The sequence below is a fragment of the Schistocerca nitens genome, chromosome 1 (genome assembly GCF_023898315.1).
Source record: "Schistocerca nitens isolate TAMUIC-IGC-003100 chromosome 1, iqSchNite1.1, whole genome shotgun sequence".
Classification (NCBI taxonomy): Eukaryota; Metazoa; Arthropoda; class Insecta; order Orthoptera; family Acrididae; genus Schistocerca; species Schistocerca nitens.
The window spans coordinates 1,052,720,433-1,052,792,521 of record NC_064614.1 but is presented as its reverse complement, the minus strand read 5'-3'; positions in this window follow the sequence as shown (position 1 = coordinate 1,052,792,521).

Here is a 72,089-nt window from a genome sequence, read left to right as displayed (position 1 = left end):
TGTGTGTGTGTGTTCACGTACACTGTTGTTGTTTGATAAGGAGGGGAAAATTTATAGGACATTAAACACATCTGTGTCCTGTTTCATCGCTTCTACTTGCATTGTATTACTGCAGATGGTCCGTCAGCGACATAGCGAATGACAACAAGTCCTATAGGTCAGCAGACATCCTTTGGAGAGGGACTTCTGCTGTTTCTGAGGTACTAGTAGGTCACGGAATACATCCATTTCCTGGTCTTGAACAGTAACTACACAAATAACTGTATTTCAGAAATCGTTATTAATTTGTTACATTAGTTCAGGAGATCTGTAAAATACCCAGGTAATATGTGTCCTCGGAGTCTTTCGCGATGGCATACATGAATAAAATGTTCTCGGTTTTCCAGCCGCGTCGATTCGAATAAAATCCTCGAGCTTCCGATGGCAATGTCCGCCATCGTCGTCAGGAGTTCACTGACTACCGTTCCTGCTACGGTTTCTCGCTTATATAGGCATGATGACATCATCAGCAGCCAATCAGATCGATCCAATGTGGCGCGCTCGCGTAAGTCGACTCTGGCAGCTAGCGGAGCTATTTTACCCGTGGCAGCACCGGTGACGTCAGATGGCGCCACATTTGAAACTGCCGCTCCCGCGTCGCGCATCTGTCTTTGCTTTCTTTTGATGTTCAACGCCCGTCCCCATGCCCTGCTGAGTGTGTATCCCTGGTGTTTGTTGAAATGGTTGTTATTTAAACGAATCTCGGCCGCTTCCTTTATTGCCGAGTCCCAATATGTAGACGCATGAGCCAACACTTTTGTATTTTCAAACTGTATTTTATGTCCGTTTTTTAGGGAATTGATCCGTTATGGCCGACTTGTCAAGCTCCCTTTGTTTTATATGGCACTTGTGCTCAGTACAACGCTCCGCAACCGTGCGAACTGTCTGTCCAATGTACATGCTGCCACATTCACAGGGTACACCATACACACCGGACACTCGAAGAGCAACTTCGTCTTTAACAGGGCGCAACATATCTCGTATCTTAGAGGAGGGCCGGAACACTGGTCTTAGCCCATGTTTCGGCTGCAGACGTCATAACTTACTGCTAGTTGCTCCACAGTATGGCAGGAATAGTCTGTCTGGCCTCTTCTACTGATTCACCAGGTGTCTTTCGTCGGCGGCCCTTGAAATCGTTTGCGATTTCTGTTTTGCTGTATCCATTTTCCCTGAAAACACGTTTTAAGTTCTGCAATTCAGACTGCAGGTGGTGGTCGTCAGAGATAACCTTGGCTCTATGAACCAACGTGTTCAGGACAGCTTTCTTGTGTACAGGGTGGTGGAAACTATTTTCGTTCAAGCACTGATCAGTGTGTATTGGTTTCCTCGAAAGCTCGAGGGCTTTATTGTAATTGACGCGGCTGGAAAACCGAGAACGTTTTATTCGCTCCGGTAATAGTTTAGTATGTCTGGCTTGGGAAGAGTGTAATGCTAGCTGCTGGCCTCACGAGCCGCGTTGCAGTGCTGTGACGTGTACTGCACGAAGACTGGTGGATTTTGATAATAATAACCGTATTGTTATAACAAAAAGAGTAGAGGATTGCTAACAGTCTTCCTCTACTCAGCTTATAGCTACTGCTATGTGTGGCGCTTCGTATTGGATGTATAGACAGGAAATGACAAAATGACACTGCACGCGAAACTGAATTATACACTCCTGGAAATGGAAAAAAGAACACATTGACACCGGTGTGTCAGACTCACCATACTTGCTCCGGACACTGCGAGAGGGCTGTACAAGCAATGATCACACGCACGGCACAGCGGACACACCAGGAACTGCGGTGTTGGCCGTCGAATGGCGCTAGCTGCGCAGCATTTGTGCACCGCCGCCGTCAGTGTCAGCCAGTTTGCCGTGGCATACGGAGCTCCATCGCAGTCTTTAACACTGGTAGCATGCCGCGACAGCGTGGACGTGAACCGTATGTGCAGTTGACGGACTTTGAGCGAGTGCGTATAGTGGGCATGCGGGAGGCCGGGTGGACGTACCGCCGAATTGCTCAACACGTGGGGCGTGAGGTCTCCACAGTACATCGATGTTGTCGCCAGTGGTCGGCGGAAGGTGCACGTGCCCGTCGACCTGGGACCGGACCGCAGCGACGCACGGATGCACGCCAAGACCGTAGGATCCTACGCAGTGCCGTAGGGGACCGCACCGCCACTTCCCAGCAAATTAGGGACACTGTTGCTCCTGGGGTATCGGCGAGGACCATTCGCAACCGTCTCCATGAAGCTGGGCTACGGTCCCGCACACCGTTAGGCCGTCTTCCGCTCACGCCCCAACATCGTGCAGCCCGCCTCCAGTGGTGTCGCGACAGGCGTGAATGGAGGGACGAATGGAGACGTGTCGTCTTCAGCGATGAGAGTCGCTTCTGCCTTGGTGCCAATGATGGTCGTATGCGTGTTTGGCGCCGTGCAGGTGAGCGCCACAATCAGGACTGCATACGACCGAGGCACACAGGGCCAACACCCGGCATCATGGTGTGGGGAGCGATCTCCTACACTGGCCGTACACCACTGGTGATCGTCGAGGGGACACTGAATAGTGCACGGTACATCCAAACCGTCATCGAACCCATCGTTCTACCATTCCTAGACCGGCAAGGGAACTTGCTGTTCCAACAGGACAATGCACGTCCGCATGTATCCCGTGCCACCCAACGTGCTCTAGAAGGTGTAAGTCAACTACCCTGGCCAGCAAGATCTCCGGATCTGTCCCCCATTGAGCATGTTTGGGACTGGATGAAGCGTCGTCTCACGCGGTCTGCACGTCCAGCACGAACGCTCGTCCAACTGAGGCGCCAGGTGGAAATGTCATGGCAAGCCGTTCCACAGGACTACATCCAGCATCTCTACGATCGTCTCCATGGGAGAATAGCAGCCTGCATTGCTGCGAAAGGTGGATATACACTGTACTAGTGCCGACATTGTGCATGCTCTGTTGCCTGTGTCTATGTGCCTGTGGTTCCGTCAGTGTGATCATGTGATATATCTGACCCCAGGAATGTGTCAATAAAGTTTCCCCTTCCTGGGACATTGAATTCACGGTGTTCTTATTTCAATTTCCAGGAGTGTAAAAATGAAAATTGCTCAAAGGGCTCGCTTGCACACATTGTCGCCCACCCCGACACAGGTGGCAGACACCATGATGATGTCAATGTATATAAATGGCAGAATTGGCCACACGGGGAAGGGTGAATGGGGAGGGGGAGGGCCGGGACGGAGGAAATTCTAGGGTTGATGTCATTGCCTGAGGACCAGCTGCTGGCGTCAGTGATTCCGGGAACGCCGATGTCATCTATTCCAGGAAAACTACTACTGACGTCAGCGATATTCTCGCCAGAGCCGTCAGTGACTATCTACTGTCGGCTGTTGGCCGCTGTGGCCGGGCGATTCTAGCCGCTTCAGTCCGGAACCGCGCTGCTGCTACGGTCGCAAGTTCGAATCCTGCCTCGGGCATGGATGTGCGTGATGTCCTTAGGTTAGTTAGGTTTAAGTAGTTGTAAGTCTACGGGACTGATGACCTCAGATGTTAAGTCCCTTAGTGCTTAGAGCCATTTGTACCACTCGTAACTACAGAAGCCGAACAGTGACCAGAGGTCACATACGCCAAAGACAGAAACCGTTTCCAATGTATGTTTAGCTCATTCTCCTGTCCCTAAAGACGTCTAATTATAAGCTATGTTCACTGCCTATCGTATCAGTTTCTCAGTCCCTTGGGCCTTCTACGTCTACATTCACACTCTGGGAGTTATCTTTTCAACTGAATGTGTGTTGCTAGGCTTCCGCATGCGTGCCAATATCTCTGCTTCCGACATTTTACATTATTCACTAACTGACGCGTAATGAAAACTATACACACCTTCTCAGGAACAGCTGGGTACTGTTTGGGGTGAATTTATCTACGAAGGTAACATTAATGCGGCATAAAACGTAGGTAACAAGTAACGCGAAGAGTAAGTACCTAGCTCAACATTATTCCGTATCAGAATGCACTATATCAAAAATAATGTTTCATTTTAAATTAGCCACAATCTTATTGTCTCTAAATGCATGTTCGTAATACAGTATCACGTGACAAGCGCTTATTACTGGTATTTCTGACTCGCTTTGACCGATTGTGAAAAGCGAAACCTGATATACGCTTATCAAATTATTCTAGCTAATATTCCCTACTGTAATAAAGCGGGAGTGAAAGATGAGCTTTTGTGATACAGTCTGCAGGCGCGCTGTTCACAACGATAATAATGCGTGACGCAAGCTGTTCTGTGCTTTAATTAATTCTACGCTGCAGAGTACTTTTAAACTTTTTTCCCCCACGAACTCGTTTATAGGAGCGACTCAGCATTACTGGAGAGCGAGGAATTAATTGTTACGATCAACTCGGCAGAAAAACAGACGAATTCCGCATTAGGCGTCTGCCAAATTTCATTAGCTCCTCCCGTGAGCGAATCGCACACGGGGCTGACAGCGGAATGAGGCGTGCTGATGCAAAACCCGGCAGCCTTTGTAGTGGCGGCGGCGGTGACAAGTGAAATGCGCTATTGTTCCGCACCGTGTCGTAACATGCGATACTGCCGTCCCACACGGCATACAGTCGCGCCCACAGAGTGGACGCAGTCCGCAACCCCATTCCATATTCTGCATTACGGTAAACAGCATACCGCGTTCCCGTGTAGCGTACTCTAGGGGAAGCTCTCTGCGGTGTCTCATTTGTCGAGAGCACTTTGCTTTTAGGTCTGCTGCCAGTTGTAATTCGACGCATTGTGCGCTAAAAGTTTGTTGCCAGTACACTGCTGGAGGTACAGTGCGTCTAACGAAGGAGTCACTGATTTCAAAATTAAGATAGATGTATAAGCACAACAAGCAGTATGTTTATTGTGAAAGCTGTAATAATATTATACAGAAGTTATACAGACATTTCAAAATAGTTGAAAATACAGTAATCGCAATACGTAGTGCCTATCAGTAATGCGCTGCAGCTCATAAAGATCAGTTCCACCGTTGAAACGTGGTAGGAAGAAACTGGAATAATGTATTACATTGAACGTGTTTTTCTTGTACAGAGTAGAACGCTATCTTACGGCAACAAGGCCCGCAGTTCAAACACCATTCAGCATTTCAAAAGCACCCGATATGGAAACCGTTACCAAGTTATTCGCAAGATTGGAACAAGCAGGCAGTGTGGCTGATGATCCAGCCGGGAATGTTGTCGCACGAAATCTCTGGTTATTTCTGAAGATGCCACCAAGTTTTCTGGAATTGTTTAGCAAAGTCCAAGGACACCCGTCGGAAGAATTGCAGCAGAACCTGGTTTGAAGTGTTCAAGAATGCAGGTATTGAGACAAGGTTATACCCACACTCGCTTGACCTGTCAAAACGCGTCCGAGAGTATTACTTGGGGTAGAGATGATCAAATGGGTGATTTACCGCTTCCGTCTCCCTATTGTATCAAGTGCAATGGCTACCATGCCACGCCGTCTCGAGAATGAACCGTGTATCTCGATGATCGGGGCCTTCAAAACATCCAGGGGAAGCAAACAATACCCTACCCCCTCGCTCGCAAGTTGATCGATAATCGAAAGCCCTGCATTTTGCCATCCGGCACTTTAGTGCCATTGTTGCTATACCTCGTTCCACGAGGGACGTAGCCACACGGACTTGAGACGACCAATTCAGTACTGCAGTTGTGAAATCGCCCAGTATCATGGTAGCATCCCCGTCTCCTTCTCCCACAACTGCGCCTTCAAATATTCGCCTCCCTGGCGAAATCACCTGCTACACGGAAGGCAGGCCGGAAAGGACAAAAGGAATATTCTTGTGAAGACTTTTAACGTCCCTCCAGCCAACAAACGTCACAGTCTTCTATAAAATTCACTTTAACTTTCAGCTGTTTAACTGCCCCATTTGTCATCCGCTGGTTTCGATTATTAACCATCATCGAGGGTGTAGGGTACATCAGATTAGCTAACAACCAATCAGTTGTAACATACATCCTGATCCTCTCCCAGCCGTAAAGGCTCTAAGAAGTAGAACAAAGGCAAACGGTGTGCTCCATCCCCAACTAGAGATACTCTTGAACGGTGCCGTCGCGTAACCCTGCCGACCTCCATTGCTCAGGTGCGCACCACGTAGCGTTTTTCTGCCTTGGAATCCATAGGCCAACCCAGGAAGAATGCCGACGCCCCTTTAGATTTCATGGAACATGATCTTCCAGCCTCGGCATCCCGTGGGAATGAGTCTTTGAAGGCTGACACTCGGCAGTCACAGAGCTGAATATCCTTCGTTTGTTCCCTCCTTCCCATTCCTCATTACGTCTTCCCCCCCCCCCCCCCCCAGCTAGACGATCCAACAAGGGTCAATTACAGCTGCTTTTAGAATCACAGCGTCTGATTGTTCTCTGCCTCCAAGACACAACATTGCGTCTTTGCGACTGCTTTGACCTCTCGCGTTCCCTTCTGATCCACAATGACCTCCTCCTCCCCCCCCCCTCCTTCCCCAGGATGGCATTACATTTCATGCGGGAATCATGTTTCCCATCCGGGATGATGCCCGAACCCGAATCATGTGATTGAGCATCCAGCTGCAATCTGTTGCACTCCACATTTCCTTTCCTCGTTTTACCTTTTCTCCTTTTAGCGTCTACACGCTACAAGTCATCAGGTGCCATTTCAGGCCATTGTGTAGTGGTGGTCGGCGTGAAGTGAGAGTGAAGCTAAATTTGATAGTCCAAAGAGGCAAGAGGTGGGACTAGATCCCGTGCACAATGAGGTGGGTCGTCGACATGTAATATAAACACATCCTTGGACAGCTTTCCGCGAATCTTCATGTCGACGCCCTTCCGTAACCTCGTCAGGAGTATTCTGTGGTAAGTTCCTGAGATGGTTAGTCTGCTACGAACATACTCTGTTAGCGCCGCAACATGACTGTCCCAAAAAGCACACCTTTGTCTTATCTGATCATCATTGCGTCTTGGAACACTTTTGGTGGTTTCGTCTCTGCTGCTTGATTTGCTTCTTCTACTTTGGGTTGTAGTGATACACCCAGCACTGCCCATGGTGACTGGGTGGCTATAGACGTCACTCACAGTATCCTGACACGACTCCAACATGTTGAACAGATTTGGGCATTCGCGGGACATACTCGGTGGCGATCTTTCTCACGTTCTAAATATCGTGCAACACGTTTAAATCTGATGTATGAGTTATAGTCATCTTTTCCGCCAGCGGCCCGATTATGTTACACCGGCCTTGGATCACCGAGGCCTCCAGTCCCTTGCGATTCGTCCTTCAGACTTGCTTCACCGCACAACTTCGTGTGTCATAAGATTTTACATCGTTGCCTTACTCACTCCCTATCTCACGTTCTGAAAACGACACTACACTTGATTAATGGGCTGCGCACTTACGCACTGTACTGAGGTGGGAAACGCAATGGATACAGGTTGGTGAGAAACAGTGAAAGGCTTGTTAAGATCGATTGTGCTGACAAATTATTGTTGCTTCATTCCGAGTTCATTAGCATAGAAATTAGTAAAGCGGTCCGTTAAACGCGCAAATCGAGCACCCCGCCAGGCATGATCTCGCCAAATGTATTCTTCGTTTGGTTTCCTAAATCCAAACAAGAGAGCGATACAAAAGTTGGACATGTGGCGACAGTAAATATCGAACACGAACCAGTAAGGTCGAGAAGTTTCGTGCGCTATAATCTACCCTATGAGGACAACGGACCATACCTGTGACTGGCGGATCGCTTGCATTTGCGCGCGGCAACTGACTGACTGGCTACTGGTAACTTCAGTGCCAATTAACTCGGAACGACGGAATGTATCGAATTTTTTTTCTGAACAATTGTTTTTCATCGCAGCCTACCCTGCAGCATCCTCAAAAGCTTTTCAGTGTGTTTCTAACCACCCTGTATAAGGGCAGCAAATATGAGTCTGCAAAGAAAGAAATAGTTATGTAACTTTATTTTTCAAGGTGATAATTGAAGTATGACTATCGAGTACGACTGGTCTTCGTAGCAGGTCTTGATCAGGATTATTGTTCTTTTATTTTTGTTATTTCTGTTTAATTCATCTAACATCGAGGTGAACACGAAAGAATGTAGATTTTTTTTCTTGTGAACAGAGGAGTGGTAATAACAATTTATCCTGCTAGATGCTTCTGATACAGCATATGGAGACAGTTTAACACAAATGAAGTCAGAGTATAACGGAAGATGAATCGAGCAAAATTTGCTATATAACCATAAACCAGAAATGCACCATTGTGGAGTTACATCAGTAAAGCGATAACGCATTATCACCGAGGTTGAGAAAATAAGTTCATTCAAAATGTAAAGCGTAAGAGTGCATATGTTAGTTAAATTAGCTCAAGGTTAAAGGTCCAAGCTGGGCAAACAAAACTAAGCTAAAATCCTGTCTACTACATGGTTCGTTAGATAAACCGTCGCTGTGACGTTTACTGGGCAAACGTTAACTATCAGATCGGTTATGCTGCAGGTTGCTGAATTGCATCGATTTCTTACTATTGCAAGCTGGACTACAGAAACGTCGTAGTAAAGACAGATAGACAGGACAATTAGTGTCGATGACCAAGTCATTAGCGACGGAGCACAAACTGGAACGTGGTGAAAGGGCGAGAAAGGAGCCATCCCTGTATTTACGTTTGGTGATCTAGGGAAACCTCAGGGCAACTTAAATGGACACGGATTTTATCTGTTGCTGTCTCAAATACTAGTCCGTTAACTGTGTCACCACACCGTCACCTCGCTCATTAACAGCATTTGACTACTGTAAGGTGATATGTTTTTAATAACAAAGTCCATAGTCCAATTATTTTAATTTGGGTGGAGAGCATCAAAGAACTTTAATTGCTATAAGTTGCTCGGTAATTAGCTGTTGAAAGGATCTGTAACTCTAAATAACGCCGCTTAAAAGTGGTTATACTCAAAGAATACACTCTCGAAAATTTCTGGTGTTTTCCGAACAATTACTTCTGAGTAGCCCTTCAAAGAGAGTTAACTTCCACGCTCTCGTCGCTTAGGTTCAAAATGGTTCAAATGGCTCTGAGCACTATGGGACTTAACTTCTGAGGTCATCAGTCCCCAAGAACTTAGAACTACTTAAAGCTAACTAACCTAAGGACATCACACACATCCATGCCCGAGGCAGGATTCGAACCTACGACCGTAGCGGTCGCGCGGCTCCAGACTGTAGCGCCTAAAACCGCTCGGCCACTCCGACCGGCTCGTCACTTTGAGCCTGGCGTTTCAGAGTGGCAGCTCAACGATGAAGTATGATGCTGAATTCAATATCCACTACTATTTTGAATCACTTGACCTATCGTCCGTGTTGATGCGTGACAAGAGCAGAATACCCCCAAAATGGTCACCGACTTCTCTCAACTATCCCAAGCTTGCAGCAGATACTTATAGTAAACGATGCAGTAGATACGTGCGCGTTTGAAGAACTTTCAGTAAGCTGAGCTTCAGAGCTTTACGAGCCAATAGAGTGCCATACGTGAGAGCCAGCTGTCAAGCAGCGGCGTTAAAAGAACCACGTAAAGCGAGACGGAATCGACGCTAATAATGATTGTTCTTGAAATCTATTGACACATTCGTACACGTTTTGCAGTGAAGTCATACAGGCCTATACCTGCTGTTTATAATGTACGATACATTACCAGTGCATTTGGGGCAACAACTTAAGGCAACTGTATCTTCATGGGATGGGCCAGAGCAACACTCTTTCCTGCTTGCCGCGTTGTTGACTGCTTTACGTCTAGATCTGTGTGAGTAGTCTGCAGTTCACACCTACGTACCTGGCAAAGGATTTATCGGACCATATTCACACCGTTCCGCTGCCGTTCCACTCTAGAAAAGCGCACAGGTAAGCGAACACACAAATCTTTGCGTGTGGACTCAGATCTCTCCCATTTTGTTATTATGATCATTTGGACCTTCGGACCTTCGTAAGTGGGTGTCAACAGATTTTTATTTCCTCGCCAATTTTTGTATCATATCCGTAATAATCTCTACCCTATTTCGTATTAGTACAAAACTAACTTCTCTGCTTTGAATTTCTTCGATGTGCTCTGTCAGTTCTCTCCGGTAAATATCCGATACTAGACAGCGGTAGTTTAGCGGAGGACGGACAAATGTAGCGTAGGCGGTCGCTTTCGTGGATTTTTTAAACATTTTAAATGTTCTGCATTACCCACAACATTATCTGTGTTATCGTTACCGTTTCACTTGTACGTGATTGTAATCCATTGCTACACTTTGATTAATTTAGGTTAACTGCCACTTATCACACTATGCAGATATCTTGAAACTGGCTTTTGATCTTCTGATGACTTTAGTCCACGGTAAATGACAGTATCATCTAAATGTAGATGACGCCTACCAGGTACCCGAGTTAACTAACAGTTTACTTCCTTTCTTTTCACGCTGTTAGTTCTTCCCTCTTCATCATTTTGAACTAAAGTCTGTCATCTATCCTTCTCTATTCAAGGTAAAAAAAGGGACAAAGTAGGGATCAATTGAAACAAAAGACATACTAATTGAATAATTAAGTAACTGGTGACAGACTGTACGTATGTGTAACGAATGATAACTTGCGGAACAAAGTTTGCAAAACAAGTACGGAACCTAGGCTACAAGACCTAAAATCATCCATATACTCAGGAGAACACCTTAAAATACGTACAGAAACTTTTTATGTGTGCTACAATACACAAATAAATTACATATGCATATATACAAAGTAAACAATCTTCTATATTTCTTTATTTAGCTAGCTTGCAGGTGACACAGAGGAAGCGGATGACACCAAAACAAGTAAGTGCACACAATTAGAACAAACAATGTGCAATGGCCCTGAGACGAATAGATTAAACTGTATCAGCAACATCTGGTAGATGGTCTGCGATTGATTACAGCAGTGATGAGGTTTACGCTGCAATAAATATATATTGAGGCTAGGGTGAGTCCAGCCACAGTTAAAATGAGGACGAAAGAGTTAAGGATCGATCAGTCGACAAGTCGCATATAAATGATAATGAAAGAATTTTGGATCGACCACAGAAGATGACCACTCGTGTATCATGATAGGGAATAAAAAGGGTATAGGAGACGTAAGAGACAGACACACATTTAGGGATTAGTAGGCGAGGTATTTCCACCGAAGCATTATAATTAATTTTATCACGACGCAGAGATGTTACCCACACAGCTAATAGACACAAGACATGAATTTCACATAGGACAAAGACAATAATAAGTTCTGAGGTACAAATACATAAAGCACATGAGAAATGTTTGCTGTATTCATAGTGTTTACATGTTTGAGCAACAAAGTTCATAATAAGCCACGAGCGAAATTATGCAGGAGGATTTGTTTCGCTATTTTTCTCTGTTATCACAATCTAGGCTATCTTCAGTTCTCTCAGAGAACCTGTGAATCTTGTTTGAATGCCTAGTTAAGTTAGTTAAGTTAGAAAATGAAACGAAACAAAAATCTGAAGTATAAAATGAGAGCTGTTCTCACATTACTTCGAATCTCAATATGTAGATATAAGACAGCGGTGCGTCGAGGGCCGGGAACTTGAATGGTAGTGGGCTGACTCGGATGTGTAACGGTAAAATATTAAATGGTGGTGCAAGAGTGCACTTCCGATGAGTCATGGTCAGGAAAACAAAATATTAGCCACGTGAGGATACAATTCAAATAGAAGTCCTGTAGTCACCACTGCAGTGACAAAGACTTCGTAAATATTGTTGTATTGTATTCAATGCAACATCGTGTACATTGTAAAACTAACATTTATGTATGAATTTTATGTAATCACACTTCTATGCTGACATGATTTAGAATATGTCTGAACTATGTCATAGCAGACAACAATTATGGACGGCCAAGTGCTTGCATAAGTAAAAAATTAGACTGTTATTATGTAAAAGTGGACGGAACTGCACCAATGTTAGATTAAAAAAGGTAGTGTTATTAGCTAAAAGTGGACAGCATTGCGCTGATATTAGATGAAAAACGTGTGTTGTGTAAAGATGGATGGCATTGCGTTGACGATATATATCGTTTAGTTACTATCATATATAAACATCAATAAGTGTAGTGAGTGTTTATGAGTAGATTTAATGGTCCAGGTGCTGATGTTTTTTGTTGAATAACAAGTCTACAGAATATTTAAAGGACACGTATGAGCTAAAAATCATGTATGATATTTTGTAACATGAAGTTCATGTTGTAATGTTTGCTTAGTCAAAGTTTTTTGATAGAATTAAGGGAAGATACCATATGTTTACCATTAGTAAGTTGATGGTTTTGGTTAATTGGCTTGATATTTTAGGAACAACAATTTCATAGTTTTTGTAAAGAATTTCTGTGAATGAGAGGGTAGGAGAGCTACTGAGAGATTGGAAACTTCAATTTTTTTCCGAAATTGTTGTAAAATTTTCTCATTTCTAAACTTGTTAGTTTTCTTCGAATACAGGCCAATTTTGAAAATCAAAGAAGGAGGAGGATGTGTGATATTCCTGGCTGTGGCCTCCAGTATATTATTTTGCTAAAAGATCGGGTTGATACAGCTTGATGCACGTGAAGTAGCATATGATACAAAAATGGACTGAGTTACAAGCGACAGAAGGTACAATATGTACTAGTCCTATGGGAGAGTCCGCCATTTGTTCTGAACTTTATTCTGATTGGCCGGAATATTTGGGTGCTAGGCGCCAAAACGCCTAACTTCTCTTATTAACTATTTATATACACACATTAAAAAAGAAGTTTTGCAGCACTTCGGTTTCGAGAGTTCCGGAACCTGCACAGAAAATTGGAATAGAGATCAACATGAACATCATTTCTCCCCTTTTTAATGCTCATGAAAACCACACATTACATGTTGTACCACCATACAGAGAGACCTCAAGAGATGGTCGTAAAGATTTCTGTACACACCAGTATCTCTAATACCCAGTAGCACACCCTCCTGCATTGATGCATGCCTGTATTCGTCATGGCATACTATTCACAAGTTCATGAAGGTACTATTGGTTCAGATTGTCACTCTCCCCAACGGCGATTTGGCGTAGATCCGTCAGAGTGGTTGGTGGGTCACGTTGTCCATAAATAGCCCATTTCAATCTATCTCAGGCATGAGGGCGCTAATTGTCGTCCATGAATGCCTCACTAATATGCTGCCGATATGTTTGCACTATCGGTCGGAGGATGACATTCACGTTTCGTAGAGCCATTACACCTCCTACCATGAGCACCAGCGGCGTATGTCGGCCCCATATAATGCCACCCAAAAACATCAGGGGATCTCCACCTTGCTGCACTCGCTGGACAGTGTGTCTAAGGCATTCAGCTTGACCGGGTTGCCTCCAGTCATGTTTCTGGTTGAACGAGTATGCAACACTCACCGGTGAAGAGAACGTGATGCCAAACCTGAGCGGCCCATTCGGCATGTTGTTGGGCCCATCTGTACCGCGCTGCATGGTATTGTGGTTGCAAAGATGGACCTCGTCATGGACGTCGGGAGTGAAGCTGAGCATCATGCAGTCTACTGAGCATAGTTTGAGTCGTTTACACGACGTCCTGTGGCTGCACGAAAAGTATTATTCAACATGGTGTTATTGCTGTCAGGGTTCCTCCGAGCCATAATCCGTAGGTAGCGGTCATCCACTGCAGAAGTAGCCATTGAGCGGCATTAGCGAGGCATGTCATCGACAATTCCCGTCTCTCTGTATCTCCTCCATGTCCGAACAACATCGCTTTGGTTCACTCCAAGACGTCTGTACACTTCCCTTTTTGAAAGCCCTTCCTCGCTTAAAGTAACAATGCGGACGCGATCGTACCTCGGTATTGACCGTCTGGGCATGAAACTTCCTGGCAAATTAAAACTGTGTGCCCGACCGAGACTCGAACTCGGGACCTTTGCCTTTCGCGGGCAAGTGCTCTACCAACTGAGCTACCGAAGCACGACTCACGCCCGGTACTCACAGCTTTACTTCTGCCAGTATCTCGTCTCCTACCTTCCAAACTTTACAGAAGCTCTCCACCGAACCTGCAGAACTAGCACTCCTGAAAGGAAGGATATAGCGGAGACATGGCTTAGCCACAGCCTGGGGGATGTTTCCAGAATGAGATTTTCACTCTGCAGCGGAGTGTGCGCTGATATGAAACTTCCTGGCAGATTAAAACTGTGTGCCCGACCGAGACTCGAACTCGGGACCGGGAGTGAGTCGTGCTTTGGTAGCTCAGATGGTAGAGCACTTGCCCGCGAAAGGCAAAGGTCCCGAGTTCGAGTCTCGGTCGGGCACACAGTTTTAATCTGCCAGGAAGTTTCATATCAGCGCACACTCCGCTGCAGAGTGAAAATCTCATTCTTATTTATGTGTATTTGACGATGCAGGTGCTGATTCCGCATTTAACATTTGACGATGCCGCTCTGGCTGCAGTACATTAGGACTTCCTTTTTATGAAACAGATCTGATGATGGTCATTAAAGACCGAAACCGGTAATCTGTTAAACAAAAAAGATTGTGGCCATAGACGAAAATTAAAGGAAACTTATTACATATACGGGTCACTGCGTTTTTTCACGATGATGTCGCAGCTTGTGAAGCTAAATTTCTTTATGCATTGGATAACAACTTGAATGCCCAATGTAGTCAACGATCAGTGCAGATGACATTTCAACTCAAAGTAACGAATACTTCCAGCTTAGAAGACAATCAATCTGCCATTGGCCTCCTCAAAGGGGGCGAAGGAGCGGACAGAGGTTCAGGACACTGACTTACCCCACGGGTCGGAAACTGCTCCTTAAAGGCGGAGGAATCAGCAGCAATCAATGGATTGAGGATTCAGAAGGTAAAGCAAACCACTGCATTAAAGTCACATAATGTGCATCCACAGTACATGTGACCTGTAATTCAGAAAGTGTCGCGATGATGCCTACACTGAAAAAGATTCCGTCATTTTGCCCCATTGGGATCTCCGGGAGTGGACTGCGAGTGGTGAGGTAGCCATGAAAAACAAAAATAGAATAAACAACGGAATGATACAGTTCTACCATTTGGGGCGTGGAATGTCAGAAGTTCGAAGGTGGTAGGGACGCTATAAAATCAGAAAACAGGAATGCAAAAGCTCACTCTAGACGTACTGGAACTCTGTAAAGTGGAGTGGAAAGAGGACAAGGATTTCTGGTGAGATGAGTAAAGAATAATATCGAAAACAAGAAAAAATGGTATAGCTGGAGTAGAATTCGTTAGGAATAGGGAGGTAGACCAAAAAGTGTTTTACTGTGAACAGTTCAATGATGTGGCTGTTCTCATGAAAATCGACAGCAAACAAACACCGACAACGATAGTTCAGGTACACTTCCCGAAGTCACAAGCTGAAGTGGAAGTGACAGAGACAGTACTTATATCAGGATTTGAACGGGTAATTCGGTACATCAAGGGAGATGACAATCTAATAATCATGAGGGACTGGAATGCAGTTGTAGGCGAAGGTGCAGAAGAAAGGGTTACAGGAGAATACATGTTTGGTACCAGAAACTACAGAGGAGAAACACTAATTGAGTTCTGCAATAAATTTCAGCTAGTAAAAGCAAATACTCTGTTCAAGAATCACAAGAGGAGGAGGTACACCTCGAAGAGGCCGAGGAATACCAGAAGATTTCAATAACATCAGGTCAGACAAAAATTCTGCAATCAGATACTGGGTTGTGAGGCGTGCCCTGGGGGCACGTACAGACTCAGACCACATATTAGTAATGATGAAGAATAGGCTAAAGCTTAAGAGATTAGTGATTAAGAATCAATATGAAAAGAAGTGGTATCGGTAAATAACAAGCAATGAACAGATATGCTTGAAGTTCTCTAAGGCTATAGATACGGCGATAGGGAATAGCGCTGTAGACAGTTTCGTTGAAGAGGTACAGACATCTATACAGACTGCAACAATAGAAGTTGAAAAGTAAAGCATAAATGCAAATAAGGTAATTGCGAAGAATTGACGGGTAACAGAAAAAATCAGTTGAGCGATAAAAGAAGACAGTACAAGAATGTTCAGGGTAATTCAGGAATACAGAAATACAAGTTACTTTAGGAATGAAATAAATAGGAAATACAAGGAAGATAAGACGAACGGCTGCGTGAAAAATGTGAAGATTGCCTCAAGGACTATCTCAGCATACAGAAAAGTCAGAACAGCCTTTGGTAAAATTAAAAGCAACGGTGGTAACATTAAGAGTGCAGAGGGAATTCCACGGTTGAATGCAGAGGAGAGAGCGGAGAGGAGGAAAAAATACACTGAAGGCCTCTATGAAGTAGGAGAATTGACCGATGTATAGACGAAGAAACAGGAGTCGATGGGGAAGAGACAGAGGGATCAAGTATTAGAAATAGAATTTAAACGAGATTTGGAACATCAAATAAGGCAGACGGGATATTTAACTTATGACAATGAATTTTTAAGGTCATTGGTGGAAGTGTGTCGAATGTGTGAAATTGGAGATATACCATCTGACTTACTGCAATATCAAAGACTGTAAGAGGTGAAAGTGCGATAATTACAGCACAATCAGCGTAACAGCTCCAGCATGCAAGTTGCTGAAAAGAATCATACGCAGAAGAAATGAAAAGAAAATTGAACATGTGTAAGAAGATCATTACTTTGGCTTTAGCAAAGGTAAAGGCACCAGAAGGACAGTCCTGACATTGCGGTTGATAATGGAAGCAAGACTTCGTTTCCGATCTTCCATTCTTATTGTTCCCTCTTGGTTCTTGCACATGTTCTGTATCATCCGTACTCCCCTGTAACTTACTTCTTACTTTTCCCAAAATTTCTAACACCTTGCACCATAATATTCTGTCGAACTCTTTTTCTAGGTCGATAAATTCAATGAGCGTATCTTGAGTTTTCTTCAGTCTTGTTCCATTATCATGCGCGAAGTTAGAACTGCTAATCTTGTGCATTTATCTTTCCTCAGTCCATACTGATCGTCATCTAATAGATTAAAAATTTCTTCATTATTCCTCTGTATATGTGATAGCAGCTATCTTCATTTACTTCTTCGGTCTTTGGAATAAGGTGGCACTCTAACTTGAGTATTCGTGTCGTTGCTATTACCCCAACTATTTTAGCGATCTGCTTGTCTTGTGCATTTATCTTTCCTCAAGCCATTCGTCTGTATATTTGTTAGCAGCTTAGATGCGAGAGATATTAGGCTGAAGGTGCGATAGTTTTCACACATATCTTCATTTGCTTCTTCGGTCTTCGGAACAAGAGCTTGAGTAGTCGTGTCGTTGCCATTTCCCCAATGATTTTATCAATCCCTACTGTACCTTATGTATCCCTTCTGCCATGTTTGACCTCAATTATTCTGAGAGTTAGAACTCTAACACTGGATCTGCTAAATGTCCCTTATCGATTCTAATTTCTTCTTTTATCACGCCAACAGACAAGTCCCCCACCTCATAGAGGTCTTTGGTGCACTCTTTCCAACAGTATGACGTTTCCTGTGGGCTTAACAACGGAATTCCCATTGTATTCCTAATGTTATCACCATTGTTTGTAATTTTGCTGAAGGTATTTTTTTTCTTTTCAATATGCTGAGAATGTCCTTCCTACGATCAGTTATTATTCGATTTCCTCTAATTTTTGCGGCAGCCATTTGCGCTTGGCTGTCTTGCACTTAATATTTATTCCACCCTTAGATGATTTACTTTGCTGTATTCCTGAATCTCTGCGAACATTTTTGTACTTGTTTTTTCATGGATCAACTGAAGTATTTTTTTACCTAAGGCTTTTCGAAGTTAACTTCCTTGTACCTATGTCTGACTGTCCAACATCAATGATTCTCATTTTAGAAATGTCCTCTTCAACCGAAATGCCTACTGCGCTATTGCTTATTGTAGTATCCACATCATTAGCAAATCTTAAACGCGTCTCGTCATTCCTCAATACTTCAGTGAACCATTTCCTTTCACACTGATACGATTCTCTTAAACATCAGTACACTCTTCACCATTTTAAATTTTGATCTGAGTGTACATCTGCTCCTGGGTGCGCCTCACAATCTAATATCTGATTTCGAAATGTCTATCAGCCCATGGTGTACTTCAGCTGGAAGCTTCCCGTGTCTTCGGGTCTTTTTCAAGTATTCCTCCTCCAGCTGTGATTTTTGTACAGAATATTCGCTAATATCATCTGAAATTTATTACATTGCTATGCATATCCCGCATTCTCCCATAAACCTTTCTACTAATCCTTCCCCTAAAACCGTGTTCTAATCCCCCAAAATTATTAGATTTTCATCCCCGTTCACATACTTGATTACCCGTTGATTATCCTTACATATTTTCTCTTCATTTGATGTAACGTTCGTCTGTGTACCTGAAATATCGTTGTTGGCCTTGGTTTGTTGTCGGTTTGGATGAGAACAATGTTATCATTGAACGGTTCCTAGCAGCTCAGTCTCTGCCCTACTTTCCTATCAATAACAGATCCAGCTACTGTTAAAACATTTTCTTCTGTTGGTGATGTTACTCTACATTCGTCCGACCAAAAATCATTTTCTTTCCAATTCATTTCAATCACCCAGCAGACCTACACAACACCCTTTTTCGTGGCACCTAATGAAATATATTATCTGTTGTGTTTTATCATCACGATTTGCTTTAGTTGATAATTTATATTGGGATGTAACAATTAATATTATGTTGTAACGTAGTTGACATGAAGTCACCATGCCTCACCAGCAATAAATATGTTAGATAGCAATGCTCGCTAAGTGGCTCATGCTGTCGACGTACAAATGAAAATCTTCCATCCCTTACGTTTTTGTGGTTTTGAATTACTCCATGTAGTGTCCCCTACGCCTGACTTCAGATCTTTGCCGACTTAAAGCAAAATTCCCACGACAATTTCCCACGAACATTAAATGGTTGCATTTATTACATTTGCCATTTATCAAGTATAATTACATGGACAAGAGTGATGCCCGAATAAAGCTTCTAAATTAACGCCGTTTGTCTTACGCAATGTGGTGAATAGTTGACATAAAAAGAAGCCTACATGAAATGAGAAACCGTTTGCTCGAGTGATCTCTTCCATTGCACTTGTCCCGTACACGGCAAATGTCCATGTAACTGATTAAATGGCCTGCAGCCCACTATTAAATCCAAAGAGTGTCAAATAGAACAGAAGTTAGACTTTTCTACTTTTGAAACGACGTTTACTAATGCTTAAGCATTAGTTCTTATGACCTTAAAATGTACAACAGTCGGTACCTCGCCACTAGAATATTTCTACAACTTCAAACAAATATAACTCCATATAAATGCATGAAACATGGTGGCCAAGGGAAAGCAGTGTTCGGTTACGATTGTTGTCAGGGTCGTAATCAGTTACTATTGGTTTCCTTTTACAGTTACACATATTTATTTTCGAAACAGTAATTCTAGACTCAAAAATAAATAAAAAATACCACACACTATTAATGAAGAAATAAGAAACTGTGAAAATAATAGTGTTTTCAGTGCGTTACAATTTAGAAAATCACCATAAAATACAGATACAGTTAATGTTAAAAAAAACCAAGCCACTGTGATCACGGCTGAAGGCCTTATATGCCAAGAATGGCAATAAATTAAGAATGTTCGAAACTCGCTGCAATTATAATTTGCAGGCATTGAAATATTAAAAGGTAAGTGGCCACAAACACAGCAGAAGGTATCAGACGCCAGGAATTGCTGTAAATAAGGTTTTAAGGCTTACTAATTAAATACAAATATCGAGGTTAATTAAAAGAAACAAGCAACTGACCACCAAACAGGTGAAATAAGATGATAGTAACCTTGTAACACAATCCTTACACTGCTTGATTTATTCCAGAAGGCGACCGGAACTATTAACTAGACATATATAACCTTTAATGTAGGTATTACAAGGAATGGTAATAAATACTACAATAATAAAACACAAGGACCAGTTACAGACTATCCTCCAGGAATCGACCTCTTAGAAGGTCCGGCAACAGACACTTTTGCAAGAGATGAGATAGGGAGCCAAGAGATGCATTCACTTCACAAGATGGTAACTCAGACTAGTGGCAGTCTAACGAATGACTAATGATAATCTTGCTGAAGCTACCTAACGTCCGATAAACTAAATGCAACGATGGAACAATATGCCAGAGCCGGAACCGTCCGTCTCCACTACGTCCCCAGAATACTGTGTTTAGAGCGCCCGGAACGAGAAAGGAACCACTATAAGATTTCCGTCCGATTCCACAAACCCGAAAATCTGAACAAACGAGTCACAGTACAGAACAACACACAAACTAACAGTAGCTAAAACCCCACTCGATTTGCGTGCGAGGCAAAACCGTAATGTAACCAACCAGAATCAGCAACCACATGTCATTGTGGAACAATCGTAAAGCGAGCCAAAACCAAGTACCAAATGACTGACATCAAATTCATTAGGCACACAAACGCACGCTGAACACACTGTGACAACTCTGACGACGGTTGGCAGAGTGAAACAAACCTCTTCACTGCTTTATTAATTCACAGTTGAGTAACCACACCGTCTAATCACTGAGCCAAGAGCCTTTAACACAGTAGGGTCTTCAAGCGCTAAGCAGTACGCAGAACCACCAAGCTGCACATGACGGTGCGATGATAATCAGTCACAACATCACATACATACTACGGGGCCAGTACGGGTGACTGACTCCACTCTACTTGGATTGAAATGCACTCATCTTAAAGCTTGCTGGATCCGGTTTACGACGAGGTCGTGCACCCTCGTGACCACAGCCCTTCCATACGGCAGTCCATGCGTGCCGCCAGCAGTCCCGGCGTGTTCTTGCGCTGCGGACCTGGCTCCTCCTGACTCCCCAACCGAACTGCCCCACTCACACGACACGAAGAAAAAAACGTCGCCCTAAAGATAGGGCAACAGTTACTACAGATCGATAACCGCCACTGCTGCCACTAGCGGACAGGCAACGCTTGAGAAACGACTGGCGCCAGTCCAGACAAGAAGATAAACAACTGCAACCATGCCAACTAGGGGATACGGTCTGTCCTCCAAGAGGGGGCGGAAACAGCACCAACGCGAGCCGCAGCACGGCTCAATACATTTATAGTAGCCAAATAAAAACGTAATAGAACATATCAACGCACTTTTATCAGGTAATTGTTGCCAATTCTGGTACTCTACATGCTTCAGCTTTCCTCCACGAGCAGTGACCAAAATGTTCTTGCTACGGCAGAGAATTGGAACGATTTATGCCTGCCAACGCGAGCGCAGAACTGGGAGCTGTAGGTGATACGCGCTAGGAGCGACCACGAGGGTGGACGTCAGCTGCTGTCAGGCAGCAATATGAAACGTGGTTCCAAATATAAAGGAATGGACGTCTCGTTATCCCGACTGTGAGTTTACATTGCGTAACACTAACCACGAGAAAGTGCAGCTTCCATTGCGTAGTCATTTTTTGGAGGTGGCTGGACTTGGAAGTTGACATGTATTGCCTCCTAAAGCTGATGAAAAGGTTTTGTGTAAAACGTAGTTCGTGGATTTACTAAAGTGGACGTGCTTAACGTTCCGTAGGACCCATATTCCTAAAAGGTAAGAAGAAACGCGAACAGATACGTAGCTCAATGTTTACTTCCGTGTGAAACTTGCTGAGAACAGAATATAACATATCAGATTTGAAATTTTTTTGCAGAAGGTGAGGTTTATTCCTTACTGGTGATTTAGGCTGCGTAATATAGCACTAATGGCTGCTAGTAACATGCGCGAATTATTGCAGAAAACTTCAACTGAAAAGATTACGGAAGACGCAAATGTGAGGATATAATGCCACTAATTGATTCAGCATGATCAAAGCTAGTTTTAGTTCTATGTTGCAGGCGAAAACTATAATTCTATGTATGTATTGTTCGCAAGGACACAATAATTTCAACATTTCCAAGCCCGTAAATACAAAATGTACAAAAACAAGAAGTGAACTGAGTTTTTGATGACTTCAGTAGGTGAGTTTGCTGGGTTTCTAATTTTAAACTTGAACAAACTGTTCAGGACATGGAAAAATTTTAATTAGATGTAGAATAGGTCAATAATCAATATATAACAGTGACAAAACAGCCATTATTGTATAAATCAAACGGGCTTTGTAAAGAAACAATCAGCCGGTAATACGGGGGACTTTTTGAAAGTAAGTTTCATCTTTGCTTTTGACAGAGAAGTCTGTACTCTGGGTGACAAAAAAAAAAAAAAAAAAAAAAAAAGCCACAGAAATCCACACCCGTCGTTCAGTGACGGAACAGCGTCAGTGGAGGGAGGATGACGTGTGCTCACAGCACCGACGTAGATAGAGCAGCAGCAGACAGGTGTGTCTGGAGTTATTCGGCTGCACATCACGATGGCAGACGGACCTGTGCAGACAAAGAAGACGCCAATGGAAGTGCGTGCTGTTATCCAATCTGAATGGCCACGTGGAACTAGGGTGCCCGTCCTCCTCGAACGCCTACAGACCATGTCTGGTGAACCGGTCATGTCTCGTTAAATGGTTGATCTCTCGTGTTGCATGTTCATAGAACTTTCATCTGTCACTTGCACTGAAAGCCGCACCCTTTGGACGTCACTTAGAATCTAGTGCTGATGTGGAGTAAGCTGTGCGGCAATTCCAGAGTGGTTTCTTCAAACTGGTTGCACAATGTGACAATTGTCTCAACGTCGGTGGCGACTGTGTCGAGAAATCGGGCAAGGTGTATAGTTCATGATGCGATTCTGTATTTTTTTTGACAATAACGTTTCCGTCTGTAAACAATGGCGAAACTTACTTCCGAAACATACCTCGCATCTAAGAATATAGACCTAAAGACTTGCTGAAGATTCATGATGAACTTTGTCTCGAGCAAAATTCTGTCTGAAACATGTACAACTGGGAAGCCAGAAAGAAAACTTTACAAATGTGTAACAGAACACATTTGGAAGTCCGATGGACTGTTCGAGTAGGGGATGAGTACGTTCTGCTGCTGGCCAATAGTAAAGACATTCCAGATACAGAAGTAACGAAGACGGCAATAGTTGGCTGCGTAATATAACGCTAATTGCTGTTACAAACATGCGTGAATTTTTGCAGAAAACTGCAACTGAAGAGATTACATAAGGCGTAAATGTGAGGATATAATGCCACTACTTGATTCTTTAGACCTAGCCGGTGTGGCCGAGCGGTTCTAGGCGCTTCAGTCTGAACCGTGCGACCGCTATGATCGCTGGTTCGAATCCTGCCTCGGGTATGGATGTTTGTGATGTCGTTAGGTTAGTTAGTTCTAGGAAACTGATGACCTCAGATGTTAAGTCCCATAGTGCTCAGAGCAATTTTAACCGTTTGGTTCTTTAGAATACAGCGGTAATTCTCAAGGGGATATCTGGCAAGCGGCAGGATTGCTAAACACAGCAAAATAAACTATTTACTCTTACCAATAGGAAAGAACACGATCGTTCCTCTCACAACTTAAGGACAGGTGTCTTTACGCAAATATAATGACTTTATTCATTCATCGTCTTTAGTGGGAAAAGCTTATTGACCGATGCTGCAGATCCTGTTTTTTTCAGTCGGAACCTTGCTTTCATGTATCTCTCCAAGTTAGATTATCTTCAGCGGGGCTAATCGTTTATGCAGGTTTACTGGACACCTAATCCATTTGCAAATTACACCACATGGGACAGACATTAATATTCTATAATTTTCGTCCCGTTTGGCGTAATTTGCTGTTCTTAAGTCGACCATATGTCGCTTTGATTATTTTAGGGGCTGTTTTTGTATGCAGGCTATCGGCCGTATTTGTCATACATACAGCCCGGATAGTTTGGAAACAGACTCAGGTGCCGAAATTAGTCACCATCAAGAAACAAAAAATAATTACTTCTGAGTGCAACTTATAAACAAGTTACAACCATTAATCTCAATTGCAATACATGTTGCGGACCTATTTTGCATCTGCAGCATGCTGCAAGTTCGTACTTGGTGATTTTTTGTGTGGAAGGACACATTGGATCTGGAATTCTTCGGCGACCTAAATGAGATACGTGAAGGGACCGTGTGAGAGAACGTGGAAAATAATGTAATACCTGCGGTAAATGGAAGCGTTAGTTTAATAGGTACGTGGAGGAGACTGGCGGAGAGTAAGGCAGCGGCCTAACTAGGTAGCAGCGCCGCTAAACTCCGAGCGCGCTGTTTAGCGGGCCGTAGTGCTATTAACTCGGGCGCATCTGGCGCTGATAACTTACGGTGGGGTTATACACACCTCGCCAGACGGCACCTGTCAGCATTTACGGTGCGCTTATGCTTGCCTCCCTCCACTTTATAATATGGCACCTAGCTGTACGCACTGCGGATTCTGCAAAAGCAGCCACACAAACTCAGTAAAAATGGTTCAAATGGCTCTGAGCACTGTGGGACTTAACATCTGAGCTCATCAGTCCCCTAGAACTTAGAACTACTTAAACCTAACTAAACTAAGGACATCACACACATTCATGCCCGAGGCAGGATTCGAACCTGCGACCCAGATTTTTTTTCTTTACTGGTAACAAGCTTTTTCCACGCAGCTCTGCCCTTGTATGAGTTAGATACATATACCGAACCCACCTCCCGCTCCACCTCTCTGTGCCCATCTTTTTCTCTGTCTCTCTATCCATTTAATCCTCCCACCTTTATCTGTCTCCTCCTCCCCAGTCTCTTTTCCTCTCTACATCTCCTCCTCCCCTTCTCTTTGCCCGTTTCCTGCACCCCCCGTCTTTCATCATACCTTCCACCTCCATCCCTCTGACCATATGTTCCTTCCCCTCTCTCTTCCATGTCTGCCTCCTCGTCTTCCTTTTCCACATGCCCAGTACCTATCTCCAACTTCCCTCTGACTCATGCATCTACTCCTCTGCCCCCTCCCTCTGTCCATTTCCTTCTACCTCTTGCTCTGTGCATTTCTTCACTGTCTATCTCAACCTGTCCCCAGCTATGCTCATTGACACATGTAACCCTGTAACTCCTGAATAAAACACACCAACACTACTGACACATCACAGCTGTTGTGCAGGCCAAGCAACAAATCACGAGATTGAAGCCTGACACAGAAGCCACCATGCAAAGCAGGTCAATAAAGTAGGCCTATGCTACTCCAAAGATAGTGTCCTGCAAGACAGCCTACATGCTGGAGTCCTTAAAACCACTTCTTGCCTCTGACATGTAGGCTTCCCTGTAAAGCAGGTTGATTTGGCATGCTGATACCAATCCCACACAACATTACTGTCGTACAAGGCAGCCTATATGCCAGGGTCTGGGGAAAGCACAGTTTACCCTGTATCTCTACTCCTGTTTGAGCTAGGAAGTTAGAACCCCATAATGTTTGTACTTTTGTGGCCTGCTGTTACCATGTGAGCTGTGACTGAAGTTGATCGAAGACGTTTGGGAGGAGATCTCAGACATACAAACACACACCGTCTGCTTTATACTTGCAACAGAACTCAGAACTCCCTCCTCCAGGAGTCGCACTTAGATTAATCGTACCACTGTGAATCTAAAGCAATATCTGCATCCATAAACTGCAAACTACTGTGATGTGAATGAAAGAGGCTGCTTACAGTGGTACAACACACATTGTGGACCACTGAAAAGGCGACAGCACAAAGATATTACGCAGAAAATGCCCACCTGGTATGAAGTGGACTACATGCTTCGATATGGAATCCTTAAAATTTAATTACAAGTAGGAAGGTGTAGTGAAGGCTATGTAATGATGAGGCAGTGCGAATTTCTATCAGAAATGGCATTTGAACGTAGTCGTTTGCAATAAGCTTGAGTTATTCCTCGTGTATGAAGGGAATAAGTCAACCTGTATCTGCTTATACATCTACATCTGTACTCTGCAAATGGCAGTGAAGTGCAAATCAGAGGGTACATCCCATTGTACCAGTTATTAGGGTTTCTTCCCATTCCCCTCACTAATGGATTGTGGGAAGAATGATTGTCTGAATGCCTCTGAGCATGCTTTAATTATTCTAATCTTGTCCTCACGATCCCTATGAGATCGATACCGAGGGGGTTGTAGTATATTCCTAGAATCGTCATTTAACACCAGTTCTTGGAACTTCATTAGTAGACTTTCTCGTTGTAGTTGACGTCTATATGATTAGTTTAGCAGTTTCTTACAGACAGTACCGCTTTATACATAAGTACATCCTCTGCAAAAGGTCTGAGGTTACTATTAACGTTGCGTGCAACGTCTTTAATAGATGACATGAACAGCAAGAATCTCAACACACTTCCCTGTAGCAGATCCGAAGATACTTCTGCAGCTGACTGCAGGTAACTCCCTATGTACCTCCTCAAGTCAGTCTCAGTTATCACCTAATATCTCATATGGTCGAACTTTCGACAGCGCAGGTGTGCTACTGAGTTAAATGCTTTTCGGAAATCGAGAAATACTGCAGCTAACTGAGTGCCTTAATCCAAACCTTTCAGTTACTTACATGACAAAAAGGGCGAGTTGGGTTTCACATGATGTTTGTGGAAACCATGGTGGTTGGCATGGATGAGGCCATTCTGTTTAAGACACCTCATTCTGTTTGAGTTCAGAATATGTTCTAAGATTCGACAGCAGATCGATGTCACGGGTAAGAAACGGTAGTTTTGCTTATCACATCTACTATCCTTCTTGTAAATAGACGAGATCTGTGTTTTCTTTCAGCTACTTTGCACCAACTTTTTTTTTGAGGATCTAAAATAGACTATAGTTAGAAGAGGGGCTAGCTCATCCACAAATCCAGTATAGAAACTGATAGTAATTCCTATAGGCCCTGGATATTTGTTGAATTTTAACGATTTCAGCTGGGTTGCCTCTAGGGCCTCTTGTCACGGTCGGCTCGGCTCCCTCTGTCAGAGGTTCAGGTCCTCCCTCGGGCATGGGTGAGTGTGTCGTCCTTAGCGTAAGTTAATTTAAGATAGATTCAGTAGTGTGTAAGCTTAGGGACCGATGACCTCATCAGTTTGGTCCCATAAGACCTTACCACAAATTTCTTAATTTGTGTCTCAATACTAATGCTGATTTCACCCATCTTTTCAGTGGTACGCGGATTAAAGTGGGGCAATTTTCGTGGGTTTTGTTTTGTAAAGGAACATTTGAAAACAGGTTTAAACGTTTGAGCTTTTGCCTTGCTTCCCGGAATTTCTGTTCCTCTCTCATCCATGAGTGACTGGACACTAACTTTGGTGCCACTAACAGTTTTTACCAGAATATCATTGCGCTTTTGAAAGATCATTTTACAATATTCTGCTACAGTAGTCATTGAAAGCTTCACATATGGCTGTCTTGACAGATAAACGCTTTTCATTCAGTATCTCTCTATGAATAGTCACATTCTTTGTTTTATACCTATTATGCAGTAGCCTTTGTTTCTTCAGAAGTTTCTCTACAGTGAATGTATACCATGGAGGGTCCGTCCCATTATGACCTGTTCTAATGGGTACATATTTATCCAGTGTATAGTCAATCATTGTTTTAAACTTGAGCCGTAGCTCCTCTACATGCACCTACCCCGTGCCAAATTTTCAAATCCATCATTCAGAGGTGACACCACTGATTTTTATCTAGTTTAAAGGACGCCAATATATTTCTCCTATTTTTAGTTGTGCCCTGTACTTTAGTTACCATTGTTGACACATCAGCGTCATAATCACTGACGTCAGTTTCAATGTCAACATCCTCAATGACGTTTAAACGTAGGCTTCCGCGGCCGTATTCACAATCAAAAAAATTCTTCTGGATTTGAGGCCGCATTGTCAACAATTTTATAGTTGATAATGCGGCCTCAAACCCAGAAGAATTTTATTGATTGTCCTCAAACACGTCAGGTGTACTTGTTGCCATTAAATCCAATATTTTTCCATCATGAGTGAGGTTACGGATTACCTGTTCTAGATATTTTTAAAAGAAGGCATTTAGTAAGGTTTCATATGATGTTTTATCACGCCAACCACTAACAAAACTGTAATTTTTCCAGTTGACTGCTGGATGATTAGTCTCCACCGATGAATGCAATATGATTGGGGAACTTTCACAAAAGTGAAATGAGGTGTTTTCTGAAGTTTTCGGTTACATCACGAGATGAGCCTGGTGGGCCATAGAAGGATCCAGTTACCATTTAAGCCCACTCATGATACTGAATTTAGACCAGTCTCACATAAATCTTTAATTTCTATCTCGGCGGACTTGAATTTCTTGCGTCCTGCGAAAAATACACCACTTGCTTTTCCCATTACGCTATGCTTTCGATACAAAGTTAAACTTTCCCCAAATATCTCAATGCTATCACTTTCAGTTTTCAACCAGCTTTCTGTACCTTGCATTACGTGAACTTAATTGTTTTTCGAGAAGACTTCTAACGCTGGCACTTTGCTGCATATTCTTCGGCAAATTAACCACTAGCATTATATTACTCTATCTGATTGAGGTATTTCTTTCAAACCTACAGTGATACTTTTGGATTTCCAACAGCTATCGTATGTGCTGGGATTCGACAGCGGCAGCATAACTTCTTATTTAGACTGCAGTTTATCATTCTACGGTGTTGATATTTGAATTGGTCGAAATCCGAAGATTCTCGTGCGAATAAGAAAACGAAGAGTTCTAGGGGCTATACTGCAACTCAGAGGCATCAGCTACTTACTCAGACTACTCGGAAGCTCTGCAAAAATTACGTGTTACTTGATGTGGCCATGACAATCGACAGCTTCGGAGACACCGTATTGATTTGGTCATTTTTGTTGTTTTTGTATTATAATTTTGTGCATTGAAGGTTTAACAGGAACTCATGGTTGGTGCTATTTATTATAATGAAATATCAGTTAACTTACAACTACCTGAGATCGACTCTTATACCATAGGCAAACAACATCACATCCTGACCAAGGGAAATCAGAAATGACTGCAATTAGTAAAAGCGTTCGTCAAGTTTGTGTACCATCATCTCTCCTGTTTAACTGCAATGTAACCTTCTACTACCGGTGGTATAGTTAATGTTAGCACTCAGGGCTCATAGGAAGATTACCGTCGCTTATATGATTACCGTCGCTTATATCCTACAGCTCCTGCACGCTACCCACTGTAGTTATGGTTTAACAAATCTTGTGGTCCATGAAATTACAGGCCCCTGCGAGTTACTGCCGGGTATTATAACTTCTGGCAGGAGGGTTTAGCCAACAGGTAAAAATTTGAACTCAACGGAAAACGCAATATTGTTTAGAACCACTAAAGAAGGCACCTATGGGAGGGCTTAATAGGGAGCATAGAGCCATTATTTCCTGACCCAGCATTCGACTGTGGTACTGACGAGGGTATAGATTCATTTATACACTCCTGGAAATGGAAAAAAGAACACATTGACACCGGTGTGTCAGACCCACCATACTTGCTCCGCACACTGCGAGAGGGCTGTACAAGCAATGATCACACGCACGGCACAGCGGACACACCAGGAAACGCGGTATTGGCCGTCGAATGGCGCTAGCTGCGCAGCATTTGTGCACCGCCGCCGTCAGTGTCAGCCAGTTTGCCGTGGCATACGGAGCTCCATCGCAGTCTTTAACACTGGTAGCATGCCGCGACAGCGTGGACGTGAACCGTATGTGCAGTTGACGGACTTGGAGCGAGGGCGTATAGTGGGCATGCGGGAGACCGGGTGGACGTACCGCCGAATTGCTCAACACGTGGGGCGTGAGGTCTCCACAGTACATCGATGTTGTCGCCAGTGGTCGGCGGAAGGTGCACGTGCCCGTCGACCTGGGACCGGACCGCAGCGACGCACGGATGCACGCCAAGACCGTAGGATCCTACGCAGTGCCGTAGGGGACCGCATCGCCACTTCCCAGCAAATTAGGGACACTGTTGCTCCTGGGGTATCGGCGAGGACCTTTCGCAACCGTCTCCATGAAGCTGGGCTACGGTCCCGCACACCGTTAGGCCGTCTTCCGCTCACGCCCCAACATCGTGCAGCCGCCTCCAGTGGTGTCGCGACAGGCGTGAATGGAGGGACGAATGGAGACGTGTCGTCTTCAGCGATGAGAGTCGCTTCTGCCTTGGTGCCAATGATGGTCGTATGCGTGTTTGGCGCCGTGCAGGTGAGCGCCACAATCAGGACTGCATACGACCGAGGCACACAGGGCCAACACCCGGCATCATGGTGTGGGGAGCGATCTCCTACACTGGCCGTACACCACTGGTGATCGTCGAGGGGACACTGAATAGTGCACGGTACATCCAAACCGTCATCGAACCCATCGTTCTACCATTCCTAGACCGGCAAGGGAACTTGCTGTTCCAACAGGACAATGCACGTCCGCATGTATCCCGTGCCACCCAACGTGCTCTAGAAGGTGTAAGTCAACTACCCTGGCCAGCAAGATCTCCGGATCTGTCCCCCATTGAGCATGTTTGGGACTGGATGAAGCGTCGTCTCACGCGGTCTGCACGTCCAGCACGAATGCTGGTCCAACTGAGGCGCCAGGTGGAAATGGCATGGCAAGCATCTCTACGATCGTCTCCATGGGAGAATAGCGGCCTGCATTGCTGCGAAAGGTGGATATACACTGTACTAGTGCCGACATTGTGCATGCTCTGTTGCCTGTGTCTATGTGCCTGTGGTTCTGTCAGTGTGATCATGTGATGTATCTGACCCCAGGAATGTGTCAATAAAGTTTCCCCTTCCTGGGACAATGAATTCACGGTGTTCTTATTTCAATTTCCAGGAGTGTATTTATTCAGTACCGGTGGCACTTTAACAACTAGCCATGTATCTGTTGGAATATGCATCATCACAACTGATCTCTCTAGTTAACATGATTCACTTTCGCCGGGTAATTATGGAAAGGGAGAGGGGACCACAGACCTGGCTTCAATGTAATTTTAAGAAGGCACACAATTACTCCCAAACCCATGCATATTATATTTAATTGCTGTAGGTCACGCAGAATAAGTTCATCAAAGACACTACAAGCGAATTGGGTCAGGGCGGAAGAGTATTTGCCGAAATATTTCAATTTTTGTTAAAACGTACGCTGAAGAAAGGATAGCAAGTGGTGCACCTAACTATGACTGTCAATTTAGGTTTAATCTTGCTTTCAGAAACAACACTACATTACTGAGCTGGAGGGAGAGGGGGAGGAGGGGGGAGGAACATTTACTATCTTGATTTCATCAATGGGCATTTCATAGACACAAGAGTTTAAACCGTATTTTCCGTAACACACTTCATTGTAAATGTATCAAATAGTTATGTGGGGGGGGGGGGGGGAGCCAGAATAAGCATTAACTATCACATCAACACTATTCCACACATGTGATCAAGTAGCGGTAGCCAACAGAAAGGTAAAAAATACGGACACAGTAGATTATTTCTTCCCTGTCTTACATTCACCCACTATCGTACCGTTATTCACTTGTCTACTATACATTTTCGGGCCGAAACTGCCCTTTATCAAATGAAAAATAATAAAAATCCCCCAAAATATTACTTTAAAATAAATAGCACATTAAAACAATTTCAAAGTGTGAACTTCTATTAAGCACATAGCAATAATACGACCGTAAGCGTTCCATGGTGCGTGGCCTGACCAAGGTACAAACGCAAAGTGCTAACTGAAATTTGACTACATTATGAAAATAAAGTCCCTTACGGGGATTTGGTGGTTATCTCACACCTGATTTCAATATCTGGATTTTGTTAAAGAGCAGATTTGAGACATTCTAATACCTTTGTTAACATTACCAAAATAGAGAGCTGCGTCTCCTCGTCTGTACAGCGTCACTACCCAGGAACAAGTGGACCTGCGGACACCTCGCCTAACACTTGTTCGATCAAAAGGTGGTTGAGGGGATGATTCGCCAACCTAACAGTGCCAATACTCGTGCCTTTGTGACCACTCCGACCTGACTTGCTCATCTTCTTGGTCAAACTTGTTCGCGTTTAGTAGTTGGTACTACCTATCACAGAACCACTCTACTCATGCAATGCTACGACCTCTGACCAAAGCTTTCTGCTACTTCACATAATTGCTCATTCACACGGTCCAGGACGCGTAAGGGAAAGGATGCAGGGAAACGGGCTATGTACGAAATGAAAAAAAAATCAATGAATAAATCAATAAATACTTCTTTGTCCATTCTCTTCTGCTTGTTACCCACAGATTTACTTCTGAAGAGTAAAAAAAAAAAAAAAAAAAAAAAAAAAAACGCTCTTGCTATAATTCTCCGTTACCAGAATTTATTGGAAAAATATGGAACGGGACAACCAGTTCCGTTTCATCACTCTCGTGTATCTTCGAAGAAAATGGACTCAGGACTGTCTTTCTGATGGAACGACAGTGCAGGACATTTTTAAATTGGTGCCACGAGGAGGAGACCCCAATCTCCACGCCACATCAATCCGGTATTATTATCATTTTTATCATCGGTATTATTATCATTTATATTATTATCGTTATTATTATCATTTCCCTCTGACAACCATGCCTCCATCCTTGCTACCCTCCCTGTTTTCCTTTCCCTGTTGCTTCATGACCTGGGTTATGAGTAACTGAATCCACTTTCCCTTCTTCCCTTTCTTTCCCCTCTCTCCTCCCTGATGAAGGAACATTTGTTCCGAAAGCTAGGAACGTAAATTTTCGGTTCTGTTTTTTGTGTATCTATCGGCTGTACTGAGCTGAGGTAAGTACTGGCCAGCCCCTCTATCTCTTTGTTAGTATTTGTTTCACATCTTTATATGAGATTTTCCATTAATCATTTAAAGTACATCATTTGAAATAGTTAAGTTGCCAAGACGACGTAACAGAATACTATTGACACAGAAACCATTTACAAAAAATATTCATAACATTACAAAAATTCTATAAATGAAATCATCTTAAGCAATTAATCACATTTATATCCGACACAGGTTCGTACTCATTATGTAAAGACACTAAATTATCCTAAGACATATGAATGAAATACTGATAACAATGGTAACTGTTAGTGTATCTCAACAAAAACACAATATGTTCTATGCAAAGCATCGGAAAAGGAGTAAGCATTCAATGCAATATGTCTATTGCCTACTCAACAATTATGCAAAACATCGAAAAAATGAAAAACCTTCAATGATATTAATAATACAAAACACCCAGCCTTCAATGGCTACATAAAAATTTACGGATATGTATATTACCTCAAATCCGAAACTCTGACAAAGAAAATACTTATTTGAAACTGATCCTACTGAACACTATTTACTCGTAATGAAACTCTTAATAAAGTAATCTTTGACTAGCGCAAATTAAACTAATACAGAACTATACAGTGGCATATTTGGTAGGTCACAAAATTAATTGGAAACGCACCTTTGTGTTCAAACACAATTTTATTATAAGTTTTATCTAATTTGTTCCTTACAGACTAGGAATGAAGTTATGTGCATCATGAAAGCAATGTAATTACTTATCTTTATAGTTTACTCACAGACTGAGAGTCCTTTTAAACATATTATGATCAGATAACACCTGACTACGTTATGTCTCCTTTTTTTTAGGCCTATGGCCTTGCTGTCAATAGACAAATTTAGTTCTGATCAGACACGAAGGAAGGAAACACTGCCAACCTACTTTCTGATTGAGTTATTAGACGACATTTTGCCATGAGCCAGCAAACTTTTTTCCATCTCACTGCTCCATTTTCAGGCTGATAAATGACAGAAAACAACATACCAACGTTCATGCTTCCAAGATTAGAGATTAACTCTTTATATTAAATCAAAACATTCCTTCTTTCCTCTCTGCTCGAAATTGTTAGTCAGTAAAGAAGGTACTGTTTTGTTGCACATTTCAACAAAGGAAGGAAACACTAATTAAATGACTAACCTAAGACAAACAACAATTTATATCCTACTCAACATATTTAACTAAGTCATAAATAAAAACACAGGATATTAATTTGAGGATATCTTGACGAAGACCCACATTATTCACATGATCAAAGGACCATCTCTCACGCTAGTTCGGTTACTGTTTGGCATGCATTACGTCTGAGTAGTCACACGGCACTATGAAGTCACACGCACACCATCTAGGGAAATCGTCGGGGACGACTTTCTTCCAAAGGAACTTGGAGGTCATCTATTACACTCTGCCGACACTCCATCCCATGCTGTCTCCGTACATTCATTGTATCTAAGACAATTTGTTTCTGCAAAATTATGGCAGCAAACTAGTTGACCATTTGCAGTCAACACACTGTTAGAAACCAGTACCCATTTTTCTATTAGCCTTAGAGTAACTCGACTAGTGGAATTGACTAGACTAATGGTGCATGAGTTCCAGTGATCCAAATAAAACCGTATGTCAAACAACTACACTGCACCTATGTGTACTTTAGTTCGTGACCTACTTTACTGTCCTCAGTCTACTTCTGAATTCTTTAACAGGAATTTGCCATGGTTTACAGGCCTACGTATTGTGATGAACAGTTTTAAGAGTTTCTTGCTTGGCACTGCTGTTTGTGCCTACCCCTCACTATCATGGATCACCAAAACATAAGTGAAGTTCATCATGACTGCACACACACTTTGCTCAAATATTTGGTTATTTATCCCCTCTTTCTAATTTCGAAGTTTGCCGTCTTTACATTGAAAGTTCTACAGCGTGTTCTCCCTGTTCTCCGTGTTCATACATCCAAAGTGGGTTACTAATGAGACTTGAAGTCCTTAGTATTTTGTCCTGTATTCCTTGACCTTTGCAAAAGCGACAGTCTTCTCCAACTAACAGGTTCTGTAGCACTAATAGCCTCTGCCAAAATCGCCGCCTCCTGTGTCCCGTCGCAACGACATTGGATCCCCGTCTGACAAGATGCCTCATAGCGATAACGACAGTGGTCTCCTTCGTAGTGGAAAGAGTTCAGCCACGCTGACCGGCCGTGACCCTTCCGCAGCCAGCCGCCCAGAGTCACGTGTGCCGTACCTCGGGACCGTGCATCGTTGCACGCTGCCTCGGCCGCTGTCGCCCTGTCAACCACAGCCACTGCCGCTTGGTGGAGGGGGGAGGGTAGCGCCAGACTCCATCGATAGGTCCCACCTGCCGCTCGTGTTTACGGGATCAGCCGTTTGACAGGGACAGGTTCGCCTGACTCCTTGCCGCCTGGAGCTGACAGGCTGCCCTTTTCTCCTCGCCGTCACCTTGCAACATTTAAATAGAGCAGTTGTCACCCTCTCAAACTTTAGGGGCCAACAATTCCTCTATTACTTTCACTTAATCTACTGTTCACCGTAACTTAATTATCAACATATTTCGCCAGAGCTTTACAATTAGAGGTGAATGGTTATCAACAAAAACAAAACAATTTACATCGCTATATATTACACGTTTGCTTACAAACACAGACCTCTAATATGTCCATTCTCATCTACGCGGCACTTAACACTTACTAAGTGAATTAACAATACAGGTCTTGTGATCCCTGAATAATAGTTAAACAAGGAAAATATGTCTCTAAAAGTCTTTACAATGTTGGAGACGTCCTACAACAGCTAACCTAATTCTTATTTAAAAAGTTGTCGATTGCCCATAAAGGAGCTAATTGTAGAATCAGTCAGGACATGTCCTACGATTATGCGTGCTCACATCTCATAGACTATCTGGTCTAACGTATATGCTGGTTACCCAAAACATTTACAAATCACAATATGATCTAATGTATCCATTTTTACTATCACCCGTTCCTCTAACATACCTCCAAAACAGGTTAGATGTTTTATTACTGTTCCTTTACCACACACAAACAGCCAAAACAGATGATGTATCTGCTCATCCATGAGGGTATGACCAGGATAACACACAATAAAATGCTAAGTAGACAATTTCACAGTACAAGAGAGTAATATAAAAATCAAAGCTCATTGGAATGATACCACCTGGAGTTATTATCTCTCAGACCAGTCTCACACGTTTCCCAATTCGGACGTTTTGCTGTCCGTTCTAACAAGTTTAGTTCGCTAAGGAAAACACTATGGCGTTGCTCGCTTAAAATATCATAGAAACATTATACCTTCACTTTAGTCATTGCACCCATTCTTGTTATTCGCAATTCATTTCAATCTATCGTCATCAGCATCTCGTCCTCTTTACTGCCTTTTATTCCCTGTGAACAAAAACCAAGCACAGATACCATCTACCACATACTACTAGTTTAAAGCTAAGCGCACACTTTACATTTACTTCTTATTCTACAGGTATCATCTTTCGTCAAATAGATGTCATTCATGACTAAAACCAGTACTCCCTTCTGTTACCTTCATGAACTTCCTCTTTACTTAGTCCTACCTTCATCCCTCTGGATGGTTTATCTCCAGGGTCCTAAGCTTGCCACCGTCTGATTTTCCTCGCTGTGGTCTGTTATGCAGAGCTCAGCCCTCCCTCGGGGTCTCTCAAAGTCACCACTGCTTAAGTCAGTAACACTTCATAGCTCTGCGTCTCTGCATACCACCATAACACAAATACAACAACACACAAAATTCGATGCCTTCAATAACCGATAACTGGTCCCGTCGCTACTTTGGCGCGAGCTATTACGACACATAAGCACATCTACAGCACGTTTCCCCATCATTACACATTGTGAAAGGTTTACCTTTCCTAGTGTAATTTCTTCTTGTTTCCCTTTCAAGGGACCATCGCTTCTCCAGTGCAAATCACGTACATAACGTAAGAATATCTTCTTTCGACAATCGTTATTACAATTCATACCTAACAGATCACCAGGCAAAGACAGTAAAGAGTACCAAATCCTTCACATGTGATGTTGTAAACTACATTTTTTTATACTAAGCCAATTGTTGTTTACTAGAGATGACACTTCTTCCCTAATTCTTACTCGATCCATTTCATGACATTAGATATGTGATGCAAACGTTTAGGCCTACGAAACCTGATGGTTTCTATTTCAATCGCGTTCTGATGAGCGACACGCCTCACTCGAAAGGGTCCAGAATAGACACTGAAGAATTTACTGCTAATGTACTGGTGTCTTTAGGACAATCTATGAGTTTTAACGAGATCTTTATCTTCAATTTCCAGGGCTGATTGTCTTATTCGCCCCTTTTGTCTCCTTTTCCTACTTTGCGCTTCTCTTTCAACATTCGCTATGGCCAATTTCACTACTTCTCTGTGTCGTTGTCGCCTTTCTGGTGGCCAATCTATCCTCTTACTCTGTTAGGAGGTGACTAGTGTAGGGATGAGCTTCGTGGTCCAATGTGTATTTTCGTTCTGTATCCTCTGAAATTCGTCCATATATTGATCCCACAGAAGGTGCTTATTGTGACAGTTTTACTAGCTCTTTTATTACCCTTTCTGCGGGATTTCCGGTGGGAAATGAATAATGGCTTAATTCTTTTTTGCGTTAGGGTGTTTCGCCAAGATCTTGACCGAAATTGTGGACCATTATCCGAGATTAATTTTGCTACGCTTCCTACCTCTCTGAGGAAATGCCTCTTAAGTGCAGACGTCAACGTCCTCCTGGTCGCAGAGTACAATAGGGTAAACGTCACATACTTGGAGAGTAACTCCACCACGATGAGGGAATACCGATATCCCTGTGTGGTTTGTGGAAGCAAGCCAAACAAGTCCGCCGCTCCTAATTCCTTTAGCCTACTCGGTATAATAGGGTATAAGGGTGTTCGACAACTCTGGGTCGAATGCTTTGCCCTCTGGAAAACCTTAAACGTTCCAAGCACTCTTTTGACACTATGTTCCATGCTGTTAAAATATACAATTTGCTTGAATTGCATACAGCACTTACGCGCCCAGAAATGGCCAAAACTGTGGTGTGTGTACGAAATTTATTAATTACTTCTTCCGGCACACTGACCAACCACTTGTCAATGTTGATTCCACGTCTGAAAAAAGCAACTTGCTCTTCCTTAACGAGTAGACCCGACGCCATTCTCCGCCGCTACCGCCCTGCACTCTAGTTTTGACGGAGCTCCACACCCTATCTTTGTCTTGCTCTCTTGCTATACTGCTGAGGGCCGCACTTACGTAATTTTCAAATGTAATTGGGCTCATATACAGTAGATCGAACCTATTCTCTTTGAACTCCTCATCCTTCCCCTGCGTCAGTCCAATTGGACCCCGTGATAGGGCAACTGCTACCACGTTTTGCGGACCAGGAATATGGAAAATTTTGAAGGAAAATTCTTTAAGATACAAGGGCCAGCACAATAGGCGGTTCTGCTTAAGCTGCGCCGTCATGAGGAAATGCAACGCCTCGTGGTCCGAATACACTCTAGTAGTGCGATCATACAGGTAATACCGAAACTAGGTGAACCCAATACAATGGCTAATGCCTCTAGTGTAGTGTCTCTCAGCTTGGTTTAAAACACGACTTGGAAAGCCACATATTGCGGGACAATGTTCCGTCTTGGATACTCTCTTGAAAAATGTTAACTGCTATGCCATCCTGGGAACTATCGGATGACATACTAAATTTCTCCCCCAAGTCTGGGTGAACCAGGACGGGCACATTCAACAATGCCCTTTTCAATGCGCCAAACTCCTCTTGTGCTTTACTGTCCCAACTCCAGGTTGTTCTTTTACCCATTAGTTGACACAGTCATTGCGGGGTGAAACTTTCAATCCTAATGAACCGTTTGTGAAAGTTTATTAAGCCGAGGAACGCACGCAATTAGAGCTTTGTTCTCGACGTCGCATACTCTTTAATCACCAACAACTAATCGGAGTCAGGTCGGATAACCTCATCTGAGACTATATGTCGCAGGAAGTGAATTTCCTTTTTCCCAAACTCAGACTTGGCCAGGTTGACACTCACATTTCTATTTCTCATCGTCTCTAATAAAGACGTGAGCACTCTGTCGTACTCATCCCATGAATTTTCCGCGATTAACACGTCATCGATATAACACATAATTCTTTTCCGGACAGTTTCCGGTAAAACTGTGTCCAAAGCACCGATAAAGGCGGCAGAAGAGACACTCAATCCGAACGGAAGCCATCGTAACTGATAAGATCTGCATTCCTTTGCCAATGGGACCTGCCAGAAACTGGTCCGGAAATCGATCGACGTGAGGCATGACATTTCTGGAGCAGGGTGTCTAGCGTCTCTAGCCGATCGTTTTCTGTCTCAATAAGTGATCTGCATCGAGTCCAGAACTAAACAAATCGACTTGTTCTTCTTCACAAGCGGGTGTATCGGACTGTTGTATGAGCTTACTGCTGGTTCTATTATACATTCCTCCAGCATAGTCTTAAGATCCTATTCTACAGCTGCACGGTGCACAACTGGTATGGGATAAGTTTTCGCATCAAACGGCCTATGGGGTTCTCTTTAAATTCGTATTGGAACTTTTCTATGGGCCCAGGCGAATCTGAAAAACCGATTTGGTACCTCCTTAGAATCCCACGTAGTTGTTCGCTTATCTCTGTCGATTCTAAATGCCGCGTTTTCTCTTATATTACCTCCTCTACAGTTTTCTCGCTATCCTGATCTCCTTCCTCTGTATCTAGCATGCATAGGCTCACTTCGGCGTCGTTGATCACGCGTATACCAAGGGCCACACATCCCACTCCTTCTTCTACAAGTCTCTTATCGAAAGCAGCACTCATTCTTGTTTTATGATCGCGCAAATGGAACGCACATACCATTAAAATCTAGAACCGCCTTATAATGCCTCATAAAGCCTACGCCAAGCACTGCCTCAATTGCTAGTGGCGGCACTATCAGGAACACGGCTGTAAGATTGAGAGGTGGCATGCCTTTACGATGCACACAGTGACTTGTCCCCTCTCATATTTATATCCCACTCTGAGTAATTCGATTTGGGGAAGTATAGACAAGTATGGTCATTACAAGGCTAGTATTGAGAACTCAGAAGATATGAATGTTTTCCTCTCTAATTGCATGCGGTGAAAAGTTGCTATTCCTTCACATGCAGACTTCCCACATAGTGTCTCTCATCACCCAGGTGACCCGGTGACAGGCGAGTTCTGCTGATCTTGAAAGGGTTATACCGACGGGTGTGAGGGTGTGGAGTTGATGCTTACCAGACGCCGATATTGTCATAAGAGGGGGGGGGGGCGACACGCCCACAGGAGCCTGAAGGAGTGGCTGGGGTTAAAGAATCCGTCATTTCCCAGAAACTTTGTGAAAACACTTTCTGACGGGCTCCCAACGAGGCGTGGGAATGACTTGTGTTCCTAGGCAGTCTTGGCGGGCAAATCATAACAGTGATTGGCTTGCCCAGGGTATAGCTCCGTGACGTAGCAAAATCGGTGCAGAAATTGACGCCAAGTATCTCCATTGGTGGAATAGTAGTGCTTCGGCAATACAATAGAGTGAAATTTTCCACAGGTTTTCGAGTTGCTGATGGGCACGTTTAACCACAGCCACTGTGGTGGGGGCGGTAATGTACTGTGTTTGGCTTGTACGGATGCTCTTGGTAGAGTCGGCTCTTGCCTTTCGGTCGGAGTAGGTTACAAGACTAAGCTCTCGCTGCTCTCGACAGCCTGCCTTCTGTTGGCTTTCTAATATACTTTTATTTAATTTTAACTGTTTGACGAAGTTGCTGAAGTATCGACTTCAACGTAACTTTCTGAGTACAGTTGGCAATCGAGCGTTCTGCATACAAGCAGCTTATGTTGTCTGTCTTGAGCAGTTTTGGCTAAAGTTGACTGTATTGGAGTTACTGTGTGACTTCGCTTGTTAAAATCAATCACTGTACCGTCAGTGATTGTGTGGCGAGCCTTCTTCGTTTCCCTCAGAGGCGCATTTGTATTCGTAGGAAGTCTTTAGTCTGGAACAACCAGACCAGGATAATTTGTTTCGGGCTATACTCGCGACATTATCATCACCACGACGGAATGTCGAAGCAACCAGCTATCGCCCCTGGTATGCCACATCGTGTTAAGAAGACAGCCTGGTAATGTATGTCCACAGCACCACAGATTAGGGAATTAATATAGGGTTGGCTGGGTGTTTCTCTTAAGATCTGAGTTGCAAGGAATTGGCTTCCCATGCCACTTGGTCGTAAACATCACAAGCTAGTTTATGGACTATTTTACCTTCACAGCATTTATTTGAGTTTGCAATTGGAAGTAATGTAATTGTTTCATGTGATATGTGTAATATTTTGAGTTTAGTCATAATAAATCAAATTGTTATTCTGGACAGAACTTTCATTCTGTAGATTGGTAGAGCAACCCTTTCATTTCTCGCTACGTTAATGAAACTTCCCTTTATCAAATTAATTTCTGTCAAATTGGAACATCTTTTCCATGTGAAGATTCTAGAAGAATGTATTGTTAAATACACTGCTAGCCTCGGCACCTCGCAAGGTCACACGACTGACAACTAAAATCGATGTACGGCTGCTCTCTTTCGTTTCTACGCTCTTATTCCCTTTTTTTCTGCAAAGGAAGCGTCGGCCACAGACTCTTCACGCTGCACTACATGAACACATCTTCTCTCATCACCGATGCTTCGCTTCCTGAGTTAAGTAGACAGGGAATCGTAATTCCGTTAATAGTTATTCTGATTGTAGTGCATCTGAGTTTACTCCTGCTGTCTTCTCTAATAAGAACACGTCCCGAATGTCTTCGTACTCTAAGCACATTGCGTTGACATCGTAAGTTTCATTATACTGCATAGCAGACGTGCTCGCTCCTGTCACTGCTAGTCACGCGTCCCTACTTTCGTTTATATTGTTACCTCGGGCATTATCGCGTGGCTCCACTGACCTCCCGTCCTTTGTGTGCAACACCTTACCATTACCGGGCCGGGGCTGATCTTCCCTAAAGCGTCTCCAACCTATATCACTGCGCCGTGAGCTCCAAGGTCCACGCCCACGCTTACCATAACCACGATAATGATTATTATTGTGTGAAAACTGAGGCCTCCAACTCTGGTTGCCCCCTGCCCATAATTCCCGTCCCGGTTACCTTCGAATCCTACTACATTTTGCTGCTAATTTATATTTGTTTGAGTACGTAATTCTTGCAGCTGGTTCTGAAAACGAGTACCATAATCCATACCTCTTCCAGCAATTGTAATTTCTTTGCGCAATTTATTCGGAAGCTTGGTCAGACAAATTCTGTTAAGTTCCTTGGGATCATACGGTGCATCAAGAAACTAATTACTCTTCACAAGTTTTTTGTAAAAATCCACGGGGTGCTTGTATGTACTGTGAGCACAGTCTTCTCGCATCAATACGCCTAACTTTATCCGAGGAAAGCCGCTTTAAAATCCTCGCACGTTCGACAGTCCTTAAGCATTATTTGCATTCGGGTAGCCGCTTCACCTCGCAGGTAACTGCACGTGAATTTTATTCTGAGCACATCTCCCCAAGAATGAGGTAGCAAGTGCTCAAATTGGTTTTAACCACATTGACATGTCGTGATTTGTGTCTGGGAATAGATCGTGAGATTGTACGTAGACGAAGTGTTTCCTGCATTCTTCCTCGTCACTATCGAAATTCGTACCGCTGCTCGCCGTCCGCACAGGTGGCGCCGAATTTCTTCTCAGATTACAGAGTCTCTCTTCGAAGTACTGCCCTCTGCGCTTTCGTCTTCCTGCAGCGTATTATGCAAGTCATCTATCAGGTTCCGATTGCGTTTGTTTATGTCAGCTTGCAACCTTTTACACCGCAGCAGTGATTGCATTTCTTCGGATTCCGCAATTGCAGCTGTCTGTGTCCTCTCCGAGTCTGCCTCATGCGTTAGCATTATCTTTTCTACCGTACTCGTTAGGGCGCCTACCTGACTGATAACTTTCTCAATCTCGTCTGCTTGCGCCGCAATCTGCTCACACTGAGCAGCCACTTGTTCGCTCACACGAGCAACACATTCTCTCTGCTCCTTGCACAGGTCTTCTACGACATCCTTTATTTGCGACTCTGTAGGAATGACGATTTCTCTTGAGGACAGTTTGTTTTCTAATACTATTACTCGATTTTCATGCCTGCCCGTGGCCTCACTGACTGCGGTCTGCACAGACTGTATCTCCTTTAACATGGAGACTGCTAGTGGTTGGTTCCCAGCAGCTGCTGTTTCGATTCGGGTTTCAATGCTTCTTGGCGTTTCTGGTGTTGCCCTAGCTTGCGTTCTTGTTCGTCTATTTATTGCACTTATTTGCTCGTCCAAGTTCCCTGTCAGGTCATCTCACAACTCGTTATTTGAATCGGGCAAATCTTCACTTAATGCTTTCCCTGAATCGTTCAATTTATCACTTAAAGCTTTGTTTGAATCGTTCAATTCATCACTTAATACTTTGTTTGAAATGTTCAACTTAACAATTGCCCTTTTCTGCTCAGCGGCTTGCTGCTTGATGAAATGAAGTATGCTTGCTAAAATCAGGCTCTCCGTGCTCATACCTCCCACGCTGGCCAAGGTTGTTGGAAGTGGTTCTTCCGCAGCTTCATTTCTCGCACCCTTGCTAATGCTGGTGGCTTCCCAGGTCATCCCCACACTTCCAAGCTCGGATTCCGTTAGGGTCGCCCCGGGCCTACCTGTTTGTTCACCACCCGTGGTCAGCTGACCTTGCAGGTTCACAGCCCTGCTTTCGGACTCTGCAGCACCGCCGGCCGGAGTGGCCGAGCGGTTCTAGGCCCTACAGTCCGGAACCGCGCGATCTTTACGGTCGCAGGTTCAAATCCTGCCTCGGGCACAGATGTGGTTGATGTCCTTAGGTTAGTTAGGTTCAGTAGCTCTAAGTTCTAGGGGACTGATGACCTCAGAAGTTACGTCCCATAGTGCTCAGAGCCATTTGAACCATCTGCGGCATCCGGCAATGTCGGCGCGCTCTCCAGACAACCGTTTCCAACACTCAGCGCATCCATTTATACTATACCTTTATCGAGCACCCTGGTGTTAATCCGACTCATTAGCTACCTCTACCGTTGCAAACACTGTCTCCTACACCTTACACAGTATGCAAGCACAATACACGAATGAAACAATCGTAATTACCTAAGTTCATGTTCAAAAAATCCCATTAATTTTACAATAGAACACAACACATCGAAAACAACAGAATACATCAAAAATGAAGATAATGATGTATTCAGCACAAGCATGATTGTGCTATTCTGTTCAAGGACAAATTATTAGTACATTATAATTATATTATGATTAGTACATCCTGGTTACTGATCAGAAGGACCTGCAACTCGAAATCCTGGACAGGGACACCATGTGCAACGCTACTTCTTTTCTTTTTGGTCATCAGTCTACTGACTGGTTTGATGCGGCCCGCCACGAATTCCTTTCCTGTGCTAACCTCTTCATCTCAGAGTAGCACTTGCAACCCACGTCCTCAATTATTTGCTTGACGTATTCCAATCTCTGTCTTCCTCTACAGTTTTTGCCCTCTACAGCTCCCTCTAGTACCATGGAAGTCATTCCCTCATGTCTTAGCAGATGTCCTATCATCCTGTCCCTTCTCCTTATCAGTGTTTTCCACATATTCCTTTCCTCTCCGATTCTGCGTAGAACCTCTTCATTCCTTACCTTATCAGTCCACCTAATTTTCAACATTCGTCTATAGCACCACACCTCGAATGCTTCGATTCTCTTCTGTTCCGGTTTTCCCACAGTACATGTTTCACTACCATACAATGCTGTACTCCAGGCGTACATCCTCAGATATTTCTTCCTCAAATTAAGGCCGGTATTTGATATTAGTAGACTTCTCTTGGCCAGAAATGCCTTTTTTGCCATAACGAGTCTGCTTTTGATGTCCTCCTTGCTCCGTCCGTCATTTGTTATTTTACTGCTTAGGTAGCAGAATTTCTTAACTTCATTGACTTCGTGACCATCAGTCCTGATGTTAAGTTTCTCGCTGTTTTAATTTCTACTACTTCTCATTACCTTCGTCTTTATCCGATTTACTCTCAAACAATACTGTGTACTCATTAGACTGTTCATCCCGTTCAGCAGATTATTTAATTCTTCTTCACTTTCACTCAGGATAGCAATGTCATCAGCGAATCGTATCATTGATATCCTTTCACCTTATATTTTAATTCCACTCCTGAACCTATCTTTTATTTCCATCATTGCTTCCTCGGTGTACAGACTGAAGAGCAGGGGCGAAAGGCTACAGCCTTGTCTTACACCCTTCTTAGTACGAGCACTTCGTTCTTGATCGTCCACTCTTATTATTCCTTCATGGTTGTTGTACATATTGTATATGACCCGTCTCTCCCTATAGCTTACCCCTACTTTTTTCAGAATCTCGAACAGCTTGCACCATTTTATATTGTCGAACGCTTTTTCCAGGTCGACAAATCCTATGAAAGTGTGTAAGTAGGCTGTTTAGGTTTTTTTATTGGTAACGCCACCTCTGTATGAAAATCACTGGCTGTGCTGTGTGCAGTCTGTGGCTGCTTTGCATTGTTGTAATACTCGCCATTGTAGTGTTAGGCAGCTGGCTGTGAACAGCGCGTAGCGTTGCGCAGTTGGAGGTGAGCCGCCAGCAGTGGTGGATGTGGGGAGAGAGATGGCGGAGTTTTGAAATTTGTCATGAACTGCTATATTTATATATGATGATATCAAGGTAAATACATTGTTTGTTCTCTGTTAATATCTTTCATTTGCTAACTATCCCTATCAGTAGTTAGTGCCTTCAGTAGTTTGGATCTTTTATTTACCTGGCAGTAGTGGCGCTCGCTGTATTGCAGTAGCTTGAGTAGCGAAGATTTTTGTGAGGTAAGTGATTTGTGAAAGGTATAGTTTAATGTTAGTCAGGGCCATTCTTTTGTAGAGATTTTTGAAAGTCAGATTGCGTTGCGCTAAAAAAAAATATTGTGTGTCAGTTTAAGCACAGACCTGTATAAATGTTCAAAAAAGGGGACGTTTCATATGTCGACCCTTAGCCGAGGATACCTCACTGGAATCTTCAGATTTTTTTTTCTTGTAGTTTGTGTAATTAGTGTAGCTTTTGTTTATTGCTAGCGCGTAATTGTAGAGAAAATCTCCTTTGTAGTTGCAGTCTTTCATTGTTGTACAGTAGAACAGTTGTGGTATGCATGTAGATTTGCACCAAGTATTTCCCAGCTGCAATTAACTAGATATTATTTTCAGTGCTATGTTAATGTGTTGCCCTATTTTTGCTCTTCAAATTGTGTTTTTCTGTGTTGTCGTGTGAAATACTGTGACAATAATGGCGTGTGAAACACGTAATACTAGGCTCCAAAGTAAACTGCGAAATGACAGTGAAAACGAAAGCAGTGTGTTAGCGCCACCGAGTAATGAATTAACTGATGTTCAAAGTAATAATTTGGTAATTGTGCATAGGGAAATGGAGCGGGCGGCAAACAATGGCGTAGACAGTGAAACAATTAGTGAGCAGGGAAGCATTATCGATCGGTCGGTCGGCAACAGCTCGCCTCAGGAATCCGAAATGACAGGACACAATTTCGCAAATACTGTAGATTCAGGTTCTGGGTCATCACCGTTTTCTCAAATGAGTCAAGACACATTTTCTGGTTGTCAAAATGTGAATGTTGCCGGTGAAAATGCACTGCCAAAAAGCATAGAGAAACAGATTCCAGACACTAATACATTATTATTGCAATTAATGCAACAAATGGAACAAAATCAGAGACAAATGGGACAAAATCTTAAAAAGTAGAACAAAATCTTAAAAAGTTAGACACAGTGGAACAAAATCTTAAAAAGTTAGACACAATGGAACAAAATCAGAGACAAACACAGGAACAGTTAGACACAATGGAACAACACCAGAGACAAACACAGCAACAGTTAGACGCAATGGAACAAAATCTTCAAAAGTTAGACTCATTGGAGCAAACTCTTGAACAAACACGTGAGGATTTAACTACTGAGTTACATCACATTGAATCGAAATGTCAAAAAGTCTGTAATGACGTAAAAACACAAATTTGTGAGCATTTCCAACCTATTTTTTCGCGTCATGAAAATGCACTACAGAATCACGAAGCAGCCATAAAAGAACTGCAAACTACTGTTCATGAAAATCATGAGACCTTGCAAGCTAAATTTGACTCAGTTGCATCTACCGATTCGGTTACGCAACTTGCAAAAACTCAGGAAAACTTGAAGGACGCAGTAGATTCGATTTCAACACAAATGGACACTCTGAAACTTGGTTCAAAAAAACACACTGAGGAAATGTGTTCACTATCGGAGAAAGTAGCCGAACTTTCGGATCAGGTCACTAACTTATCTACAAAGGTAGATGATGATCTGAATGACACAAGACCTGTAGCGTTCACTGACACAGAAGAGTATGAACAGATTAGAAAATTCAAACAAAATCAAAATCAAATCAATACACAGTACAAAAGAGAAATCCGGGAAGTACAAGATCAGTTGACGCAGGTAATACAAGAATTACATACTTCAGAGGACACTCGCGCTCCAGTACGGGAAGAGGGACATAGAAATACGGAACAACCACAAAATAATAACACAGGACATTTCGGAAATTATGAAAGAAATTGGCAAGGCGCATTGGATTTTGAGATGGAACCGCCGACACGACGTAACAATGACCGATATGCCACTCGCCGACACGATGATTTTGACTATAAGCTGTTCATTACTACACGTAAATTCAAAACACTTAAGAATTCTGGCAACGACATTCATCCACAAGCATGGCTCCATCAATTCTCTCATTGCTTTCCTCCCAACTGGTCATTGCAGCACAGATTAGAATTTATGTGTGGCTACTTGGAGAATGAACCAGCTGTAAGAATGCGATCGGTCATTCACGACTGCCACAGTGAAGGAGAATTTTACCATGCCTTCCTCTCAGCATATTGGTCTCAAGCCACACAAGACCGAGTAAAACATGGCATCATAATGATGAAACATTTCGAACAATCTGAATGTTACAGTCTTGTGAAATATTTTGAAGACATGTTGCACAAGAATCAGTACCTGTCAAACCCATACAGCCCCTCAGAACTCATCCGCATTTGCTTAATCAAATTACCTGAACATTTACGACATATTATTTTAGCAGGACGTTGCAAAGACGACATTGAACCTTTTCAGGGACTGTTACAAGAACTGGAAATTGACACTGACAATCGCGGAAGGCAGGAGCACAACAATTACAGATCACATCCGTCGCAATTCCGCGATGAAAGAAATAATAACTGGACGCGACAAGGCTATTCTCACAACACAAATCGTGACCGAAACAGACACCACCCGTATAACAACCGTTGGCAGAGTAGTAATAATTACAGGGAAAGGTCACCTCTCCGCGGTAATATTACAGAGACAATCAGAGGAACAGACAATATGGGAACCAAAATAATTATTATTACGGGAGACAGAATAACTTTAGACGCAACGGTCCAGCGCGCAGTTACGATTCAGGGAGAAATTCTCCACCACTTAACCGACAAGAAAGAAACTACAGGAACTACCAACATGACGACAGACGATGTGATCGTAACGACAGACCTGAATTGCATCAGAACTGGCGGGATTTAAACAGGGCAGGGCCCTCTCGTCACGGTGAATTTGTAGAAGTTAGGTCTCCAAATCCCAATAACGACGCGCGCCAACAAAGAGACAATAGGCAATGACTCATACCGCCGGCCGCCACAAAACGTACGTATGAAACTAACGACGCAGCTGCCGTAGCTAGTAATTACGTAAAAATGGAAGTCATTAGGGACATCTTACTCCAAGAACACGACGTAAAACATAACAACATTGCATATCCTGTGATTCACATTACAGTAAATGACGTAAAATTTACGGCAGTACTTGACTCTGGCAGTCCCATTTCAGTAATAAGTAAAACAGCCTTTAGCAAATGCAACAAATCGAACGATTGCCCCACACTTCCGTTACGTAAGATTAGATTACAAGATGCAATCTTTGGAAAAAGTGTAGATGTACGCCAACAAACCAACTTAGAATTCTTTTGTCAAAGCCACAGCTTCTCTATGAACTTTCTTATTGTTCCATTATTGTCGACGGAAATTATACTGGGAGTAGACTTTTTGAATGAATACAAAGCAATCTTAAGCTTTCACGATGCTGAAATAAGTTTAGAAAAAGAAGGTAAGTCAGTAGCTTTGAAATTTGAAGATTGGCTCTCAAACCATGACGAAGAAATTAATCGGCTTTACCTCCTGTTAGACAACAGTTCGAAATTTTCGACGGAACTTGACACTAACAATCACTCTGCAAGTACTGACAGGGGTGATATCGACGGCGCATTTGATACTAATGAGTTAATTCAGAATAAAATTCAAACAATTGAGAATTGTAATGACACTGATAGGCAGGACCTTTTTGAGATTTTACAAGCACATTCCACAGTTTTTACTCACAAAACAGGAACAATCAAGGGATTTCAATACCAATTTCGTGTTCGTGAGCATACTAAATTTTGTGTTAGACCATACGTAATTCCGGCGCATTATAGGGACCGTGTTAGAACAGAAATACAATCTATGCTTGACGAGGGCATTATTGAGCCTGCAGTAAGCTCATACAACAATCCATTACTTGTTGTTGAGAAGAAAAATGGATCGATCAGGCTTGTCTTAGATTCGAGACAAATCAATACTATCATTATTCCTGAAACAGACAGACCGCAAACGTTGGAAGAACTTCTTCAAAATTTTAATGGTGTAAAAGTGTTGTCTTCCATTGATCTCAGATCCAGCTTTTATCAGATCGAACTTCATCCAGAATGTAGCCTGTAACACTGATGTATATGTTTATTTCTGTTCTGTTGTAAAACCTGTACTACAAATGTTATCTGTATTGTTATGTTCTTTAATAATGTATTTTGTACCTTTGTAATTGTATTCTCATGTTATAATATTGTATTTGACACCAGTTCTTCAAATTAAGTATCATTTCACTGCACACGTTTCTGTTGATCATAGTATATGGACAATATGTGAGAAGTAGGGACTGTTAGTGTTTGCACGTGTGTTAATAATTCAGCAAGGGACTGGATAACAGCATTGCTGGTTCTAAGGACAATTCCAAAAACTTTGTGAGTGCACAAGTGGTGGTTATGGACTTGCTATATTATCCGCAAGACTCTTCAATTGTGATTGTGCACCTGCACAGTCACAACGGATGGCTGCTGGCCGTCTCTACGAGGACTACAGTGGGTCTACGTCGTTGCTGACTCACCAGTACCATAATCTCTACAAGGACTACAGTGGGTCTACATCTTTGATGATCCATCAGTACCATTATTTCTACAAGGACTGCAGTGGGTCTGCGCCCCTGGTGGCCCACCAATACCGTAATCTCTACCAGGACTACAGTGGGTCTGCTCTGTGATGACCAACCCACCAATACTCTTCAAAACTTCGACTGACTCTGTGGTGGGTTTGCTCTGTTGTGGCCCATTACCTGTCAGCATGTCAAGAGTCAGCACTGTCTTTCCGTTGGAAGGACAACGCTACTTCTTCAAGACTGCATGGAAATCCACTACTTCCGTGTGCATTTTCTTTTACTGCTCAGACTTTGAGAAAAACACTGCTATTTTACCGTCATGAACGATCAGGACTGTCTTTATGGACTGTGAGAAAATTTGAGCTTTTGACCAACATTGTATCAATAAGTGTGTGCATTTGATCTCTTTGTTATTGTAATTGTGAAAAAAATTTTTAACAAATATGTATTGGCCAGTGCCCAAAAAAATTTTGTAAAATTTTTTGTGGGGAGCATGGGGGCTATGTAAGTAGGCTGTTTAGGGTTTTTTATTGGTAACGCCACCTCTGTATGAAAATCACTGGCTGTGCTGTGTGCAGTCTGTGGCTGATTTGCATTGTTGTAATACTCGCCATTGTAGTGTTAGGCAGCTGGCTGTGCACAGCGCGTAGCGTTGCGCAGTTGGAGGTGAGCCGCCAGCAGCGGTGGATGTGGGGAGAGAGATGGCGGAGTTTTGAAATTTGTCATGAACTGCTATATTTATATATGATGATATCAAGGTAAATACATTGTTTGTTCTCTATTAATATCTTTCATTTGCTAACTATCCCTATCAGTAGTTAGTGCCTTCAGTAGTTTGGATCTTTTATTTACCTGGCAGTAGTGGCGCTCGCTGTATTGCAGTAGCTTGAGTAGCGAAGATTTTTGTGAGGTAAGTGATTTGTGAAAGGTATAGTTTAATGTTAGTCAGGGCCATTCTTTTGTAGAGATTTTTGAAAGTCAGATTGCGTTGCGCTAAAAAAAAATATTGTGTGTCAGTTTAAGCACAGACCTGTATAAATGTTCAAAGGGGATGTTTCAAGTGTCTTGATTTTTCTTTAGCCTTGCTTCCATTATTAGCCGTAACGTCAGAATTGCCTCTCTCGTCCCTTTACTTTTCCTAAAGCCAAACTGATCGTCACCTAGCGCATTCTCAATTTTCTTTTCCATTCTTCTGTATATTATTCTTGTAAGCAGCTTCGATGCATGAGCTGTTAGGCTGATTGCGCGATAATTCTCGCACTTGTCAGCTCTTGCCGTCTTCGGAATTGTATGGATGATGCTTATCCGAAAGTCAGATGGTATATCGCCAGACTCATATATTCTACACACCAACGTGAATAGTCGTTTTGTTGCCACTTCCCCCAATGATTACCATTTCAATATCCTCATACACTTACTCTATCTGTTCATCTTCAGCTTGCGACGTCGGCATGCATACCTGAACTATCGTTGTCGGTGTTGGTCTGCTGTCGATTCTGATTAGAACAACCCAGTCACTGAACTGTTCACAGTAACACACCCTCTGCCCTACCTTCCTATTCATATCGAATCCTACACCTGTTATACCATTTTCTGCTGCTGTTGATATTACCCGATATTCATCTGACCGGAAATCATTGTCTTCCTTCCACTTCACTTCACTGACCCCTACTATATCTAGATTGAGCCTTTGCATTTCCCTTTTCAGATTTTTTAATTTCCCTACCACGTTCAAGCTTCTGACATTCCACGCCCCGACTCGTAGAACGTTATCTTTTCGTTGATTATTCAATCTTTTTCTCATGATAACCTCCCCCTTGGCAGTCCCCTCCCGGAGATCCGAATGGGGGACTATTCCGGAATCTTTTGCCAATGAAGAGATCATAATGACACTTCTTCAATTACAGGCTACATGTCCTGTGGATACACTTTATGTGTCTTTAATGCAGTGGTTTCCATTGCCTTCTGCATCCTCATGTCGTTGATCATTGCTGATTCTTCCGCCTCTAGGGTCAATTTCCCACCCCTAGGACAAGAGAGTGCCCTGAAGCTCTATCCGCTCCTCCGCCCTCTTTGACAAGGCCGTTGGCAGAATGAGGCTGACTTCTTATGCCGGAAGTCTTCGGCCGCCAATGCTGACTATTTATCAAAATTTTGCCAGTGGCGGGGATCGAACCCGGGACCGAAGACGTTTTGATTATGAATCAAGGACGCTACCCCTAGACCACGGGTACTGAGCTGGGTACTTGGACGCTACTACTGGTGGTATAATTAATGCTAGGATCCAGGGCTGGTAGGAAGATTACTGTCATTGATCATGTCCTACAACTCCTGCAAGCTACCCTCTGTAGTAATGGTTTAACAAATTCCTGTGGTCCACGAAATTACTGGCCCCTGCAAGTCATTGCCAGGTATTAATAATACGAGGGTTGTCCAGAAACTAAGTTCTGATGAGTCATAAAATGGACACCACAATGAAAACCCGATAAACCTCTGGACAGATGTGTTGGGTATTGTCCCTAGTATGACCATCGATCGCATCCAGGTGCTCTTTTCAATTGTGAGCGCACTGTGAGCGAGTAAAGGTGCCTAGAACAACGATGTCTCCAGAGAAGTAGGAGGGCCTGCTGAGAGGCTTCGCCTTAATGAATGCAGCCCACTTATCACAATTGCCACGCACTTCCTTCTTCATGACAATTCGCAGCCGCACTCGGCAGGGGCAGTGAAGACGCGCCTGCAGACTTTTCGATAGGAAGTGTTCGATCGCCCACAACACAGCCCTAATTGGCTCATCCTATCATCTCTGTTCACATGAAATGCTGGACACGAAGACAACACTTGGACGCAGGCTATGCACTATAGACCAGCGTAGAGAATTATCGGAAAGAACAGGCGGCTGCTTTCTATGACGATGGTGTTGGAAATTTGGTATAACACTCCAACAAATGTCTAAGTTGGAGCGGCGACTATGTAGAGAGCTATCTGGAAAGTGTAGCTAACTCTTGCAGATAAAATGTTCTGATTTTCACTCTGGTTTCCATTTAGCGACCGATCGGAACTTACTTTCTGGACAACCCTCGTATCTAGCGGGAGGATTTAACAAACCATTAAAAATTTGAACGCAACGGATAAGGCAATATATTTTTATAGAACCACTACAGAAGGCACCTATGCAGGGCTTTATAGGGGGCATAGCACACTGGGTGGCACTAGGAAACGTTGTATAGCAGGCGCTGAAGTAGGTGCGCCTATGAAACGAGAAGAGCAAGACACGCCACCAGGCTACGCCCCGACAACGCCTACGGGGCAACGAGCGTATAGGCCGCCACCGCCGACCGAGTTCTCTCAGTCTCAGTACCTCATTACGTCGTATCGGGACTCAGTTGGCTTCGCACATTAATCCGTCGCACTGTGCTCTAGCCTTCCACGGTGATAGTCGTCACCTCGCACCTTACCTAACTCTGAGGAAGCGTTAGTCATTGTATATAGTTGAGACATGGACACGGTCGACATTCAAGAATTAGTACTTGTTATCTGATTGCTGTTAATCACATAACCTCAGACCGGACATCACTGAGGTTAAGTAATCAATTGGTTCCTGTAATAAAGTGTATTTCAACCACGAATCATACCACCCTCTTCTCATCCAGCAAGGAACCACAAAATATTACAAGAGGGCACAGCCACAACACAGAGGACACCCATAGCAGATAAGGTACCTGTGCTCCAACAAATGATAGACAATTTAGTCCAGCGCAGCGAAGAGCTTGATGTGTTTGTCAACGCTTCCAGGTCCAAAGTTTCAAGCAAACAATTATGCACCTGTGTTAATAAATATTGAATAATTATGGCCATCAAGCACTTGGCCACTATAATGCATGAGCAGCGTGACTGCAAGAAACAGATCAGATCTAGAATATAATAGACCAGGATACAATTTACTAGCGTGAACACACTTTCCATATGTTTGGACCTTATATGCGACTGAATGTTTAAATGATTCAGTGTTGCGTGTTCTCAATTTTTCTGGATGGATACGATTGCTGGACCTTTGACCAATATGTAGAGAAAAGAACTGATGGCTTTGAAATATTTGTGTATCGCCGTCTCTTGGGCATAACTCGAGCGCTGAAACTTTCAAACGAAGATTTAGTTCATCAGGAAAAAATCAAAAAGAAATATTGCTCACTATAAAACTAACGAAAACTCAATATGCAGGAGACATTACAAGAGGCGAAGGAACCAGTTATTACAAATCATGATTGAACTGAAAATATGAAGCTAAAGACCTGTTGGGAAACGAAGGAGCTCGTGGGTGAAGGAATCTTGGAGAAGATACCTTCCGTGTTTAAATGCCAGTTTCAGAGCTGGCTACGTGAACTGCCAACCTCCGTTGCGAGAAGTTGCTGAGAAGCACAATGGCGCATTGATGATATGAGCCCTTAGGAGACCGTAAGAGGAATGATGTTACTGCTGCAGTGTCAATGTGTTCTCCGCACCTCGTGGTTAGCTATATTAACGTAAGGAGTCTAGGGAAGTATGTTTGCGTCCTGCCAAATGATATTAATTTTATTCATCATAATTTTTCAATGGTTTATCGAAGTTTCTCATTAAAGTAATGCAAGGAAGTTATGCTCTACTCGATGTTATTTGCATGTAAGATCACGCCTTCACAGGAATAATTTCCTTCGATTTTGTGAATTCCGTCTGGTTAAAAAAACAAATATTTAACTGCTGCGAATGGAACGACCAGCATTGACATTTACATTATTACGTTTCACTAACACTGATCGTTTCTTCCTATAATGTCGTGATTCCTAAGCACGTGTTTCAACAGAAATCTGCGAGTAAAACACTGGGATTTAGGTGTTTTTTCTGTGAATATGTTAAAATTCCCGAGGCTCCACTCTCTCACGGGGAAAACAGGTGTTAGTGTCACGGCCATCTTCGTCGAAATGTGTTGCTGAATATGGACTCCCCACTTGCCGTCGGTTGCAAATGCGTCGAGCATGTGAATAGTTCCAACAAGCTAGTGCGCGATAGGAAATTCGTAATTTGGAGAGCACAGGTTAAATTCTCTTCGTGGTACTTCCAGTATCTCAAACCTATATTCAAAGTCTCGTGACGTTATTTTTCAACTAGACAGCGCAAGGCTGCCTATTGTTTGTCGCTGTTAGTAGTAGTTTATCCTGTAGTGAAGTAGATGTGGATAGTTCCTGTGAATTATTATGGGTGGAGGTTACACTCAACAACCGAGTTAGGTTAATAGTTGGCTCCTTTTACCGAGTTCCCGACTCAGCAGCATTAGTGGCAGAACAACTGAGAGAAAATTTGTAATACATTTCGCATAAATTGTCTCAGCATGTTATAGTCTTAGGTGGAGATTTCAATTTACCAGATATAGACTGGGACACTCAGATGTTTAGGACGGGTGGTAGGGACAGAGCATCGAGTGACATTATACTGAGTGCACTATCCGAAAATTACCTCGAGCAATTAAACAGAGAACCGACTCGTGGAGATAACATCTTGGACCTACTGATAACAAACAGACCCGAACTTTTCGACTCTGTATGTGCAGAACAGAGAATCAGTGATCATAAGGCCAGGAAGGTTTATCTGTTTATCAAGAGTAATAGAAGGCAGATTTCAGACTACCTAACAGATCAAAACGAAAATTTCTGTTCCGACACTGACAATGTTGAGTGTTTGTGGAAAAAGTTCAAGGCAATCGTAAAATGCGTTTTAGACAGGTACGTGCCGAGTAAAACTCTGAGGGACGAGAAAACCCACCGTGGTTCAACAACAAAGTTAGGAAACTACTGCGAAAGCAAAGAGAGCTTCACTCCAAGTTTAAACGCAGCCAAAACCTCTCAGACAAACAGAAGCTAAACGATGTCAAAGTTAGCGTAAGGAGGTCTATGCGTGAAGCGTTCAGTGAATTCTAAAGTAAAATTCTATGTACCGACTTGACAGAAAATCCTAGAAAGTTATGGTCTTACGTTAAATCAGTAAGTGGCTCGAAACAGCATATCCAGACACTCCGGGATGATGATGGCATTGAAACAGAGGATGACACGCGTAAAACTGAAATACTAAACACCTTTTTGCAAAGGTGTTTCACAGAGGAAGACCGCACTGTAGTTCCTTCTCTAAATCCTCGCACAAACGAAAAAATGGCTGACATCGAAATAAGTGTCCAAGGAATAGAAAAGCAACTGGAATCACTCAACAGAGGAAAGGCCACTGGACCTGACGGGATACCAATTCAATTCTACACAGAGTACGCGAAATAACTTGCCCCCCTTCTAACAGCCGTGTACCGCAAGTCTCTAGAGGAACGGAAGGTTCCAAAGATTGGAAAAGAGCACAGGTAGTCCCAGTCTTCAAGAAGTTTCGTTGAGCAGATGCGCAAAACTATAGACCTATATCTCTGACGTCGATCTGTTGTAGAATTTTAGAACATGTTTTTTGCTCGTGTATCATGTCGTTTTTGGAAACCCAGAATCTACTCTGTAGGAATCAACATGGATTCCGGAAACAGCAATCGTGTGATACCCAACTCACTTTATTTGTTCATGAGACCCAGGCAGATGCCATTTCCCTTGACTTCCGGAAGGCGTTCGATACAGTTCCCCACTGTCGCCTGATAAACAAAGTAAGAGCCTACGGAATATCAGACCAGCTGTGTGGCTGGATTGAAGAGTTTGTTGTTCTCAATGGAGAGACGTCTACAGACGTTAAAGTAACCTCTGGAGTGCCACAGGGGAGTGTTATGGGACCATTGCTTTTCACAATATATATAAATGATCTAGTAGATCGTGTCGGAAGTGCCATGCGGCTTTTCGCGGATGATGCTGTAGTATACAGAGAAGTTGCAGCATTAGAAAATTGTAGCGAAATGCAGGAAGGTCTGCAGCGGATAGGCACTTGGTGCAGGGAGTGGCAACTGACCCTTAACATAGACAAATGTAATGTATTGCGAATACATAGAAAGAAGGATCCTTTATTGTATGACTATATGATATCGGAACAAACACTGGTAGCAGTTACTTCTGTAAAATATCTGGGAGTATGCTTGCGGAACGATTGGAAGTGGAATGATCATATAAAATTAATTGTTGCTAAGGCGGGTACCAGGCTGAGGTTCATTGGGAGAGTCCTTAGAAAATGTAGTCCATCAACAAAGGAGGTGGCTTACAAAACACTCGTTCGACCTATACTCGAGTATTGCTCATCAGTGTGGGATCAGTACCAGATCGGGTTGACGGCGGAGATAGAGAAGATCCAAAGAAGAGCGGCGCGTTTCGTCACAGGGTTATTTGGTAACCGTGATAGCGTTACGGAGATGTTTAGCAAACTCAAGTGGCAGACTCTCCAAGAGAGGCGCTCTGCATCGCGGTGTAGCTTGCTCGCCACGTTTCGAGAGGGTGCGTTTCTGGATGAGGTATCGAATATATTGCTTCCCCCTACTTATACCTCCCGAGGAGATCACGAATGTAAAATTAGAGAGATTCGAGTGCGCGCGGAGGCTTTCAGACAGTCGTTCTTCCCGCGAACCATACGCGACTGGAACAGAAAAGGGAGGTAATGACAGTGGCTCGTAAAGTGCTCTCCGCCACACACCGTTGGGTGCCTTGCGGAGTATAAATGAAGATGTAGATGTAGATGCCAGTGCTGACCTGAGGTCCTTCAACACAGAGGCTGATCCGTATACGCACAGTGTCTTTGATAAAGGGCATCTTGTTGTACATTACAAAATGGTTCAAATGGCTCTGAGCACTATGGGACTCATCTGCTGTGGTCATCAGTCCCCTAGAACTTAGAACTACTTAAACCTAACTAACCTAAGGACATCACACACACCCATTCCCGAGGCAGGATTCGAACCTGCGACCGTAGCAGCAGCGCGGCTCCGGACTGGAGCGCCTAGAACCGCACGGCCACCGCGGCCGGCTGTACATTATAATTTATACTTCAAAAGCTTTTATTTGTTCTGTTATATTCTAGATCTGGTCTGTTACACCAGTATTTAGGCTTATAGCCAATAGTCAGTCGCATATAACGTGTGCATGAACATCAAATGATGCTTCTGTCTAGTAGAAAAGATTAGTGGTGATTAAATAAAACGGCCTTGCTGTGCTGGTACTGCGAACGGCTGAAAGCAAGGGGAAACTACGGCCGTAATTTTTCCCGAGGGCATGCAGCTTTACTGTATGGATAAATGATTATGGCGCCCTCTTGGGTAAAGTATTCCGGAGGTAAAATAGTCCCCCATTCGGACCTCCGGGTGGGGACTACTCAAGAGGACGTCGTTATCAGTAAAAAGAAAACTGGCGTTCTACGGATCGGAGCGTGGAATGTCAGATCCCTTAACCGGGCAGGTTGATTAGAAAATTTAAAAAGGGAAATGGATAGGTTAAAGTTAGATATAGTGGTAAATAGTAAAGTTCGGTGGCAGGAGGAACAAGACTTTCGGTCAGATGAATACAGGGTTATAGACACAAAATCAAATAGGGGTAATGCAGGAGTACGTTTAATAATGAATAAAAAATAGCAGTACGGGTAAGCTACTACAAACAGCATAGTGGACGCATTATTGTGGCCAAGATAGACACGAAGCCCACGCCTGCTACAGTAGTACAAGTTTATATGCCAACTAGCTCTGCAGATGATGAAGAAATTGAAGAAATGTATGATGAGATAAAAGAAATTATTCAGGTAGTGAAGGTAGACGAAAATTTAATAGTCATGGGTGACTGGAATTCGAGAGTAGGAAAAGGGAGAGAAGGAAACTTAGTAGGTGAATATGGATTGGGGGTAAGAAATAAAAGAGGAAGCCGCCTGGTAGAGTTCTGCACAGAGCATAACTTAATCATAGCTAACACTTGGTTCAAAAATCATGAAATGAGGTTGTATACATGGAAGAATCCTGGAGATACCAGAAGGTATCAGACAGATTATATAATGGTTAGACAGAGATTTAGGAACCAGGTTTTAAATTGTAAGACATATCCAGGGGCAGATGTGGACTCTGACCACAATCTATTGGTTATCAACTGTAGATTAAAACTGAAGAAACAGCAAAAAGGTGGGAATTTAAGGAGATGGGACCTGGATAAACTGAAAGAACCAGAGGTTGTACAGAATTTGAGGGAGAGCATAAGGGAACAACTGACAGGAATGGGGGAAAGAAGTACAGTAGAAGAAGAATGGGTAGCTCTGAGGGATGAAGTAGTGAAGGCAGCAGAGGATCAAATAGGTAAAAAGACGAGAGCTAGTAGAACTTTTTGGGTGACAGAAGAAATATTGAACTTAATTGACGAAAGGAGAAAACTTAAAAAATGCAGTAAACGATTCAGGCAAAAAGGAATACAGACGTCTCAAAATTGAGATCGACAGGAAGTGCAAAATGGCTAAGCTGGGGTGGCTAGAGGACAAATGTAAGGATGTAGAGGCTTATCTCACTAGGGGTAAGATAGATACTGCCTACAGGAAAATTAAAGAGACCTTTGGAGAAAAGAGAATCACTTGTATGAATATCAAGAGCTCAGATGGAAACCCAGTTCTAAGCAAAGAAGGGAAAGCAGAAAGGTGGAAGGAGTATATAGAGGGTCTATACAAGGGCGATGTACTTGAGGACAATATTATGGAAATGGAAGAGGATGTAGATGAAGATGAAATGGGAGATACAATACTCCGTGAAGAGTTTCACAAAGCACTGAAACATCTGCGTCGAAATAAGACCCCGGGAGCAGAAAACATTCTGTTAGAACTACTGATGGCCTTGGGAGAGCCAGTCCTGACAAAACTCTACCATCTGGTGAACAAGATGTATGAGACAGGCGAAATACCCTCAGACTTCAAGAAGAATATAATAGTTCCAATCGCAAAGAAAGCAAGTGTTGACAGATGTGAAAATTACCTAACTATCAGTTTAATAAGTCACAGCTGCAAAATACTAACACGAATTCTTTACAGACAAATGGAAAAACTGGTAGAAGCCGACCTCGGGGAAGATCAGTTTGGATTCCGTAGAAATATTGGAACACGTGAGGCAATACTGACCTTACGACTTATCTTAGAAGAAAGATTAAGGAAAGGCAAACCTACGTTTCCAGCACTTGTGGACTTAGAGAAAACTTTTGATAATGTTGACTGATTGGGAATGGAGTGTGACAGGGTTGTAGCCCCTCCCCGATGTTATTCAACCTGTATATTGAGCAAGTAGTAAAGGAAACAAAAGAAAAATTCTGAGTAGGTTTTAAAATCCATGGAGAAGAAATAAAATCTTTGAGGTTCGCCGATGAGATTGTAATTCTATCAGAGACAGCAAAGGACTTGGAAGAGCAGTTGAACGGAATGGACAATGTCTTGAAAGGAGGGTATAAGATGAACATCAACAAAAGCAAAACGAGGATAATGGAATGTAGTCGAATTAAATCGGGTGACGCTGAGGGAATTAGATTAGGAAATGAGACACTTAAAGTAGTAAAGGAGTTTTGCTATTTGGGGAGCAAAATAACTGATGATTGTCGAAGTAGAGTAGATGTAAAATGTAGACTGGCAATAGAAAGGAAAGCGTTTATGAAGAAGAGAAATTTGTTAAGATCGAGTATAGATTTAAGTGTGAGGAAGTCGTTTCTGAAAGTATTTGTATGGAGTGTAGCCATGTATGGAAGTGAAACATGGGCGATAAATAGTTTGGACAAGAAGAGAATAGAAGCTTTCGAAATGTGGTGCTACAGAAGAATGCTGAAGATTAGATGGGTAGATCACATAACTAATGATGAAGTATTGAATAGAATTGGGGAGAAGGGGAGTATGTGGCACAACTTGACAAAAAGAAGGGACTGGTTAGTAGTACATGTTCTGAGGCATCAAGGAATCACAAATTTAGCATTGGAGGGCAGCGTGCAGGGTAAAAATCGTAGAGGGAGACCAAGAGATGAATACACTAAGCAGGATGTGGGTTGCAGTAAGTACTGGAAGATGAAGAAGCTTGCACAGGACAGGGTAGCATGGAGAACTGCATCAAACCAGTATGAGGACTGAAGACCACAACAACAATAACGGTGGTTAAATACGATCTAGATCTTCTCGGTACTCAGATCATCTTTGAAACATAATATAAACGTGAAACGCAAAACTACCACAATCATGGTTATAACGACGCCTACTACAGAAATCTGCACCAATTTAACCTCCATAAAGGATTTATACAGGAATGTAAGGCGTAACCAAAAGCAGATATGGGGTCAGATCACTATTTAGTAGTGATGAAGCGTAGATGAAGAGACTGGTCAGGCCAAAAGAACTGGGATATCGAACTACCATGGAATGAAGTATGTCTGAGGTTCTATGAGGTTATAGATATTGACGATATAGATATTGAATTGCTCAGTTGGCAGTCAGTATGTTGTCAAGGAAGAACACTTCTGAAAAGAGGACTCACACAATCTGGGAAGAAAAGTATAGACAAAAGGAAGGTAACTGAGAAGGAACTGTGGGTAAGAGAAGAAATGCCTCGGTAGATCAACGAAAGAAGGAAGTACAAAAATATTAAGGGAAATTCAGGAATACAGAAATACATGTCTTTCAGGAATATAATAAATAGGAAGCGTATTGAAGCTACAGCGAAATGGCTTTAGTGTCCTTGTTGGCACTGTAGAATTTTGTACCATAAGAATCAAGGGAGATGATATTGTTTAGTGGCCGATATCCTCTTTCTACTATATAACAGCACACATGTATTAACATGGTTCTTTATTTATATAAACAGGAAGCTACTTAACTTTAAGAGGCCATGTGTTGTGGTACAAGCTCTTCACTAATAGTCCACGTTAGCGGCACAGCTGATGAAATAAAAGTCCAGCTATGCGATGAATGGCAGACGCCAAACTGGAGTACGGGATGGTACATCAGTGACCGAGTTAGTGACTGAGTGACTGCACTAGTGACTGAGACTGAGACAGACTCAGACTGAGAGAGACTGACTGAGACTGAGCCCTCCGGTCAGCGGCAGCGATCTAAATAATTGCAGTCGAGAGGGCGTTGGCGGTATGTTGCCTGTGAGTCTGTCTTTATCCTCTCTCTTGATAGGTGTGCTTGATCCAGCGCCTACTATCGATCTTCTTGCTACATTTTTGCCGACCAATGTGCTGGCGACAGCTTACGCCAGCACAATGGCTATATGAGGAAAGTGAAAAAAAAATTGAAGAAGAAATGATTGCCGCACGGACTGACAAGGAATAGAGAAGCGTCGAAACAATTTTCATTGAAACTGAAAGCAAGAGCAGTAACGTTAAGACTGAACATGAAATTCCACTGTTAAATGCAGAGGTGGGATTGGAAAGGGTACAGTGAAGGTCTGTATGAGGAGAAATAGTTTGATGATGTGGTAGAAGAAACAGAAGTCGACAGGGAGATAGACGATCCAGTATTAGAATCAGAATTTACAAGAGCTTTGGAAAAATTTAAATCAATTAAGGCAAAATGGATGGATAACATTCCATCAGAATTTCTAAATAAATTGGGGGAGTGGCAGCAAAACGATTATACGTTTTGGTGTGTAGAACGTGTGAGATGCACAATATACCATCAAACTTTCAGATAAAAATTATCCACACAATTCCGAAGACAGGAAGAGCCTGTAAGAACGAGATTTATCGCACGGTCAGCTTAACAGCTCATGCATCCAAGTTGCTGACATGAATAATATACAGAGAAAAAGAGCAAAGAACTATACATCTGTTACATTAAAGTCATTTTGGCTTTAGGAAAGGTAAAGGCACCAGAGGGACAGTTCTGACGTTACGGTGAAAATGGAACCGAGGCTGAAGAAAAATCAGGACACGTTCATACGTTTTGTCGACCTGGAAACAGCCTACGACAATGTCGAAAGATGCAAGGCGCTCAAAATTCTAAAAAAAAACAAAACAAGAGTAACTACAGGGATACAGGGAATAACGGATAACCAAGAGGGTAAAATAAGTGTGCAAGAACGAGAACGAAATGCTCACATTGCAAATGATGTAAGAGGGATGTAGTCTTTTGCCCCTGCTGTTCACTCTGTACATGGAAGAAACAGTGACAGAATTAAAGTAAGATTCAACAAGAGGAGGATTGAAATTCAAGGTGAAAGGATAACAGTGATAAGATTCGCTGATGACATTGCTATCCTTAGCGAACGCGAACAATTACGGGATGTGTTGAATGAAATGAACAGTCTAATGAGTATAGAATATGGACTGCAAGTAAATCAAAACGAACAACGAGGAATTGGGAATTATAGTGTAGACAAAATGTTAAGGACTTTCGCTACATGGGAAGCAAAATAAACCCTGACGGACGGAGCAAAAGGACATAAAATGCGGGCTAGCACTTGCAAAAAGTGCATTCCTCGCCAAGAGAAGTCTGCTAGCATCAATCATGGACATTAATTTGAGGAAGAAATTTCATAGAATGTACAGATGGAGCACAGGATTGTACGGCAGTGAGATGTAGACTGTGGGATAACCGGAAGAGACGAGAAGCGAAGCATTTGAAATGTGATGCCACAGAAGACTTAAAAATTAGGTGGATGATGAGGTAACAAATGGGGACGTTCTCCACAGTATCCACGAAGAAAAGAATTATGGAAAACAGTGACAAGAAAAAGGGACAGAGTGATAGAACATCTGTTAAGATATCAGGGATAGCCTCTGTGATACTAGATGGAAGACATCGGAATCCATCCAGGAAAGAATTGAGGACGTAGGTTGCAAGACCTACCTTAAGATGAAAAAATTGGCACTGATGACAGAAGACTAGAAAAAGGGATAAACAAGTCGTTTGATGTAGACGTGCGAATTATATGCCGCTGATGATGGACTGTTGTTGTTGTTGTGGTCTTCACTCCTGAGACTGGTTTGATGCAGCTCTCCATGCTACTCTATCCTGTGCAAGCTTCTTCATCTCCCAGTACCTACTGCAACCTACATCCTTCTGAATCTGCTTAGTGTATTCATCTCTTGGTCTCCCCCTACGATTTTTACCCTCCACGCTGCCCTCCAATACTAAATTGGTGATCCGTTGATGCCTCAGAACATGTCCTACCAACCGATCCCTTCTTCTGGTCAAGTTGTGCCACAAACTCCTCTTCTCCCCAATCCTATTCAGTACCTCCTCATTAGTTATGTGATCTACCCATCTAATCTTCAGCATTCTTCTGTAGCACCACATTTCGAAAGCTTCTATTCTCTTCTTGTCCAAACTATTTACCGTCCATGTTTCACTTCCGATATCTTCCATGGACTATAAATTCGAATAATCACACAGCAAACATATACTTTTGATGTGCAGCTCATGGCGTACAAATGTGCGTCCTTTATTATAGTAAGACGGCTGCCTTCGCTTTCGGTCCTAGTGTTTCACCTTTAATGGCCATCAATGCATTGGTTTTCTCTACATTTCCATTCGCTAATAGGTCACGGGGAGAATAATAGTTTAAATGCAGCTGTGCACACTTTGATTCGGCTAATCTTTTCTTCTCGGTCTCTGCGATAGAGATGCTCAGGATAATGTAATATGTTCCAACATTATTCATGTAATACTGTTTCCAGAAATTTATAGGCAATTTGTGCGAGACTGTCAATATTTGTTGTTGTATTACTGCATTTTTGTTCAGTTTCCTATGAACTAAAGACTGCTCTGTAATTAACCTGTTACGGACTATACGTGATCCCTTCACTTTATGTACCATAAATTGTCATATGTAGTGACTAGGTATTTGCTTCAGTATATATATTCCTACAGTATCCCACTGACATTCATGTCATTGCGTTTTGTAACGTACACAATTTTTCAGTTCCGAACAACTGAAGGAAGTCTCCAGTCGTTGCGTGCCGAGAGATCTTATTGGGTTATGAAGATCTGTCTGAATACTGTTCTGATTGTCTTCAGGTAGTACCTCAGTATAGGTAACAGTATTGTCTACTAAATATCTGAGTTTATATTAAAATTATCTGTCAAGTCATCCCGGTGGCCTTCCCTCGTATACAGTTCACAGAATTAATGGATGTCACATTCAGTACAAAGTTGCAAAAAACGTGATTAAAATTCTTCATAGTTTGTTAGTATTACGATATCAAGTAAAAATATGGCAAGATGCTTTATGACATTGAATATGCTCACGGAAGGTCTGTTTAAAATATTAAAGTAGTCTTTCTTTTGATTTACGTGCTAGCAACATGCCAGTGGCTAGCTAGCATCAGATGCATTTCTCCTGGGTAATCAGAGTGCTTCACAATCTTCGTAACAACGTATTTTTCGAACCATTAGTATTTCTGTGAATCGTGGCAGATTTTCCAAGGGGATTTTTTGCAGTGTCAGACTTAAAGGAGAAACGATGACGCACGAAATAAGGAAAACGTTCACAGAAACATTACAGCATTTGAACCAAGCTTACGAAGAAAATACTTTGGGTCCAAAAGCATTCTCCTACTTTAGAAATGTTCGTCAATCAAATGACGATTTGACAAAGAAGGTCTGGAGGGATTAGGTCTATCTAGAAGCTACCTCGGAAAGAGAAGAAATAGGATCTTTTAGTGAAAGAGGATGTACTCGCCTGTTGAATAAATCCACCTTTAGTTAGAAAGAAAATTTACGTAGGAACCCAATAATGAGCTGTAAAAGTCACAAGGAATGGTATAGTCTCTAAACGGAGTTGATAATCAAAACGCATATAATTCAGATTTTTCGGACATCGAAACAGGAATAATTGATCGAGCTTGTGAATTCTGAAAACCATGAAGAAAAAAATATTTGCTACACTTCGCTACACATCTGATGCGTCAATGAGGCGTCCACCACACAGATGGCAATATCAATGTCCGTAATAATCGAAACAGGGGTACGGAAAAACCTTTGTGTGTAATCGAACATCACCTTGACTCACGAAAAGTTTGTGTATTCTTTGCAATGCCAGCACAAAAATCGTACTATCAGTTTATCTTTATTGAGCTAAATGTTTCAACAACAATATATCTGGACACGCTTGTGCCATAAAATTGAATTTCGCGTAGTGACTGACGTACTTTGAGACCAGCCAGTGTCAGCGCTCTTCTAGCGCTCGTAGCCTGGCCAGAGGGAGCTGATGGCAGGGTCCGAGCCGTGGTAGCACCGCTCCAACCTCACGTACTGTGGTGCAACATGGAATTGTTGAGTCAGCTCCACTGTACGGTAACGACAACGTCATCTGGGGGTCGGCGTCGCCGCCGTGATGGGAGCGGGGGACAAGGCTGCAGCGCATCACTGGCGCCAAAGATCGGTGCGGCGCTCAAGATTGTCTATATCGGCGGTCTGGGTCTGAATCTGCTGGTCAGTGCGACAGGGTGATGCGACGACTAGAGCTTCAGCCTCTGTCGCCATAGCGGCAGACGAGTAATGGGGCAGCGCCGGTCCCTTAATGGAGAAGTGCGATGGACATCAGGGCCCCAGTTAGAGCGACTCAAGGAGTTGGTGGTCGGCAGAAACGGTAGTTCGGGTGAAACTTGATGCCCTGAGGAATATAACAGTCAATATACTATGTGAGGCAGGGTCAAGTTATATTCTACATTGCCTACCTGGAGCGCGGCTGCGTCTTTGTGCAGTGGCCAGAGAAGATGGCGTCCACAACAAAATAGGGAGAAGAATGACTTAATTATTTATGTAATATACGGACTCTAGTAGTATGCTGTAGTGACGATGGCGTTTGGTTGGTAGGTGACAAGTAAGACTGAGAGGATTGTGTGGAATGTGTCTGTGCACAGTGAAGACAGAGACATCTACATCTACATCTACATCCATATTCCACAAGTGTGGCGGAGGGTACCCTGAGTACCTCTATGGTTCTCCCTTCTATTCCAGTCTCGTATTGTTCGTGGAAAGAAGGATTGTCGGTATGCTTCTGTGTGGGCTCTAATCTCTCTGATTTTATCCTCATGGTCTCTTCGCGAGATATACGTAGGAGGGAGCAATATACTGCTTGACTCTTCGGTGAAGGTATGTTCTCGAAACTTTAACAAAAGCCCGTACCGAGCTACTAAGCGTCTCTCCTGCACAGTCTTCCACTGGAGTTTATCTATCATCTCCGTAACGCTTTCGCGATTACTAAATGATCCTGTAACGAAGCGCGCTGCTCTCCGTTGGATCCTCTCTATCTCTTCTATCAACCCTATCTGGTACGGATCCCACACTGCTGAGCAGTATTCAAGCAGTGGGCGAACAAGCGTACTGTAACCTACTTCCTTTGTTTTCGGATTTCATTTCCTTAGGATTCTTCCAATGAATCTCAGTCCGGCACCTGCTTTACCGACGATCAACTTTATATGATCATTCCATTTTAAATCACTCCTAATGCGTACTCCCAGATAATTTATGGAATTAACTGCTTCCAGTTGCTGACCTGCTATTTTGTAGCTAAATGATAAGGGATCTGCCGGCCGGAGTGGCCGAGCGGTTAAAGGCGCTCCAGTCTGGAACCGCACGACCGCTACGGTCGCAGGTTCGAATCCTGCCTCGGGCATGGATGAGTGTGATGTCCTTAGGTTAGTTAAGTTTAAGTAGTTCTACGTTCTAGGGGACTTATGACCACAGCAGTTGAGTCCCATAGTGCTCAGAACCATTTGAACCATTTTTGATAAGGGATCTATCTTTCTATGTATTCGCAGCACATTACACTTGTCTACATTGAGATTCAATTGCCATTCCCTGCACCATGCGTCAATTCGCTGCAGATCCTCCTGCATTTCAGTACAATTTCTCATTGTTACAAACTCTCGATACACCACAGCATCATCTGCAAAAAGCCTCAGTCAACTTCCGATGTCATCCACAAGGTCATTTATGTATATTGTGAATAGCAACGGTCCTATGACACTCCCCGGCGGCACATCTGAAATCACTCTTACTTCGGAAGACTTCTCTCCATTGAGAATGACATGCTGCGTTCTGTTATCTAGGAACTCTTCAATCTAATCACACAATTGGTCTGACAGTCTATATGCTCTTACTTTGTTCATTAAACGACTGTGTGGCGTAAGTCTTTTCTTTGGGATGAGAACGAGTACAAGAGATAGTTTGGATTGTTTGGGGGAAGAGACCAAACAGCTAGGTCATCGGTCTCATCGGATAAGGGAAGGACGGGGAAGGAAGTCGGCCGTGCCCTTTCAAAAGATAGTATTGTATTCTTGTTGTATAGACGCAGAAGATGTTTTCCATTATTCTACACAGCAGTAAGTAGTCTGAATCTTAACTGCTGTTGTGAGTTGACTTGATTGCCGTGTTGTACGTAGCTATACTAAGTTACTTGTTGGTGTCCTCTGTAGTAAAGATAAATGTTGTTGTGATTCTATTCATTTATTGTCCCGTATTTATACGATTGTGTGACTGCATTGTAGCATGGATGAGAGTGTGCATAATATGCTTTCGATTTTGTTGTTCTTGGTTGGTGCCCTGTTCTGTATCACAGAGGCTAAAGTATAAAATATTTACTTTTATTGTATTGCCTGGGAGATTCTTTAAGGGTTAATTTTGCCTGAAATATGATTGGCTTATTATTAGCTGCCAAACACTGTATTGTTCTCATTTCATTTGTGTGAATATACTTGTGTCGTTAACACATGTTCATATAAAATAGACCCATGCTGGCACAAGCCCCATCCCTTGACCCACTCCATCCAGAACCAGGACAATGGCTGATACCACAGCTTTGTACGGAGACCACAGACTACAACTTGCAGCTAGCTGGAGCATCATCACGATGAAGTATGGGTGTTTACACACTTTTAATTCAATATCTTCAACAGGACCGCATGTGACATTGCTACGTTCTGAGCTTGTCAACCTACAAGTAGGTCACACAGATCTTACGCCCAAGGACTACTTTATGTGGGGTCATGTGGAAGATCATCCGTGTGTGCCTCCTATGCTGAAAACAATTCCTGCCCTTAAAATTTTGATTCCTAATGCACACGTATCGATGACTCGACATTTTCTAGAGGATGTATGTAGTGAATTAGATTATTGCTTAAACTTTCTTGGTGTAACCAAAAAATGGTTCAAATGGCTCTGAGCACTATGGGATTTAACATCTCAGGTCATCAGTCCCCTAGAACTTAGAACTACTTAAACCTAACTAACCTAAGAACATCACACACATCCATGTCCGAGGCAGGATTCGAGCCTGCGACCATAGCGCGTTTCCAGACTGAAGCGCCTAGAACCGCTCGGCCACCAACGGCCGCCGGTGTAACCAAAGGGATTCATCATGAACACTTGTAAATTGTGTAAAGAGGATCTGAAATTTGCTTTAAATTCTACGTAATTCTTACCAATGTATCATTAGTCATTACACATTATACAAGTATGGTCCTGTTCTTTTGGAATGTATCGCAACGGGGCAGTTCTCCACGCAGGTGACAAAACTAATCTGCACAATAATCGAATACAGGATGCTGAAAGGGCTTCACGTGTAATTGAATATCCCCTTGACACACCAAAAGTTGATACATTCTGTGCTATAGTAGCAAAAATATTATGCTTTCAGTTTACGTTCATTAAGCTAAGTATTTCATCAACAATTTATCTGGATACACTTGTGCCATAAAATTTAATTTCGCAACATGACAGACTTACTTTCAGACCAGTCTGTATAAGTATGCACTTGAAAAAAATTCCGACTTTTAGTGTGTTGGGGAATTGAAACAAATCAGTGGCATGAAATTTTGTGCCAGATCGGAATCCGAACCCGAATTTCCTGCGATACAGGAATGGTTGTCTCAGCAGGGGACACGCATGTCTGAAAGAGCAAGCACAAAAATTTAAGGAATAGTTGACACTAACATGCGAACAGTAGTTTTGTACCCTGATGAAATGTTAATAATTACCAAGTGGTGATGGGAACTATCAGCTCCTCTAACTAAGCAAGCGGTATAAACTACGTACACTTGTTGTTATGACTTCAATGATTGCTCAAAACAGCCAAGGAGCAAATACTTACACAGGAGAGTAGGTGATATACACATATGAGTGTGCGATAACTATGGATCTTCAAAAGGAAGGGGCTGTAAGAGTGGTCATAAAACAGACGGAACAAACAAGAACTTATGTTTACTGACTGCAAATAGCGAAACCTTCAAGTTTTTATTTCTTCTCCATGGATTTTAATACCTATTCCCAATTTTTCTTTTGTTTCCTTTACTGCTTGCTCAATATACAGATTGAACAACATCGGGGAGAGGCTACAAACCTGTCTCACTCCCTTCCCAACCACTGCTTCCCTTTCATGTCCCTCGACTCTTATAACTGCCACCTGGTTTCTGTACAAATTGTAAATAGTCTTTCGATCCCTGTATTGTACCATTGACACCTTCAGAATTTGAGAGTATTCCAGTCAACATTGTCAAAAGCTTTCTCTAAGTCTACAAATACAGGAAATGTAGGTCTGCCTTTCCTTAATCTGTTTTCTAAGATAAGTCGTAGGGTCAGTATTGCCTCACGTGTACCAGTATTTCTACGGACTCCAAACTGATCTTCCCCGAGGTCGGCTTCTACCAGTTTTTCCATTCATCTGTAAAGAATTCGCGTTAGTATTTTGCAGCCGTGGTTTATTAAACTGATAGTTCGGTAATTTTCACATCTGTCAACACCTGCTTCCTTTGGCATTGGAATTATTATATCCTCCTTGAAGTCTGAGGGTATTTCGCCCGTCTCATAGATTTTGCTCACCAGATGGTAGAGTTTTGTCAGGGCTGGCTCTCCCAAGGCTGTCAGTAGTTCAAATGGAATGTAGTCTACTCCCGGGGCCTTGTCTCGACTTAGGTCTTTCAGTGCTCTGTCAAATTCTTCACGCAGTATCATATCTCTCGTTTCATCTTCATCTACATCCTCTTCCATTTCCATAACATTTTCCTCCTACGAGATAACTTGTAATATTTCGCAGTAGTCAGGAGGCGCCTCCACAGGCCTACGCCAACTGCCGATGGGCTGCTAATGTCATGGGCGTAATCACTGAGAAAGACAAAGTTAAGGAAGGTTTACCGTCGAAGGCCTTTTGACAGATCGGAACTTGGAATCCTTGGGAACGGCGATTTGCTATATGGCGACACACACAAGTTGCTAGAAAGAGTTTGGAGAGGTCAGCGTTAGAATTATTCGAAATTCGGCGTCCAAACTTCCAGAATGATATTGTTAGGAAGTTTCAGATGAGCAAAGTAAAGTACATGGTCTTAGATTTGCCAAAATGGCAGTTTTGACTGGCTCACACCGAGAAGTAGCAGAAGAGAGAAGTGACAGACTCTTCTTTGCAGGCAGCCACACCAAGCGCTTCTTCGTCTGGAGCAACATTTTATGGACTTAATCATCGAGAGGCGTGGAGAACAGTCTTAATCACTGTCGAAAGTGAAGTCTGTCCCTAGGTGTGATCTCACCACACCTCATCACCCCTAAATGTGTAAGTGTCGTGGCAATGGTCTACAAAGTTCGTATAGGATGATAGGCACATTGGGTCTGATTGTTACAACAATTTCTGTGAGGTGTCCTTCTGGCAATTATTTCACTTTTTTGGGATTCTATTACTCTTTACTCATTAACCTTCCGATGCAATCATCAAAAACACTTCGCCGATGACATTGTAATTCTGTCAGAGACATGAAAGGACTTGGAAGAGAAGCTGAACGGAATGGACAA